The sequence below is a fragment of the Scophthalmus maximus genome, chromosome 16, assembly GCF_022379125.1.
Source record: "Scophthalmus maximus strain ysfricsl-2021 chromosome 16, ASM2237912v1, whole genome shotgun sequence".
Classification (NCBI taxonomy): domain Eukaryota; kingdom Metazoa; phylum Chordata; class Actinopteri; order Pleuronectiformes; family Scophthalmidae; genus Scophthalmus; species Scophthalmus maximus.
In genome coordinates, this window is record NC_061530.1 from 6,317,647 (window position 1) to 6,389,735 (window position 72,089).

Consider the following 72,089-nt stretch of genomic DNA (forward strand, 5'->3'; position numbering starts at 1 on the left):
ATATACATGTATATTTACTTAACTATCTGCCCCTCTGACCCTTAGTAGATGTGTCCAGAGTGAGGTCCACCAAAAGCGCACCTGAGACCACGTTTACCTGTAGGTCCTTCATTTCCTCACCTCTACACACCGGCGACGTGACTCAGCACGCCCGCGCCATGAATGATGTTGTGGGGGTGACGTGGGCGGAGTCTGGCGAGCAGAGACGCCCTTGCCTTCCCCTCCCACGACACAAACCTCCGATTAGGGATAATTCCTCGCAGGCTCCGGATGCTTTCGCCTTTCTTCTCTCGGCAGAGCGCTTCCCGACACAGGCCGGTCCACGCTGTCCCGGTGGGGCAGGACGCAGATCACCGAGACGCCTCCGCGACACGTACCTGCCGGTTTGGCATGTGACTGGCAGCGAGCGTCCCTTTTTCACGCGAAGCAAACGGGAGCGCCGCTCGGCAGGAAAGGGCTCGACTTTCTTTCTTTCTTTCTTTTTTTATCGGGGATAAGGAGCTCTCCGGTTGTTGCCGGGTGTCCCGCCCGCGACAGAGATGGAGTGGCTGTGCGGACCAGAGCTGCCCTTTTGGGTGAGTACGTTCACGTCAACCGGTCTCCCGTACCCAGCTCCGGTAGTTTGTTTGACCGCCGTGTGCGCGTGTGTGTGTCACAAGATACCGTAACTCCATTGGCCGCGTGTTTACTTCGCGTACTATCCGACTTTTTGCGTTCTTTCCGGGGCGGCCGTCCAGAAGTACAGCGACGGACCCACTGTGAATACCCCCACCTTTAACTGCCGCGCCAACACGCTCCCGTTAGTTGTCACGTCGATGCGCCAATGCCGCGCAACGAAGGGACCGCTGTTTGTCCCGTCGTCGAGGAAGAACATTAAGTTCGGTCCAAATGTGAACGTTTTTTGACCTCGCGCTCCATTTCCGACACGATGAGGTCCGTAAACGTCTCCCAGTCACAGTAGCCAGGTCCCTAAAGCATCATCAAAGCTATCGCACAGGCGGCAGTGATAACATGATAATATCGTTATAAAATATTGACCGCACTCAAGTAGAATAGAAGGAGGTGTGTTTTATTGGTCAAGTCTGATACCAAAAGTTGACACTGGTTTGGAGTCACGGGGTCACATGACATGGAAGCTATTGAAAGAAAACCACAATTTTTTCCATATCAATATTCATATAAAATAGAGGCAGCGCTCAAATACAGTAAAAGAAGCAGTGTCTTATGAGTCCAGTCCAATACTACAATTTGACGCTGGTTTGGAGTCACTGGGTCAGATGACGTGGAATCCATATTTTTTATTTTAATATATTTATGTAAAATAGATAAATAACACATAATAAATTCAAATAAATGTGCTACGTGGAATCCGTTTAGTTCTTTTTTGTTGTTGCATAATCTTCACTAATATTTTTGACTCAGCATGACAAACCACTGCTATTGTGTCAATCAAAATTGACGGTCCTTAAATAAGCTTCCAGTGTTTTAGCGCGGAAATGTATGGGTTGTATGGCCCTTTTAAAGGTATTTCAACTGGTGAAAAACGGCATAGGTTATAATCAGTAAAAGACAGAGTAAGCTAAATAATGCAGTTTTCAGGATAATTGCAATAATTTCTTTATTTTATAACATAACCATTACCATATATCATCATGTTAATAACAATGTAGTAATATTAGACAGACAAATGCATACAAACCTTAAAAGCAATAGGAGTCATATTTCCTGTGAGCAAACCATCTCTGATTACGCTATAAACGGCAAAACTTGGACACAATTGTGTTTATTCTGTTAAGAAACGATAAAGTTTCACAAAGACATATCTTTGATATTACTACGGACATAAAGTTGTGTATATATGCCCGTTATGAGAGTTTGATCCAGATAGAATCATTTTCTGGTAGACGATCACTTTTTGGCACCACACCGGCCTGTTGCAGGTGTGTATTCCTACTGTCGTAAGCCGCAACAGGAGCACCTATATATATAATAAGCACATCTAACGCTGTCAAATTCAGATCTGTGATTTTTATTTATCCAGACTGTGCCAGTCTTGAGAGCGCGGATGCTTGTCACGAGAGGGTCACAGATTCTTCCTTGAAGTCGACTTTTGTGTCAGTGTGTCTGTGGGGAAGTCTCTGTATGAAAGTTGCTTGGGTGATAAATCAGTGGTCCTCACACACACCCACACACATACACAAACACACCGTGAGAGAATCAAAGGCTTAATTGTGTCAGTTTCTTTTTTTTTCTTCTTGTTTGCGCTGCAAATAAAAGAGAATATAATAAAACAGATTGTTTTGTGTGTTATGAAAGCCAATCTGTTTCCAATATAACTTATTAACTATAACATCAGATAAACTCGTAACATTTGCCAGAATATTCAGCATGTTCAGTGTACAATCATACGCACTGTTGAAAACCCCCCTCAGCGGCTTGTCTGTATGACATGGCTCTACATCTGCGGCCACCTCAAAGTAAAAGCCTTCCTTGCTTCTTGCTTTTTTCCTTTGGCAGCTTCCTGGAGGTTGAAAGACATTCCTTATCGAGTCATGCCCTTTTTGATATCGTATAGTCACTGTACGAAGTGTTGAGCAGCCGTATCGTTTAGTATAGAACAGCAAATGCTTTTTTAAGGCCTTTTTTTAGGTCATTTCTTTCAGGTTTTGCATGATGTGAGTATGATTGCAAAGCTTTTTCCCCACGCTGCCACGACGAAAACCCCTCTTTGCACCAAACTCAAAAGCCCCGAGACACTTTGTTGTTTTAAAAAGGGTTAAGACTGGGCACCTGATTTCCCTCTGACCGGTTATTACACCAAGGTCTGGCGTGTTCTTTCAAGGCCATCTGAGGTGACCCTAAACTATTTGCTGCTGTTTACGTCCACGTCAAACAAACTGCAGGCAGTTGTAATCCCCCAGCACTCAACAGTGCGTGTCCACTGCGAGTCAGGTTAAAAACACGAGGCCTGGTCAGTGACTTAATTTTCAATCTCATTGTTTGTAAAAGCTCTTGTATGTAACCTACAACCGAATCTCTAGCTTTACATTTAAAATCATCACCCGCCACTGGTCACAGCTTTGTTGGTGGATGTAAAGAATTAACTTTGGACACATCTTGATGGAAGTCCTCTTACTTTGGTAACATGCTGATAAACATAAATAAATACAATTTTTGTCACTTTAATTTCTTCACTTTGACAGGGTCAAGATAAAAAAATTGTTGTAAAAGCTCTTGTATGTAACCTACAACCGAATCTCTAGCTTTACATTTAAAATCATCACCCGCCACTGGTCACAGCTTTGTTGGTGGATGTAAAGAATTAACTTTGGACACATCTTGATGGAAGTCCTCTTACTTTGGTAACATGCTGATAAACATAAATAAATACAATTTTTGTCACTTTAATTTCTTCACTTTGACAGGGTCAAGATAAAAAAATTGTTGTAAAAGCTCTTGTATGTAACCTACAACCGAATCTCTAGCTTTACATTTAAAATCATCACCCGCCACTGGTCACAGCTTTGTTGGTGGATGTAAAGAATTAACTTTGGACACATCTTGATGGAAGTCCTCTTACTTTGGTAACATGCTGATAGACATAAATAAATACAATTTTTGTCACTTTAATTTCTTCACTTTGACAGGGTCAAGATAAAAAAATTGTGATCCGACCATTTTGATCTTTTTTTTTTTATCCAACAGCATACACATTTTCAAACTTTGCAGTGTGTAAATACTATGATGGTGATTGCACTGTCTCTTATAAATGCTCTGTCAGTCATCGAGCTGGGCAGTGCTGCAGAACCTGTGCACAGCCTCACTCGCGCGGTCACGACCAAGCTCACGTCTTCACGACGAGGAGCTCGCAGCAGAAGCAGAGTTAGTTTGAAAACAGCGCGGCAGAGAAAACGCCAAGCATCGAAAAAAAACTGCCCGGCTCCTTTGCCAGAAACTGCATATACGACAAAGACCACGAGCAAAACCGAGCTATAAAGAAGGAAGCAGATCGAGCAGATGTAAACATCGGAGCGGCTCCACAGAGGCAACGACAGGGTTCACAAACCACGTTCAAATACACTGACGATGTTGTTTTCACAAAAAGTCACAGGTTATAACGTGAGGCAACGATAATTAAAAAAAAAGTGTAATAGTCTACCAATGTGGACAGTAGTCTGTGTTAGCTTCAGGTTAGCTTCCTACCAGTGGGAACGTCATGTTACGTACCTTGCCTGGCTTCGGTTGCCATGGTACATGCACGGGCAGGGAGGGCTGGGGGGAGCTGTGGAGGAGGAAGCGAGGTGCAGTGGAGAGGCAGGGGGAGGGAGCAGGAGTCATTGGATTTTGAATGCTGAGACTATGTCCACAGCTTTAAATCCGTTACGGGATTTAAAAATATTTCTCATCCACGTTGACTCAGAAAACAAAATGAAAAGGTCATATAAGACCATTGCAGTGGCGGCGACACAGTGTCTAACATCTCCAAGCTGCTCTTCCACTTTTCTGCACAAAGGTGAGGCTGTCACCTTTGAAACTCCTTATTTCCTCCGTTCTTCCTAGTATCATGTTCGTACCTATAAAATGTAGAATTGCTCTCGCTTTTTCTCTGCTTCAGTTTGAGCTCACCGTTTTTGTTATCGTCACCGGTGTCACATTTTTCCCAGACAAAGATTAAGCAGTCATATGACAGTCATATTTTGATTAAACACACACACACACACACACTCGGTACTGAACAGCATTAATTCAGGGCTTTTTCACACCTGAACGTCTGGACCAAGATTAGTGTCTTATAACATTGTCTACATTTGATCCGCTAATTTGTTGTTGTACATTGCTATTTAGGCAAGAATTTAATATGTCATATGTACGTCATCTTCACCTTTGTGAGCTGTGTCTACCTTTACTTGATAGCAATTGGCTTGTAGACTGTAATATCATCATGCCAATACTGCCAGCATCTCCAACTTCAGGTGCAGCTCTCTACACTAGTTTGAATGCACCAAATGAACATCCCCATCCGTCATACTTTATCTTGTCTGAGGCGATATCGTCGGAGTCAAAGACTGCAAGCAATCCTGTGAAAATAGCATTATTCTTTTGGTCTGACTTTTAGGCGGACTAAATTTTGGTCCGTCTTTCCCAAAGGGGATGCAATTGAGTTGATCTCTTCCTTTTTTTAAATACATATGGTGACCAACACTGTTGTTTTAATGTCCAGCAAGAAAGATCAACCGTTTAGTTCAGGAGTCTGTTATTGTAAAAGAAGTAATGTACGTTAATTAGAACTAAAATCCCCCAAAATATCTTCATTGCTCAGTTCAAGGTTGCTCAGCAATACAGTTCCCTCACAGCTCAGAACAACAGCATGGTTGTTACGACTAACACTGTGAATAAATCACATTACATTATCCAATTAGTCTACATTATGGGGCAGGCTACTCCTCCCAAAACACACAAAGGCATGTCCGACAATAAACACAAACATTTTCTGTCATTCCTGATAGTGATAATCATTTAATTTCATAATACCATTGATCACCAATGATACAATACAGTCACAGTTGAATACATTTTAGGCCATATAGAGTAATGACTGAAAAGGAACACCAAAACTCTTTTGTGAACTCCTGCTTTATAGAGTATGTAGGTAGGTAAGTGTGTAGGTATGAACAACGCCACTGACAATATTATAATATTATCCTCTACATAGCTTACATTATATAATAATAGTATTTCACGTTATATATCACAGGTTCTAATTTGCATAGAATAACAGATTTACTTATCATAATTGTGGCTCTTTGTACTTTTTGTACTTTTAAACATCCAAACATATACAACACATCTATTTCACCTAAACTATGTGAAGCCATTGCCAAAAATAAGGAAGCTTTTAAGACTTGGGCAACAATGTTGCCAGTGTGGTCATCTGCGAATTATGATGTTTGCAAATGGTGGCTTTGAAGTTGCTAAATTTCGTTGATGAAATTCACAATCTAGGAAAATAAATGAATCGATATGGCACAACCCTCCTGCACAGGGACTACTGTTTTTATTGAGGTGTTCACCAAAGCTAAAGCAAGACCATTCATTGTTCACCCTGATGTGGACTGCAACACTCAAGTAATGAAATCAAAACGCATGTATTGACTATGATTTGTCCCATCAAAAAAGTTATGAGATGTATAGATACAAGAAGCCGTAGCAGAAGCAGACAGAATGTGTGGCACACATTTACAGGCTGATCTAAAGCCTGTTTATCATCAGCTTTAGATACCAGCAATTCAATCTGTCAGCAGCAGCTTGGATTACAGTTGTGTGTTGAGAGAAAGCACAGCCAGGCAGGAGGAAGAGAGTCCTCGCCGACTGTGCAATCTCCAAAGAGTTATACAAATCTGGAATAGTTTGTCTTCATTAGGGCGGGTTTGGAAGATCTGAAGCAGAATAGAAACTGACTTATGTTATTGAGTCACACACATGATGACAATGGGGAAAGTTGCACTCTAGTTAGTGTTCATTTGTTAAGTGTGTTATCTTAATAATGTAGTTATTGTTACTTAGTTGGAACCACTGTAGAGTCTGCACTAGTATGTTTGTAATGGTTTGCTGAACTGAAAGACTGCTGACTCAGCAAAAAAGCAGGAATGGAGTTTCACGACCTCGGCCCTGTGATAAAATGTTGCTTTAAAGGTGTAGTAGGCCAACTTTCTGTTCAAAATTGCTTAGTGGAATGAGTCAGTTCTTCTTAACCCTTTCAAACCTGTTTTTGAAAGTTCCCTCATGGCTGGTCTAGGATTTTTTTTCTTCAAAGTTTTAATAGACTTCGTCAGTGCCTGTGTGTTCTGTCACATTTTTAGTGGTAAAACTGCATATTCCACTGAGAAATTGTCAAAAATAGGAACGTCTGTGCTTCAATCTGCATGAGGCATTCCGGTTGTATCTGGTAATCCATGGAAACACAGATCCATTAATAACATTGCAAATGTTTTCCATGTCAGAGTGTAAGCAAACATGGCCAGCAGCAGTTCCTGTCCCCCTGCAGTCTTTACTGTTCTCAGCCCTGCATTCACGCCAATCGACAGCTTCTCAGTCTAACAGAGAACAGATGGACAGCCTGCTGCAATCTTATTTTTTCAAGCCTCTAAATACACTAGAAAGCATAAGTGGAGTCTGTCACCCCCACACCACCTGCACAACTTCTGAAAGCGTGTTGAGCGACGGTAACTGCTTCATCAGGAGCAAGTTGTTGATTTCCCTGCAGAAGCTGGTACAGATATACGTCGTTGCAGTATCTCAGGAGTTTGTTTTTCGAAATTATTTTCACGGGTCCATTACATGGCATTAAGGGTTGTGATGATGTAACTTGCATTAAATCGAGACTTTGGTTAATGCAGCTAAGCAGAGAAAAAAATTATTACTTTGAACAGTTGTGATACACTTCTAAGATATGACATTTAGGCCCGGTCTACACGAATGCGAATTTGTTGTAAATATGCGGAAGTCTTGCACGTATGGGCCTCCCGTCCAGACGCACCCGGAGTTTTCGCTGCCTGAAAACGCACTCTTTTGAATCCAGGTCCCAGGGTGGAGAAGATAAATCTCCCCCCTGCGTTTGTGTATTTGAGTTCATGTGAACGCCAGATACGCAAACGATGATGTCATCGCCCCACCCCACCCTCGACCCTCGCCCCTCGCCCGTGGCATCTCCAACAACAACAACAATGGCGGTCAACAGGCTTGTAGCCTTGTAGTCCAGTGCGAGTCGCGAACAGCAGTTCGCACTCAGAATCGGACCAAACAAAGGAGTCTACTTTTCCCTTCTCACTCGCCATCTTCGTACTGTTGTTGTTGTTTGGCTTCTTCTTCTACGAGTATTTGTATATATGTGTTCTTTTTTGGTGGAGTTCTGTAGCAGAAAACAGCGCCACATATAGGACGGGAATAGGTACTACAGTGTTTCTACAGCTAGATGCGTCTTTCCAATGATCCATCATTGCGGAGAAGTTTCAGGCCCCCCTGCTGAGGAAAATGGGGGGGGAGATCGTTTTCGAAATATCTTGTGGTGTGGACGGGTCCTTAGAAGTGTAACATCTGTCTATGTGTGACGCAGTAATGTGGTGTGTTCCTCTGATCTGCTTCCCTCTACCCCTGTTGATACCGTTGCCATGACAGAGAGTTGGTAATGCAAACTGAGCACCTTCTGCTGCTGCTGCGTTCCATCAGTGCACCTCAAGAATACTCTTACTGTGAAGCAGGCACAGGAAATGTAGATGGGTTTTGTCACCGAGATTAGATCAAAGTTTGGCTACTGTAGAGATGTCAGCACTTTTTTCTTTTCTTTTTTTCACACAGATCAGTACCTGGCATGTTGACAGACAGAAGTTGGTGACAGTACACTTTTGCATTACACTCGAACTTCCGTTGTAGTGTTGATGGTCTGGCTGATGAGAGATGTTTGACTTGTTTCACCAGATATTTTCAGCTTTGTTGCTTGAGAGTAACTACTGCCAGAGAAAGTGGGATTGATCATAGTGGTTCATGGTTAAGACAGAGCAATCCGTGGCGCTGCAGAGTGTGGTGATAATTCTCTGTGGGCTTGTCGATACGAGCCAGGCTGTGTGAGTGAACTGATCTTACAGACCTCTGCTGGCTGCTCCTCGTCTGTAGTCGAGGCCAGCGGCTTGAGGCTATATTAGTCACCGCTAGCATAACACAAATAAATCTCTGACATGTGAGCTTGTGTTAGTCCTGGCCTGAAGTGTGTTTCCTTGATTTAACCTGGATTTGTTTACTTGAGACAACAAACTGATAAAAGTTCAGTTACAATCTCCATCGACTAGCAATCTAGTGGATTCAGTGGAGTTCATGCAGTGGAGCTCATTTATGTTACATCTTGAATACATGTGTGAAATCCTTAAGACTTTAGTTTGAATAAAACTGTCACCTGATGGTTTGGAGGCAAGTGAGAGACTATTGCATCTCTGGACTTTGTTTTTAACGAAGAGCTGCTTGTTGTTAAGCTCAGCTTTTGTAGAGAAAGGCCACGGTTTACCTTCATGGTAATTAGAGACGTTCTCATTTCCCCTTCCTGGTACAGAATCGAATAGCTGGACTTTGTGTATTGGCTGATACCAAGTAGCGATCTGATACCAGCGCATTTAGGGGGCCTGAGCCATTCGTAGCGCAGTAGGCGGATACCAGTGCCGTGAATTGGATTCGAGCCACCACTAGTGCAGAGAAGCGGTGTAGTGTGTGAGAACTTGGGTAGGTTGAAGACCAACCGGGCCGCTGCATTCTGGATGAGCTGCAGAGGTCGAATGGCACATGTCGGCAGACCAGCTAGGAAGGAGTTGCAGTAGTCCATGCATAAGATGACAAGAGCCTGCACCAATACCTGCGTCGCCTTCTCAGTGAGGAACGGACGTATCCTCCTGATTATGTGGAGGATGAATCTGCAGGAGCGGTTCGTCACTGCGATGTTGGTAGCGAAGGACGGCTGGTCATCCAGTGTCACACCCAGGGTCACCACTGAGTTCTCAATGGGGCTGGAGAGGTTGTTGATTGGAGACCCCTTCTCTAGGAGGAAAAGCATCCCGGTCTTGTCCAGATTGAGCTTCAGGCGGTGCATCAACATCCACTGAGAAATGTCAGCAGAGATTTGTGCATGTTTCAGATTGTGAAAGGGACCAAATGAGTTAGTGTCATCTGCATAGCTATAGTAGAAAAAGGTAAAGTCTGAATATTCATTTTCACACTTAAGAATGTCCAATTTGGTAACTATCTGATTATATAATGGAATTAAGAATATCCTTTGACGGCCTAAGTGATGAGACTCATAAAGTTGGAAAATACCAGACCTGTAGGTTAGCAGTCTGCTCCATGTTGTAATTGAACTATTCAGACTCTTAGAATTATTCCCTCCCAGTTCAGTGAAGCAATCGTCCCTTCTCTGCTGGCTGGCTGTTACTGCAAAGCACCTCACACTTTTCATCTCACCTTTTGTTGAAGTCTCAGGTTTCTGGACTTAAGTGTAGTTATAACTGCCTTTAAAGTCCGTGAACTTGAAAGGCATGATATTCTGCATTTAGTCAGGGCTTTTCAAGAAGCCTCTGCAAGCTCCCATGTGCTGGTACACAATCTTCAGTTTCACATTGGATGGGAAAGCTTACACATTTTAAAGCCACAATCAGTGCATTTTTATGCAAAAGACACATTAATTCATAGCGAGCACAAACAATCTCCAACGATGTCTGCAGACAAATGGACCAAAACTTTCCCCATAGTATCTATGTGGCCATGTGAATGTGAAAGGTGAGTCGCCATAGTAGCAACTAATTTCAACCCTTTTCCTTTATCACCAAGATAAGAATGAATGTGACGTGTGTGAGCAAAGAAAACCCCTTTGTGCAGTACTGTCAGTCATTAAACACAGTATTTACTCACTGTGTTTTCCCCAGTGTGTGCAGCGCAGATACCTGAATGCATTTAAATTTGTAATTTACCCTTCTCCACTCTGCTTCGTGCCGAGTGAGATAGTAATGTTTGTTAAACAAAGTGTGAACACAAATATTGCACTATCGTCTGCTCTCCTGCCACTCAGTGACCCCTGGAACGAGAAATGTTGGAACGATGGGCGGGTATGTTGTTGTGCCTTGCACACATTTGCAATGCAAAAAACCAGCAGTCCCTCTGTTCTTTATCACTATGGTTAGCAGTTGCATCAGGTATAAGTAGTGATGTGCAATATTGTCACTATCAGAGCCTTTTTCCATTTAGAATTCTGCATCACTTTAAATAGCCAGGAAGGACAAGAACGCCAAGTTTGCTAAAAAGCCAATGGAATGGCGACATATTTAGGTTTTACTGCTGAGTCATTCTTAAAGCTCGAGTGCATCCTTTTTGTGTTCAAGACTGAAAACGTATGCTGGGTTTTATTGAGAAGAGTAATGAAGCCACCAGTTCAACATGTGTGTTAATGACTCACTTACAACTCACCCCTTCACTACCACAGCACTTTCTCTCTCTCTCAAACACACACACACACACACACACACACACACATCCACACACATCCACACACACACACACATCCACACACAAACACGTGCCTCAGCAGATGGGTGTGGTGATTCATGGAGAGCGGCTGGAGAGTGGCAGCTGTGTTTATCTTCATTCTATTTGTGGGGGGGCCTTCAACTGTGTTAGTCTGTGAGAGCATAATAACCACGATGTCGGGGCCAATTAATCACTGTCATTCATGTTTACCTTCCTCCTCCGGATGTCCCCGGCAGTGGTCAGTAGTTGTTCCTCAACATCAGAATATGAATCATGCACGTTTGTCTTGCAGAAGTTTGTGAACCTTCACTGGCTATTTTCAAGAGTTGTCTGAAGTGTTTCATTTTCGTAATATGTAAGTACATGAGTCAGGGCACATCAAAATATATATATATATGTATATTTTTTAAAAACATATCTTTATTGATTTTAACATAATTTTTACAGAACTTTATATCAACATGCATCAATGCTACATATATATATATAAAGAATACAAAATAAACAAATACAATAAAATAAATTTAAATGAATAAATAAAAAACAAAAATAAAAATCAACAAAACAAAAAAACACACATGAAAGCAGCACTACTAGTGTACACATCTAATTATCAGATGCATCAGACCAAATATGAGTTCCCATATCACTACGCTCCAGGAAGTCATAAAACTATTTCCAGATCTTCTAAAACTTGTCCAGTTTGTTCTTTGTGAAATAGCCGATCTTTTCGAGAGCAACGTAAACAGTCATTCCCTTAAGCCATTGGGAGATTCCACAAGCAGTTCTGCTGTTTTGAATGAAAACTCTGACTATGCCTTAACAACTCATTGATTGTTTACATTTTATTTGCCGACGTTTTGAGATATCTGCCACAGAGATTTGTGCTGCCACCCCAATACAACAAGAGCTGAACAGAGTTTTTTCTGTGCTGCTGACAGAGACTTGCCTCTCTGTGAACGGTGATTAAATTCAATTAAAAAAAAAAACTGTGACAGCGGTGCAGCTGCACTGTATGGATTTGTAAAGATGCTTTAACCTTGTGTGTTGTGTGTGTAGTTATGCCACTTTCATTTAATTTCACCTTGCAAATAGCTGTAATACCTACCTGTCTTTATTCTTTATCTTTAATTCATTTGGGTGGAAAACAGTGCCCCAACTTTGAAGCTCTGTCTGCACTTAATTGGGAACTGGAAAACTGTCAAATGGAGTTTGTGTGTGCATACCGCATTTAATCTAAACAGGACTTGCAGCTTTTGAACCAGATTTCCGTTGATACAATCAAGTGATCATTTCTGGTGATTGAGGATTGTTGTCAAGCCACTGTTGCTCTGACCTTTTACTTCCTTCTTAGTTGTTGCGTTAGAAGCTGTTTGTCTTTTAAAGTTATATTCCTGTACCGATCGGTGTCAGTGAAGTCAAGAACTGGACTTTACATAATTTTTAACTGTAGCTGCGACCATAGAGACAAGCAAATGGCTTCAACGTGTTTACAGATTGCAGGAAAACATCTGGTTTGATGACAATTTTTGTGTTTGTGTGTGTGCTGGTGGATGTGGGCTGACACACTTGTCCACTGTTTAGATAGTGTGTCACTCTTTATCAGTGGGAGAGGTTCAGATAGCACTGCTTGGTGTTGCCTGATAAGAAATGTGGGTTTGTGCACTAACGCAATGTTCTTCATATCTTGTGTGTCTGTGCAGGAAGCCAATCAGACACTCCACACAGATCGACCCGATCTCCCAGAGTGCTTCCAGCTATCTGTCCTGTCATGGCTGCCATGCATCTACTTATGGGCAGTGAGCCCTATCTACCTCTTCTATCTCAAGATGAACAACAGGGGCTACATCATGATGTCCATCATGAACAGGTTCAAAACGGTGAGAGGGGAATTCATTTGTTTATTAAGTCATCAAACTTCAGTGTGCACTTCCCACCCAAAATCGAATGCAGAGCATAAACTGTTATCTGTAACAGGATAATGCACACATCCGTGAATAGGAGCAGGGGAAAGATAAAACTTACATCATGTGGTCATCCTCTGCATATTTCAATATGTGGTTTCAAAGTGGTCTGCCACAGATGACAGCCATGAATTTCAACCACCTTTTAAGGGACAGTTGCACACATCTAAATACATACATAGTCAATCAAAGACCGAAAGCCACCAAATGTCCTTCTACAAAACAGTCATCACTGAACAGAGCCCAAAGTCACATTTTGAAATAGCTTATCTCTCCCTCATCGGTCACTCTGCACCCTCCACATCTGTTATGAATGGTTTGATCAATACTTCACTAGCTGTGAAAGGTAATGAATCATGTTATAGGTGTCATCATAACTCATCTACTGAGCAAATAATGAGCCCAGGCCAAAAACACTCTCCCACCATATCATGTTTAATGGGTTCGAAGCCAGTTAATCATCTCTTTTACTTTATATATTTCATGTCTGTTTTCTTTTCTCTCTATCCGCTCTCAGGTGTTTGGCTTGTTGTTATGGATAGTGTGTTGGACAGATCTCTTCTCGACATTCCACGAGCTGCGGCAGGGAATCAGCCATCCGCCCATCTACTTTGTCACCCCGCTGGTACTCGGCATGACCATGGTGAGGATATTGTATGTCCATCCAGAACACTGTTACGAAATAGTTCATCTCCTCCTGAGAAAAAGCTTCTTTTTAGTTTTTTTTAAAGGACCTGTGTCCCTGAGGTTTAGTTTAACACTGACACTGACTGAAACTCATTTTTGAATAATTGGTGGCTTGAAAGCAACATAGTACACTATGTTGATTTTATTGTTAATTGACATAGGAATACATTTTCATATACAAACAGACTGGTTCAGAGCACACAGTGAAGAGATGTTATCCTGGGACACAGTCCAATAACATCCAGTCCCACCAAAACATTTTTTTTTTAGGTCTGTCAGGTATCACTGCTGTCAAGAAACTCTGAATGAAAGTCATTTTTAAGATACAATTTAGGTGAAAAGCAGTTAACAGTTAAAAAATGGTGGCACTGAATATTTTCATCACTCGATCACACTGATTACAGGCTTGTGTTAAGAAAAATACATACCTGTTTTGTTTTGTGTTTTTTTTTCCACAGAAAAATTCAATTACTTTAAGATTTCTGGACTGCACTGACTTAACTTAGTCCAATATCCCTGGTATGTGACCTGGAGGCTTCAAGTTTCCACATCACACTTGTTTTATACTGGACTGTGACTGGCTCCAAACTAGCCGTGATGTCACAAATGGGCTCATATGTCTCTTGTTAAACTGAGGTCTACACTAGACTTTCTCGCCCTCAGCATTTGAATGTGAAAACTGTGGACTTGCATCCCTCTCCACAGTGAAACTCAATAACCGACACAAGTGAAGTAAAGATAAGACCCCTCTGTTTAGATAGGGAAGCTTTGCTGAGAGCAACATTCCTCTTTCAGGCAGGCCCCACTAACGCTCCCATGGATACTAATTTAGATTTTTTCAGATGGAGATCTGTGAAAACGGTGGAGTATGAGGCGTGTTTAGGTCTGTACCAAATGTACTACACCTTTCTCTTTATAGAATGTGGACTTGTGCTGCTAGTCATCGCCCAACATACTGTAGGTCGAAACTATATTTCAACTCAATGGATGTCAAACCTTTATTTTGAATTGTACCTCAAACCTTTGCTGCACTCTTCCAGTAATTTTACAAACTTTTTGGCTCTGCTGTGTGTGGATCTGTCACAAACAAATAAACTGTCTGTAGTCAATATGCATTAAGTATGTGTGGCCACACGACAAACAAAACATGAAAACAGTCATTGCAGAATAGCAAAAGTATAAGGGAAGGCTAGAAGCATTCAGGTAATGCCTTGAGTGTATTTGAGCAGTGTATAGCTCTCTTGAAGGTTATGTCAGGACACTGACGAGCCAGAAAACTCCTGAAGCAGCCAGGTGCATTTTATGGAACAGTCAGCAGGAAAGACTGAACCAGTCAGACCATGTTTTACCTTACATGCCCACAGTGATTCTGTCTTGGCTAATCTAACTCGGAATCCCCCCCTTCCCAATATCCCCCTTTCGCCCTCTCAGCTGTTGGCCACATTTCTGATCCAGTTTGAGAGGTTACGCGGGGTTCAGTCTTCGGGGGTCCTCTTCATCTTCTGGTTCCTGTCTGTGCTGTGTGCCATCGTGCCTTTCCGCTCCAAGATCCTACAGGCCTCCAGCAAGGTAAGCATACACACATACACACACACACACACACACACACACACACACACACACACGCACACACACACACACACACACACACACACACACACACACACCCACACACACACACACACACACACACACACACACACACACACACACACACGCTTCTCTCTCCAACTTGCTCTCAAACATTCATCTTAACACGTCAACCTCTCCCCCCAGGATCCTTATCCCAATATTTTTTCAGTCTTCTTACTTCCTTGCGCTTCAGTCAACTCTGCCTCCACCCCTCCCCCCATCCAACCATCTCAGGAGTTGGTTTGAAGCTTACAGTGAGCGGATGCTTCGGCAGGGGTCAGCCCAGGGCACCACTAAGCAGAGTGTGTAGCGGGAATAGCAGGCCTGTTGTTCCAAGCATGCTTATGTCACCTCCAGCACTGCACGGTGCACTAACAGAGCAGCAGCGCACCCCAAACAAACCCTGCAGGCAGCCAGACAAGTCGGTCAGTGGTGTTACGTTGGAGAACAGACAAACAAGCAGACAGGACCACACGCAAAACAGTAGAAAACATTTTTCTATCAGGGGCAGATTTAAAGTACTGATTGATACGATAGGGTTTATAAAATGTATTCTGAATAGCCCTGACACAGGTGATTACTTTGCTGGGTGCTGTGAATTCTTTCTTCCAGAGCCATAGAGCTACAATCCGTTGGAATTACAACAAGACTCCCAAATAAGTCCCCCTCTCCTCTGGGGGCAAAGTGATAAGTGACCTAATTTTACTACAAAGGCTGGAGGTTGTTGTTGTTTTGAAGCAGAAATGGTCATTTAAAAGTTATTTATAGGAATTTCCTATAAATCTCTGACCCCAAATATTTTGATTTTGTTAGTAATCTCAATCAAATTCCGCAATTGCTTCCAAATTGTGTATTTTAACCAGAATGTTGCATAGAAATTGTCTAATTCATTTTAAGAACAAGCATTTTTTGTGAGTTTGGATTTGGCAGAAATTGTTAAAATCGTGCACTAATCAATATTTTTGTTATGGACAGTAGATGGACAATCAAGTGGTGTAGGCAAAAGGGATCATTTTTTGCCTTGTTCAGTCACATCTTTCTCTTCAGCTTCCAAAAACACCACTGGCAGCAGTTTTCTCTGATAAACCAGCTGTTGCCCTATCTGTCCACCTCCACACAGATGCCTGACAAAGACGGCAACCAGCTGGTGAACACAGTGGAGCATTTAGAGGCTACAGAGACGGATGTTTATGCGAGGACTTGAGTTAAGAAGAAAGCAGAGCTGAAGAGAGAGTGAATGTCGGATTTGATAATTGACTATATGAATCTAAATGTTGCTCGTCTGTGTGCGTGCTTGCGAACAGGCAACTGCTTGCTAACACAATCAGCCACAACATCTGTATGAGGAGATAATATATAGTTGCAATGCCCCCTTAAAATTATCTCATACAGTTTTTTATCTTTTTTGGAGCTAAGGTCTGTTAAGTCTTTCCTAGATGTTTCACTGCTCTTACGTACACACTTTCACATCTTTATCACTGACATTTTGGTGGCTGTGTTAACATGCCCACAATGATTATGGTCCATAATCTCATGAAGGCTCACTCTGTTAAAGAGGTTTACATGGGTGCAAATTCATATTGCTGTGTTGTAGAGAATAATGTGGTTTATGGCTGAAGGAGTCAACACCCCCCCCCCCCCCCCCCAACTGTCAGAGTTTTGTCCTGATCTTTTTTTAAAGCTCACAGAAACATTCACATCTGACTGTGACAGATCTTCGCTCAACAAACTACTGATATCTGGCCTGCAGCCGTGTGCAGAAGGTGTGTCTGCTATTTGTTAGAATCCTTGGGATTAATGCTTGAAGCTTAAAGCTTTTAAAGAGATGAGCTCCCACTTACCAATAAATAACAGATTCAACAAACCCCATGAGCACATTTACACAGTGTGTTATTTGATCTGATGTCTCTGATAAAAGTATCTCTCTCTGTGGCTTCTCTGCTCTGTGTGAGCCAGAGGTCTGTACTACAAAGCGAGTTCAACATAAGCAGGATCCTGTCCGGGTACGAGCGCGTTCGTGTGGGAAAGGCAGAGTCTATAACTACTAGCAACATCGTCAGAACCATGTATAAAGTTTTTGATGTGATACGAGAAGAATGAAGTGATGTTAGACTGCTCCTGTTGCTGAAGCAGAGGAGAGAAGAAATTCATGCGTGATGAGGTCAATCACGCTAAACTGTTCATTCATGATCATGAGAAACATTGCTCAAGGACACTTTAGTAGGTCAGAGGGCAGCCAGCCACAGTCAGCCCAGAGCCATTCGTGTCACAACATTTCATTGTATGTGGCAACGTAGGGCTTCCTTTTTTAGGTTATATTGGCAGTTTGTCTGCCAATATTGTCTGTCTGATAATTATTCATATTCATCATACTATAAAAAAGTGATACATATTATACAATGTATTCATATATTGCATTTGTTTATTGACTATTATATTTATATTTGTTTATACCATGGTAACAATGGTAGAGAAATGGTTACCACGGTATCTTGCTAAGCCTCTGGCATGATCAAAGGCATCACAGGTATGACATGACACTCTCATCCAACACTTTCAGAAATCATTCTAGACTCAGTAGGTAACACACTGACTTTAGAGACAGAGAGCTTTGGACAATCGTCGACAAGAATATTCAAGAAAAGACAAGAATCAGCAGATAGTGATAAACAATGGACCAACAGCAGGACCACAGAGAGGAGTTGATGGCTGACCTCCAGCAGGCAGAGCAAGATCTTGCCTGTCAGACTGAGAGGTTGAGGGAGCTCACTACCAAGCTGGAGATGGAGACCACAGAGAACCAGTCTCTGTCAGACCAGGTTGAGTATCTCAAAGCTGAGCTGAAGAAGGAGCAGACCTGGAGTCTGAGGCAGAGAGACCGGCTGGAGGAACTGAAAAACGCCCATCAGCATCAACCTTTGGCAGCCAATCAGTGCAACCTTGCTACACAGGATCACGAATGGTTGGACCTGAAAAAATCCAACTTTGAGCCTCAAAGCAAGCTCAAGACTGAGAAGCGCATCGCTTGGGCCCTAAAAAGAGAAGCTGCCAAGCTCTCTGCCATGTTGGAGACCGAGAAGGAAAAGAGCAATTCTCTGTCAAAGCAGGAAGAGTATCTTCAAACTGAGCTGCAGAAAGATCGGACCTGGAAACTGGAGCTGAGAGATCAGCTTCAGAAACAAAAAGACGCTCAACAACAGGAACTGGAGACAGCCAAATTTTCCAATGCTGTGCCAGAGGCTCTCCTTCAGGAATGGGAGGGCATGAAAAAATCCAATTTACAGCTCATGAACAAGCTCAAGATTGAGAAGGACATCATCACGGCCCGCGAAAGAGAGGCTGTCATGCTCTCTATCAGGCTGGAGTCAGAGACTACACAGAACAATGCGAGCGAGAGAGAGTCTGTTTGTGATCAGCTGAGGAAGCAGCGGAACTGGAGAATGAAGCTGATCGATCAGTTTGACAAACAAAAGGTCGCCCATGAGCAGGAACTCAAGGCAGCGATACTGTCCGACATCGAGTGCGAGGCTCTGTATCAGGAATTGGAGAGCTTGATAGCAACCAACCTCAAGCTTGTCACCAAGCTTAAGGCTGAGGAAGAGCTAAGTCGGGACCTCCAGAGAGAAACTACCTTGCTTTCTGTCAGCCTGGAGGAAGAGACTAACAAGAACAAGTCTCTGTCACAACAGGGAGAGTCTCTTATGACCGAGCTGCAGGAGGAGCAGACCTGGAGACTCGGGCTGAGTGACCTTTTGCAGAAAGAAAAAGACAGCCATCAGCAGAGATTCGAGGCTCTTCGTCAGGAACTGGAGGACCAGAAAGCCACCAACAATGAGAATCTCATCAAGCTCCATGCTGGGAAAGAGGCTGGTCAGGCCCTCCAGAGAGAAACTGGCCTGCTCGGGGAAGAGCACTTTTGAATGACATATAACGGATAACATTTGAATTGTCTGAAGACAAACTCCAGAAGAAAAAGAGGTGTTCCTTCTGGAAACAAGTCCGCTCAACCAACTAAGACTTCTCTCTCAACTCAGCGCATCAGCAACTGGCACCATTAGTAGTAGTGGAAAACAGTGCAGCCTCACAGACAAACTAAGACCTTAGCTTACAAGTTGGGTTCAGGCTCAGGTGGTTCTGTGGCTTCAGTTTTCATTATTATGGCTTTCCTCCAACCCGAAAAAAATAAATAAATGTCACAATATGAAAAATGTAAGTTCTGCATGTGCACCTGTATAATGTTCACTGCTTAATAACAGCAGGGTTGTTCCAAAAGAACGAATTCAAGTTAACGTGATGTTTAATGGGTTTGATATATACTGGAACCATAAATTAATGCTGTGGATTTACATTTAATCTCTAGCTGTGTCCAAAATAATAAATATAAACAATATCCATCCATTTTATTTGGTTGTATGTATTTATTCTTATTTTTGGTCATATATATTCACTAAATAGAAAATAAAAAAACATAAACCTTTCTACCGATTATCTCAAAATAGAGATTACTGGGGTGCATGTTATTACTTTTAGCTGACATTTTAGTCCAAAGCGACTTCCAATAAGTGCATTCAACCATGAAGATATTACCCAAAAAGTGAAAGACACATAGTTGGGTCCAATAGTCTGAGACAACTTGAAATGTGATCAATTAACTACACTGACATTACTGTCATTGCCACTACTCTACTATAGTTTCTGTGCGCCTTAAAGGGAGAAGTTTGGAAACACTGCTGGCCCCATTTTAGTTTGAAAGGTCTGTGGTTGCGTTGTAGTTTGGACAGGCAAAAACTGAGACATGGAAATGATGACGCAGTCACGTACATTTGCTTCCTAATTGGTTCTTATCAGTCACGACTCGATGACCAGTGCTGACTGCAAAACTTGCTTTAAGTACTAGTTCCACCTCGTCATAGGTCCAAGAAAAGAAATCCCTGCTCTTTCTTCTCACTATTGTTCTTTCTGGTTCGTAGTATTTTCTGTAACTTAATATCCAACTGCAGAGTAGACAATCTACTCCCTGTTTACAGGGGTACGCACATGCCCAGTGTGTGGTCAAGTGATATACATTTTCAAATGTGTTAGTATATACTGATGTGAGCTGCCGTCTTAAGTTGGTACTTGCGAGTCACTAAATGATATTTGGCTGAATAGATTTACAGCTCCTTGTTAAGCAGACAAGAAGCAAAGCACTGGGGTCAGCCCAGGCTACTGCAGCCCACTGCTGCTATAATCGGGTTGATCCAGAAAATAGGTCCACGCACAAAAATTATTTAGAAAGAGTAAAGTGATTATGCACGGTCCAAGTTGACATGACTCTTTGTAATTGTGTTCATCTGATTTTGATGTTTGTGTGTGTACTGTGTTGAGGAAGGAAGAAAAGCGAGTGACTTCCATATCTGTGTGTGAACTGAATGGATGGAGGTCGATCTTTTAGTACAATGCATAAGAGCATTATATTTAGTTATTGGCAAGACTGCGTTCAGTTAAGCTGTTTAGGTAGTAACCCAATTTTCCCAATAGGCCTGCAGCCTCAGTGCAGTGTAACTGAAGCTCTGCTCCTTGTTACATGAAGGCTTCATCATATCCAGGGAATTTGCTGTTTTTAGTCATTGGAAGTGTTGTTTTAGACAGAACTTGGAAGAGAAACATTTTGTTAAGAAATCCATGTTCAACATAGAATATTTACCAAATTAGATCCTGCCTTTTCATCTTGTGCCATCATCAGGTCAAATTGACCAATACTTTGGTTTAGGACAAAATATAAACTACATACAATACTGTATAGTATACAGACAAATGAGTGCCTATTTAAGCATCACCACTTCTCTATGTGTGTCTCCTTGTTGTACTTTTCAGAGTGAGGTGACAGACAAGCTGCGATTCACCACGTTCTACTTTTACTTCGGCCTGGTGGTCTGTGAGCTGATCCTCTGCTGCTTCAATGAGAAACCTCCTCTCTTCTCCAATGCTGTCACAGATCCTGTGAGTTGTAACATCCTGCTGCGTGTCCTCTCATAATCCATTGTCTTCGTGCTTTTGGTTCTAATATACGTGAGAAGATGTGTTCAGTGATCTAAGCAGATGAAAGTCTGAGTGTGCTCTGGGGCTACCGCATGCTTGTTAGAGAAGATCACACAACTCAATTCGAACACAGAAAACATGGTTGTTATTGCTGCTCACAGAAGTTTGTACTGCTTATCCTTGTTTAACCTCTCTGGCCTATTTTCCTGCACATTTTTCAATTTCTTCTCAGAATCCCTGCCCAGAAACCTCAGCAGGTTTTCTCTCCACCATGACATTTTGGTGGTTCACAAGGTGGGTCTGCATTGCAACACCGACAGAACCACATTTTTTTTTGTATACATGTTGATTTGTTTTAAGAAACTAAACAAAGTGTATGGCATCTCAAAACTGTTCAATGTTAAACAAGAAAAGACACCAACAGTTCTATTATTATTATTATTATTATTATTATTATTATTATTATTATTAATATTGCTATTTTGACTATATTTTACTATATAATATTGCTCTTTTTCTGATGAAGTGCAGCATCTTCCTACTATTTTACTCTGTAAGCCAATCTCCCCATTTTGCTGTAAAATAGATCAAGCTGACCTCCTGTGGAATCTGATCCACTTGTACATAATGATGATTAGCAAATCCAGGAAACTCCATTAAAGGTCTTCTTGGAAACCAATTCTTATTAAGTTGTTCCTATGGTTTTAGTTTTAGAATTACATTTTATCCTGTGAATGCAATACACCTGAGAGAAACAAAATATTTGAAAGGCAGTGAGGCTGATTGATGCTTAAGACCACTTATGCAAGGTCTCATTTATTATTTTACATTGATTATACTTGTTAGTTTTGAAATGCTTAATGTACAAGGTTGAGTTAAACTGCAGTTCTTCTCTCTCAGTATGGCCATTAAAGGCTACAAAATGCCCCTGGAGGCCAAAGACCTGTGGTCTCTGAACCAGCGCGACAGCTCCAAGGTGATGGTCCCAAAACTCCTTAAAGAGTGGGAGAAGGAGCTGGCCAAAGCCAAGAGGTATGTTTTCAAACTTTCTGTAAAGTGCAGTACAATCTAGATGTTTTCCAGTAGGTCTGTTTCACTCACATACAGTAAAAGCTACACTTCGTGTAACAGTTTGTGAAATACGAACAGCAGGTCACTGAGAAAATCAGGTTAAAGCTGGAAACTGGAGAGCTGTTGTAACCTAGATACTTTCAAATGCACAGCTGGTCACTAATCAGATTCATCCACAACAATATTTGTGAACCAAGGCTGGCTTATTCCAAGTGTATTACTGACATATGACAAAGCTTCAAAAGCTATTTATTTTGTTATGTTTTTCTTGTTGGAGCATCTGTCCTGATGGTACAGTGAGAGACCTGACTCTGTTTTGGGGACACTGTTTGCCTGTGATACTTAAAGTAGCCTGTCTTAAGTCTTTGTAAGCCCCAAGCACATTGGCTCTGACTGTAGCTATAACTCTTTTAGTCATAATAATATAGTTAATTTTAAAAAGTAGTGGGATACGCTTTTAGAAAAAGTTTAGGAGGAAATAGAATCTGGTCCTAGTAAGTATTAGCAGCTGCAACAATGGCTGACACTAACTACTCCTTTACAAGGATTACCGGTAATGGAAACCTGCTTAACAAGAATGAAAAAAAATATGTATATGATTTTCAAAGGATAATGTGTACTCATACAGATACATCTACAACATGCTCTTCTCTGCCTTTGTTTTTATAAGAATCCAAGTTTAAATCCTGCCATTGTCAGCTCCCCTGACTTTCACTTCCTTGTCAGAAAAGAGACAGGAGAGGATGTTGCCTTAGAGGGCAGGGCTCTTTGTGTGTGTGTGTGTGTGTGTGTGTGTGTGTGTGTGTGTGTGTGTGTGTGTGTGCGTGCGTGCGTGCGTGCATGCGTGTGTGAGGTTTTGCACAAGTGAAACACTGCATGTTTTTTGTAGCCCTGAAAGAAAAATATCTGTGCTAAAGTACTGTGGAAAAATGAGCACACAAACACACACACAAACGCAATTGGTGCACGGCATGTTGCCATTCTTGTCAGTGTGACTGTGAACACAGTCTTTGGTTTTTCATGTCTTGAAGGTTTAAATCCGTCCCCCACTGTTCTGAGCAATTTGCAGAACTAACTGCGTTTCTCATGTCGATAATATTGCATTCCACACTTTCAGCAGAGACATTTTGAAACCACTCGCTAGTCAAACCACTTGAAGAATCCTGAGGTAAAGGTCTATAACACCAGAGATGGTCCATATGTAAATGACACACATAATGCCCCTCCGCCCCAATAAGCCAATTAACTGCTTTAAAACGGCCGAACAGGAAACGTATAGGCCAGTTGTGCTGCTGTGTTCACACAAGTGAAACCTTGCACTTCGGTAGTAAAGTACAAGTAAAAATTTTGAAATGTTATTTTTTGGCAAAGTCACTAAATGTTTCAATTGGTTTAAATTAGATCTAAATAGTGATTGTATAAATGCAGATTTTATTCCGCGCTAAACGTAAACATAAAAGGGCAATTGTGACTCTCTCCCAATTCATTCAGATAGGGGCCTGGTCTGATTTGCCAAACAATAACTGCCAGGGTGGCTGCCCTGGTGAGACTCACTTAGAAGGACTTTTGTTCCAGTGTGTTTGACTAAATAAAGGAGAGATTGGTTTAGTTTCTCAGCAAAAAGGCAATGTCATGCAAAACCCACACCACACATCTGCTGAACTCTGATTTCCATCAGGCTGCTTCCTATTGCTGTGCTGCAGTTATTTTGTCTGAGTTTCATTGAGCGTTCACACAGAGATCAACTTGTAAAGCGATACGGGGAAGTTTGAGCAGACCTTTGCAGAAACCTGTTTGCCGTAAAGCTGAATTCCATCACAGTTGTTGTGTTGTCATGCAGTTGCCCATTATTTCACTGCTGGAATCCGACTCGTCCTCTTTCAACCGACTGACAGACTAAATTTTGTACAGTTTGCAAAACATTCCTTTAACATTAATTTGCACTTGTGCATTATGTTTCAGATTGTGAGACATAAAGCCTACACAGGTTTTTCATACAGTTATTACCCCCAAAAAACTTCTGTAACTCGTTTACCAGCTCATGTAAATCATCGGAAATTAATGCTGATACTGCCGTAAAACTCCAGCCATAATCCAGGCATTAAACTCACGTCCACCCCAGTCCTCCTCAATTAACTACACTGGCAGTAAATTACAGGATTGTTATCAGTATTCTTTTAACTACCTACATGCCCCTCCATGAGACTTTCCATTGATGGATGCTGCTATAATAACTTTTTTTATTTGTTAATATAATTATAGGGTGAAATGTGAAGCCCTTTGTGACAATGAGATTTACTTTCATACTTGACCTCCCTCCACAGTGAACCGAATCTGTCCAGCCAGGCTCTGTACTCCAAGCCCCTGCCGTCGACCACCAACCACATTGTAGGCGGAGGGGGGGGTGGTGAAAGCAGCCCGGAGGAAGTGGAGGTGCTGCTGTCCAATCAGAAATCTTCTCCCCGCCAGCCGTCCTTCCTGCGTGCCCTCATCAAAGCCTTCGGACCCTACTTTCTGATTGGCTCGGCCTTCAAGCTCCTGCAGGATATCATCACCTTCGTCAACCCTCAGCTGCTCAGGTAAAAGAAAGGTTGCATGTTACTACCACAGCGTACTGCTATTGCTACAGCGTAATTGCAACACATGACCACCAACAGACCACCTTTTTTCCAGCAGTGTCACGTCCTGTTTACAGGACGACCTTTTGCATGTGTTTGCATGCTGGTTTGCATTATATACAATAGGGTAGCTGTCTTTCATTTGAAACGCACACTGTCCTCGTTCAGGATGCAAAGTTATTATGTAAATACATATAATAATGCTACGGTCAGTTACTGTTCTTTCACAGGACAAATTTCAATGTTGTACCCGTGTACTATTAACAGACTTTGAAGAACCAGAGTAGCCACAGATAACCAAATCGTTTACCAACGAGTCATTTCTGTGTTGACAGAACAGGGTCAACTACGGTGGCCCTGAGAGCTCACAGCACTGCAACTTAAGAAAACACATGCAAATAGACAAAAGACAAGCAAATTAAGAAAACATCTACAACAATTTGACAACACATGCACAGCATTTAGAAAACAAGCTGCAAAAGACCGCAACACAACACATTAAGAAAAAGTGCTGCAAAGACCAGAACACAACACATTAAGAACAAGCGCTGCAAAGACCACAACACAACACATTAAGAAAAAGAGATGCAAATTGACCGCCTCACAACGGAAGTGTTTCCAGAGGACACTTAAAAGTGATGCGCACGTCTGGACACATTGGTTGTTGACGCGGATTTTGACTCACAGCCTGTTTATATACAGTCTATGCTCACAGCGCTATTAAGGTTCTCCCACCACTGGTAGCTGCTGCCGCCGCCGCCGGTAGCAGATGAGTTGCTGCACTGAACTAAATAAGAAAAGAGTTGCAGAACGGCAGAGAAAGTGTATACAACAACTTCCAGTCGGCGCACACAGAGCAGTGGAGACTGCTACGGACACAAATAGGTTGGAGACTACAGGAGGAGTGAACCGAGTGTAAACATTTATGCCAGGTGGGTTGTTTTAATTTATTTTCTTACAGATTCTGAACTTCAAAACTACTATTAGATACATAATCACTATTATGATCTTCAATATTTATCTAAACAAAGTCATAACACAAATATATATGAAAGAGTGGCTGGTCCACCAAAAAATCACTAAATCAATTATACTTGGCTCCCAAAAAAGGTGACGCAGAAAACCGTTTGTCACTGCAGATAATGCAGATAAGACCTGCTTTGACACGAGAGCTAGGACACCCTGTGCAGACAGTTTCTTCATTGTTGTACATATGTTGTTTATCCTAATATTATAATTTATATTTGGTATATTGTATGATGTTCCAAAAAAATAAACAGGTGTCATGACCCATTGTGTTCTAATTATTTGTGCAGCTTGGAAAGAGGTGAATGTAATGGTTGGATTGTTTATGCTGAGAGTATAAGGAAAAGGCCTTGAACATTTAAAATAGTTTTATTCCAACAATATAGAGCAGGTTATGCAGAACATAAATAAACATTGGTATTGCACAAAATACTGTGTGCAAAATGTAAACCTCCATATGTGGCAGCCTGGACACGGGAGTTGCCCACAGCACTTTCTTTCCACGTCTGAGGGCAGTTCTGGCAGACACAAGTAGGTTGACCTGCAACAGGACGGCCTGGTGGAGCAGCTGCTGATGTGAGGTGTAGTAAATGAAGCAGCAGGCTCGTGTCCCATCACTGCTCCGAGTTCAGTCCTCGAGTTCTGGCCTGTACAGTAATTTAGATTAGATTAGATTAGATACATGATAAATGATTAGATACAATGAACAGAGTCTGGAGTGAACTCAGTCTGAGCTAACAACACTCATCGTGGAAGCTCTGACGTGCTAAACAACATGTGATGAGTCCTGCACAACGTCCACCTTCATTGTGTCACAGATAGTAACAGAAAAAAGGGGCAGAGGGCTCCGAAGGTGCTGCAGCGGTTTTATCGTCACAATATGGCTGAAATGTGCTAACTAGCCAGCAACAAGTTACTGCATCAGAACTCTATTTTCAATGATATTTCCCAACACTAACATGTTAGCTTGACAAATGTGCCCACAGACAACAGCCACGTTCCTTGTTTACGTTTATGTCATGATAATGTTTGATAATGTCCGCTCGTGGCTCATACTGAGGCCGCGGTGCGCGTTCATGTGTTTGAGGGGGGCGGGGCTTGGGACGGAGGTCTGAAGGAAGCCGGTCGGATTTTGCGGCGATTGTCGAAATCGCCTACTCAACCTTTAATAGCGCTGTGAGTCCATATCCGTGTCGACAACAAGCGTGTCCAGACGTGTGCATCACTTTTAAGTGTCCTCTGGAAACACTTCCGTTGTGTTGCGGTCTATTTGCATCGCTTTTTCTTAATGTGTTGTGTTGCGGTCTTTGCATCTCTTTTTCTTAATGTGTTGTGTTGCGGTCTTTGCAGTGCTTTTTCTAAATGCTGTGCATGTGTTGTCAAATTGATGAAAATGTTTTCTTAATTTGCTTGTGTTTTGTCTATTTGCATGTGTTTTCTAAAGTTGAAGTGCTGTGAGCTCTCAGGGCCACCGTAGTCAACAGCACATGGCTGCGGACCAGGAGAGGGCTGATGAAAACATACAGCATCTCCCATTTTGTATACAATCAGTGACAGAAGAGAATTTTGTTGTTCGTTTTCATGTAAAGTCCCATTACAGTGTTCTGAAGGTTTGCAGACGGTGGACGAGGTGATAGGAACTGAAGCGTATGTGTACACGTTTGACACAAAATAACAGGTTATAACCTCTAGAAAATCAGTCTAACTCGTGCAAAAGTTTTGCATGCAAAGGTGACGTGTTGTGTCGAGATAAAGTTTTTTTTCCTCTTTCTATACTTTAATAGGATGCTGATCATATTCACAAAACAGGAAGGTGTTCCTGATTGGTGGGGCTATGCACTGGCCTTCCTCATGTTCTTCACAGCTTTCCTGCAGACGCTCATCCTCCACCATCACTTCCAGTACTGTTTCGTCACCGGCATGAATGTACGCACAGCTATCATAGGAGCAATCTACAGGAAGGTACGCGATGCCTGCGGTTAGTGTGCACGCACGAATGCACTAACCCTTAAAGAAAGTCAACTATTTCAATGGCACATTTCGTTCAAGTGGAGATAAAGCATGCCTCTCAGGTCCCTGTTTGGTTTTGTTTTGTGTCTGTCATTGCTGTGCAGGCACTGGTGATAACTAACGCTGCCAAGCGTTCGTCTACAGTGGGAGAGGTTGTCAACCTGATGTCTGTGGACGCACAGAGGTTCATGGACCTCACCACCTTCCTCAACATGTTGTGGTCCGCTCCCCTTCAGATTATGCTGGCACTTTATTTCCTGTGGCAGGTCCGTTGAACATATTCAACATGTTTTAGAGGAAATCTTACTAGGGGAATTATTTTTGTCTAACAAAGTCATGAATGAATTGTAGCTAGTCAAGACAAGGCATTCCCCTCCATATTTGACAATATTCGTTGCTGAGAGACAATTGGTAAACGTTTTGGGTTGGATTCTTCAAGCTTGCTATGATTTTTTGGGGATAAAGGGGGATTTTTGCTTTACTTTTATTAATGTTAAATTATATTTGCCTTGTGCTGTGTTTGACAGAACCTCGGTCCATCTGTGCTGGCTGGGGTGGCTGTCATGATCATGTTGATACCGTTTAACGCCGTCATCGCCATGAAGATGCGAGGCTACCAGGTAGGAACAGCCAAAGGAGGACTTGGCAGTAATTTAATGTCATTGACTGTTGACTTTCAGTTGAACCGCATCAGTGATTTAAGCACATTGTCTCATCATTGTTGTTATTTCAGATGAGTGCCTCAAAATAGGAAACAGTTCTATGCAATATTAACAAGTTGTATAAAATGTTGCATACATGTTTCATATATATATCAATATCTTAAAAGTTTTTGTGTTCATATTATGATAGTAGCTACCCTGATTTAAGATCATCGTTGTATCATTTTGTGAAAATCTGACTGCATTGACTCAAACATTTGATTTGGTTTGCTCTTCCAACCACTTTGTTACTTTTGCCTACTTTACCCATTTTTTGTAGTGGTTTGGTTTGGTGAATTTTCAACTAAACAACGGTTTGTCTTCTGGTGCCTATCCTTGTCGTCCTCTTCCTCCCTCCCAGGTGGAGCAGATGCGGTTAAAGGACTCGCGCATCAAGCTGATGAACGAGATCCTGAACGGCATAAAAGTCCTAAAGCTGTATGCCTGGGAGAACTCCTTCAAGGAAAAGGTCCTGGCCATTCGGCAGAAGGAGCTCAACGTGCTGCGCAAGACCGCCTACCTGGGAGCGCTGTCCACCATGGCCTGGACCAGCGCCCCTTTCATGGTAAGCTCAGTCCACATGTGGCCTTTTTTTTTTTTTTTTTTTTCCAGGAGAGACTGCCTTGCTGAATTACGCGTTCACTGAATGTCACGATCATTTGTGGCAGATCCAAACAGGCTGCACGAATGTCTGCAAAAAATTTCTTCGTGTCAGATATTTTCTGAAGATGAAAACATACGTATGAGCACAGATTCTGAGGTCATATCATGGGCATTAAGATTCTCTTATGACACTGAGAGTTATGGGATTGAACCCAAACTGTAACTTTGCAGGCGAGACAACTACACAATTAACTGAAACTTTTTAAAACTCCATAAAGCTGAGATGATACACTTACACCTTTGCAGTAGCCATAAAGGGCTAATATGTTGGTACAGCTAACCACACTAGCATAGCTATCATGGAAGTATTGTGTTTGTCACATCAGTGACAGCTACCTGATCTGTTCAATTGTAACAACAAAGCACCATAAGCCAGTAGAACATCAGCATACCAAGAGGATTTGCAGAAATTATCATCAGCCACTTTGATCCTGGTGATCACACGTGTTTTATCATGCTTGCAGGGAGCAGAGTAACTGGGTAATTTTTTTTTAACCTGTATATTTTTCTGGAACATCAACTGCCCTGATGGCAGAAATCATGGTTAAATATTCTCACCAGAAAAGTTGTGAATCATTTACTGCAAAGCAAATGCCATAGCGAAAATTTAACACCACTGGTCCTCAAACCGCTTCCTGTCTGCTGACCTAATGTAAATCATAAAAATAGAGAAAAGCGTGACCTGATCCTGAAGGGCCTGCTAGTTTTATGTGAAGCAAGCAAAGCAGGGAAATATGGCAAGGAGTGGATGTTGGAGCAGAGTGAGTGAGCAACAGCTCTTTGTTATTTTGGTAGGTGTCTACATCAGTTATCTGAAAAAGGTTTCATAGGTCACATGACAGCAATTTAATTCAACCATTTGTTGATTGATTTTGTGGTCATTTATGTTTTATTTGTCAGACTTGACCAGCCAAAAGCCAGTGTGTGTCGGCGATTATAAATTCTGTAATGTGGCGAATATGAGCAACTGTTGAGGTCACTGATGAGTCACGGGTTGACTCGAGTGTGTGTGGTATCACAGCGCTGGTTGACCGCTGTGCATCTCTACTGTAAACTGATGGACTTTGACTAAGCGGCCTGTTTGCCAATGTGTTTCCAGGTTGCCTTGACATCATTTGCTGTGTATGTGTACGTGACCGTGGATGAGAACACAGCGCTGGATGCAGAGAGGGCCTTTGTGTCGCTCTCGCTCTTCAACATCCTCAGGTTTCCCCTCAACATGCTTCCACAGGTCATCAGCAGCATAGTACAGGTGGGGGCTCTTTCATCATTTCTGACCTCTTTTTTTTCTTCATCTTCCTCTGCTGCATGTGTTTGTGCAGAAGTTTTCATTGAGTGCCTGTGTGTTTATTCTGTGCCTCAGGCCAGTGTCTCACTGAAGCGAATCCAAAGTTTCCTGAGTCATGATGAGCTGGACCCAAATTCAGTAGACCGAAACAACACGGCCACAGGTACAATTAAACCCAGCTCCTCCTTTGATTAAAGTTATAACAACTTATCGTTTATTTGTGTGGCACGCAGCCCAGCTTTTTTCTGTACTTCTGATTTTATTGCACAAGCTTCAAATAGACTTGAAGTTTTGCAATATCTTAATAAAATGTGCATTGTCATTCTACTCTGTCATCATTCCTTTTGTGTAAACTCATGGGCTTTTGAAATCCAAGTCACTGCCTTCTACTTGTACCCTTCACCCAGTGACTGAGAGTTTGGATGACTAATGGTTAAGAAATGCCTTTCAGTGTGTTGTCGCGTCAGATCTACACACGAGCTGTCACCCATTCAACAAATTCACGTTACATTTTTTTTTCCACCTCAACAGAGTTTTCAGTGACAGTCGCCAACGGAAAGTTCACCTGGGCTAAAGAAGATCCTCCTGTTCTGCACAAGTATGTCTTGAAAGGCCACATGTTAGATGTTTGCATACAGTCAAGGAATAAAATAAGGGATAAGTTATTAAAGTACAGAGTCTCAGCTTAAATTTGAGGAGGGTTTATGTCAAAATAGAAAGAACTGTGTGGGAGATGTTACTCATTTAACACACGTTTAGGCCTCTCAAGTCAAACCATCATCGAATCATCATATTTAACATTTTGTGTGCAGTCGATGTCTGACTGACTGTCTCTGACGCACAGACATCCGCAGACACTTTCCATCTTCCCTGGTGCTTCTCTCCCAGAGCGTCACTGCAGCCTCCCTCAGCTCTTCAGCTTGTTTAGGACATCAGCTGATCGCCTTGGCTGTATGTTTAGGAATGTTGAAATGTTGGGTCAGTGTGTTTTGAGTCTGAGCAAAGAGTGTCTCCTGTTCACCTCTGCATTCACCCTGTTGCTTCTGTCAACAAACCCCCCTTGTGAACCTCACACATCTCCAACCTGTAACAGATCCATCACCATGTTTGACTGACGAAGGGGTGGCTCTGGGTCACGAGCTTCTCCTTTTTTCTCTTAACTTTCCTGTGTCCATCATTTTGATAGAGGTTTATTTTTGTTTATCGGTCCATTGAACTTTGTTCCAGAACTCCACAGTTTTTCTTTCTGTTTTTTTTTTTATGAAACGCAGCATGTTCCTTCTATTTTATGGTTCATCATATCCTGTGGTGAATCCTCTTCAATCCAAATAGCAACTCAAAATTCTTAATTCATGCATTTGTGCATGAACTCATATCGAAATGACACACGGCTGCCTAGGAAACATTTACTATCCAAGTGTCCAATTACTTTTAATCCCCCAAGAGCTCCTTCTTTATTGACCAAAACCATCACTTATTAAAGCTGAGACCTTCAGAGCCTGAAGAAGAAAAATGTGTAAAATGTCTCTTCTGGTCTTGACTGCGTGTCATGTTTTTGTGTTTCCAATACTTGAGGCTGTTCTTATAACCTGTGGATACTGCCTGTGTTTTTGCAGTATTAATGTGATGGTGCCCCAGGGCTCCCTGCTGGCAGTGGTGGGCCACGTTGGCTGTGGCAAATCCTCTCTGATCTCTGCCCTGCTGGGTGAAATGGAGAGACTGGAGGGAGAGGTTTCTATACGGGTAAGACTTCACTAGTGACTCAGAGTCGGCCGTTCGCCTCCCCGATGGTTGGCGGTTCGAAGACACTTAACCCTAAATTGCCTCTTCCAACAGTGTAGGAATGTGACAGACAGCTTTCAAGTCTTACTAAGCCATATTTGTATGTTTACAATAAATCAGTTGACCTTGTATAATGTGAAAGGGGTCAGGGAATTATCATTATCATTATTATTATCGAATCTGCAGTCCTCAATGGAGCTATTAGCGACTTTTAACTCTTTGTTTGGTTCAGTAACAGTTCTCATCTCCCTCTCTCTCAGTGAAAAAAGCTGGGGAGAAGAACAAACTACACTGTATCGTATGTTAGCTGCCTTGAAAATCATGTAGCAGCTAATGTAAGGAGGTTGCTTCAGCTTTTTTACCAACTTTAATGTTTGGTATTATAACTATATCCCTCTTGTGAGTTGGTTATTGTAAGACCAATGAGAGAGCAGATAGTGTTTGAGGTAAATGCAGATGAATTGTCCAGGTTAATACCAAATATTCATTATTTTTTTCTGTAAACTTAAACTTAGACCTCCAGCTCTTTCTATATTTTGTGAAAAAAGTCAGGACAAAAGGGGGGAACAGGTCAGTCGGTGGGAATTTATTCATACGTTGCTGCATGCACAGGTTAATGCACAAGTAGGGTAGAGAACGGATGAATGCTCAGTGCATGTCAAAGGGCTTTTCGGAGTCAATGTACATTTTACTGACAGAACTGACTCGACACTCAACCAGGAATGAAAAAAAAACATGACCAGTACCCACAAGTTAAAGATGAAAATAGAAAATGTAAATGATAGCGTTGTAGATTTTAAGTCTGTGCAATCCTTTTACTTAAACATGCTTCTATGTTTTGGATTAAACAAACGAGATGTAATGAGTTGTGCTGATACTGTATGCTTCAACATATTTAATGTTGAACCGCTCCTTCAACTTAGCCCCGTCATCACTCACTCTGACCGCATGGCAGTAGAGGGACTCATTGAAATACAATGTGTAACATAACAGTCACAAATTATGACACGGTAGTTCTGAGCATTTACAGTAGTAAATCACGGCCTGTTATTTATAAAGTCATGCTTTACAGTATTGCTGCTTTCCCAGAGCAAACCAACCTACTGCAGCAGGAATCATTTTTGGAAAATGAGAAAGTTCAGTTGTAAGAATATCAGTGGCATGAGAAAAGCTGGGAACATGTGAAATAAACTGTAATATAGGATACTCTTAGAGAAGAATGTCATTTAAAAAAAAAAGAAGAGCAATGGGATGTTTTGGTGCGTTGAGAAACAATAACCGGCCTCTGTCCTCAGGGGTCAGTGGCATACGTACCGCAGCAGGCCTGGATACAGAACATCACCCTGCGTGACAACATCCTGTTTGGGAAACCCTACAATGAGCAGAAGTACCGCAGCGTTCTGGAAGCCTGTGCCTTAACCCCTGACCTAGAAGTGTTGCCTGGAGGAGATTTGACTGAGATAGGAGAAAAGGTACACAAGACAAGCAGTTCCATTTCCTTTCGTTTTCAAAGAGGCCGGATTATGGTTTTCTGTTTCAACATACTCGCTTTGATTCTAGTTTCCTTTCAGCAATTTTTGATGTCTGACAACAAACAAAGTCTTATCAATTCTGGGTTCCCTAGAGATTTGCCGGCACCGTTTGTGATGACTGACGTTATTACGGTTTCATTCCTGCAGGGGATCAACCTCTCAGGGGGCCAGCGACAGAGGGTGAGCCTGGCCCGAGCCCTGTACAGCGACACTGACGTCTACCTGCTGGACGACCCGCTGTCCGCCGTGGACGCCCACGTGGCCAAACACATCTTTGACAATCTCATTGGTCCAGATGGGGCACTGAAGGGCAAGGTGAGAGTCTTCGAATGCTTTGGTTTCACACTAAACTAAGATGGATGGTTGAACATTATACCTGCTAAACTTCTTGCATGATGATGTTAGCATTGAGCTCAGTACTAAATGCCTGACAAGGTTTTAATAGAGGAAGTCTGACCTCATACTTTTACGAGAGAGGAAGTTGTATCTTTTATCACTTTATTACTTGTATGTTTTCCATTCTTCTGATAAGAGCCCGATGAGTGTCTGTGTGTGAATGCGTTCACCGCCTAATAAAAAAAAACGTGTTTATGTCCGTCAATGGGTTTGCTCTGCCATTTACATGTGCGTTTTTGAGATGATAACAGGGGCTTCTTTTGTTGCGTTTCACTCCAGACACGCATTCTGGTGACTCACGGCATCAGCTTCCTGCCCCAGGTGGATAACATCATGGTGATGGTGGACGGCCGGGTGTCGGAGATGGGCTCCTACCAGGAGCTTCTCAAACAGGACGGAGCCTTCGCAGAGTTCCTCAGGAACTACGCCCTGGAGGACATAGTGGAGGAGGACGAGGCCATTGGTAGACCACCGCCTCCTCTGTGTAGTAAATCAGCACGTATCAGTGCAAAGCAGACAGATGGTTGTAGCATGTTTGCTGGCTGTATATTACACCATTTTTTACTGAGGAACACTTGCTTTTACAGAGGAGTTAATTGAAGATGAGGAGTTGTTCCCCGATGACGCCCTGAGCAACCACGCAGACATGGTGGACAACGAACCAGTGATCAACGAAGCTAAGAGAAATTTCATAAGGTACCGGAAATATTTCAGAGAAAGACCGGCACAACCTCCAAAAATGCTCATGTTACACAGACTTTGAGACAGGGAAAACTTTCTTGCACACTCTTCTGATGGAAGCAAGATGCAACACTTTATTGCAATCTCCTTCCACTGGAATTTGTTTTGGCGAGTTAATGAGAAACATAAGGATGTTCATATCCAATGAAAGACATGAAAGAAACGGTAAAAACATGAAGTGACCATTGTCAAATAGTAACTGTGCATAGAAAAGTGTGAAGCAAAATTTGTTATGTTATGAAACCTGCTTGCCTGTTGGGATTGTATCAGTTCCGCACAACTACAGCTGCCTAACGATTTGATTTGAATGAAGAAAAGAGATAAATGCCAATTTGATCCCCCTCTGTCTCCCTGTCACAGGCAGATCAGCATCGTTTCAGCAGATGGAGAGAACCCCAGGTTCCGCTCGGTGAGGAGACAAGGCTGCAGCCAGAGGAAACACTCGGAGCCACAAGAGAAGAAGAAACCACACGATATGGTGAAGCTGATCCAGACAGAGAACACAGAAACAGGCAGGGTCAGTCCATCAAACCTCATTTCAGCCCCCCCCACCATCTTTTATCCATTATTTCTAATAAGATAAATAAAGTAAAATCTGGACACCAAGAAATGTTCAGAACACAGTCCACGTGAATCTTAGTGTGAAGAGTTCAGATCATACTTCCTAAAAATACCCTCAAAATCATCTCAAAGAAAAGCGCATTTTGTGCCAAATCTGTTAATGTTTGTCATTAAAATCTCAAACAACAGACGGAGCCGCCTCGCCATCTCCGTCTGTTGTGACAATGCAATATTAAATCAACATATTGTTATTAATTCGTAACAAATTTGCAGAAATCAACATAAGTTAAACAAAAAAGCAATTCTCGTGCTTTTGTGCTTACCAGGTGAAAACCAAAGTGTACCTGGAGTATGCTAAGGCAGTGGGGCCACTGCTGTCGGTGTTCATCTGCTTCCTGTACGGCTGCCAAAACGCCGCCTCCATCGGATCAAACATCTGGCTCAGCGAGTGGACCAACGACGCCGCGAGAAATGCGACCAAGGAAAATCTGAATATGAGGGTGGGGGTGTACGCCGCACTGGGCACTGCACAAGGTAAGAAATGCCGTATTTGTTGTTGTTTCTGTTTAGTTTTGTCAAAACGGCAGGGCGGTACAAATTGTGTTTTTAGTCTTCACATGCTGCCACATCACGGTGCTAAAACGATTTTGAACCTGAACTGCTGCTTTAACTCCATGGTGCCAAATAGAGCTTTTTCGACGCTGAAAGCTTTGCTCCTTTGAGAGTCGCCGTGGGCCAGAGGACTTTGACCAGACTGAAAGGAGCAGCTGTATATCCAACAACTAGCATGCATCATTTTTGTTTGGTGGTTCGTGTTTGTTGAAAGCAACAGGGGTGTGTGGTGTGACGCATAATGTGCTGCTGTTCCTTTTCCAGTGAACTGTCACCATGAAGTCTTTACATTCAGGACAGATGCTGCCAGTGTCTACAAATAATTCCATTGCTTTCCATCTTGTTTTACTCTCCTCCTCCTCCTGCTCTTGTTCCACTCCATCCCAGGTATCCTGGTCCTGATCTCTTCCTTTACTCTAGCCATGGGGAACATGGCCGCAGCCAGGAAGCTGCACTATAACCTACTGAGCAACAAACTTCACACGCCCCAGTCTTTCTTTGATACCACGCCTATAGGACGCATCATCAACCGCTTCTCCAAGGACATCTATGTGATCGACGAGGCTCTCCCAGCCACCGTGCTCATGTTCTTGAGCACCCTCTTTGCTTCTCTCTCCACAATGCTAGTGATCGTTAGCACCACGCCCATCTTTGCTGTTGTCATAGTGCCCCTGGCTGTCGCATACGTCTTTGTCCAGGTATTGAGGAAAAAATGACGCTCATGTTGTGCCAGACGATCCTCTCAGTTCCAACTTACTTTGCAAATGTGTGACTGGAATGGCATTCCCTCATGCATGTTGTCACAGCAGCTTTTTTTTTTTTAACCATCCAGTTTTGGCTTTTGTTTCTTTGCAGCCTGTGATTGTCTCTATTATTCAATCTGAAATTCACTTGGCTCTCTCCGCAGATGAAATACTTCCTGTCCTGCCTGCTGCCTACTTCCACATCTTTCCCCTCTCTCTCACACACACACACACACACACACACATACACACACACAAACACACTGCCTCACTCTAGTGGAGGACCAGTGTTAATACAACTGAGTCTACTCATTGTTTTAAATCAGTGGAAGTCTAGACTTGTTTGAGGAGTTACAGAAGTGACCCATATGGGGCCGGTGATGTCACTAGTGTGTACTATTGGGCCTATGCAAGTGAGCGAAGTGTTTTTGAGTTTTGTTGTCAATGCAACATGGAACAGACCTGAGATAGCTGGTTAGATTACATGGCCATTTTTGTATGTCACAGAATATCTGTGGATTACGCCCACTTTTCTCAATTTAAGCCATACAAATGTATGTAAGGTATAACGTAAACGTGTTACGTAAAATAAGATACCACTCCGTCAGTTCCATTCATTTAGCTATGAGTACTGCTACAGGATCCCCACCCTCATGATAAAATACAGAAATGATTCCTACGTCTTCCATTTAAAATCACAGATTTTAAATTTGGGGAAAGAGAACACTGGTATCGGATAAGTACTCTGTACAGGCAGATACTTGAGTTGAGGTTATGGTGTTGATATCGGGACAGAAAAAGTTAGATTGGTGTATCCCTAACTAGAATACATGCACCTATGCACCTCTCATCCCCTTTAAAAACATTGTAGCCACCCTGACACCTTTACAACTGTAATATGTTTATTGGAGAAAATGTTTATTTTCTGCTACCAGGGACTGTGCTGTTCCACCTGATTTGTGACCTGTTCTGGCACACATGAAATGATGCATCCTTTTCTTTTTTTTCTGTTGGTTCGGAGCTTGAGGAGGAATAAAAAATCACAACTTTTTGTCCTGTTCACAGTCACCCGAGGCGTTAAGTAAGCCACAATGCAGTACTTACTGTGACTCTGTGAATCCTGCACAGTCAACAAAAGCTGCTGTTTCATTACATATTAGGATTGTGTCCTGAACGCAGGTGATGTGTTGTCACAGCTGACCCCCTCCCCTTCCCCCTCCCACAGGTGTGCTGTTGTTGGTTAACTGCCTGTTGTGCCGGGCCTACAGTATGCTGCGGGCCGCCAAGCTCATGCACGGCAACTTGCTCCAGGGGGTCCTGCGAGCACCGCAGGTCTTCTTCGAGAGCACCCCCACTGGGCGGTTGCTAAACCGCTTCAGCAAAGACATTGACACTATAGACTCCCACATTCCAGAAAACATTGACATATGGATGCGCACTTTCTGGTACACACTGAATGTGCTGCTCATATGCTCTGTCCTCACCCCAATGTTCCTCATAGTGGTAGCACCGTTAATGGTGTTCTATTGGTGGGTTCAGGTAAATAGGAAAGTCTGCTAACATCAATTCAACATGCATGCCTGAGAGTGTTGTTTGCGTGAGTGCTGTTAGACTGTTGCATGTGGTCGAAGGGATGATCATTGCTGTCGTAGTGCTGTAGATGCAGCGTGGTTCGGTGTCTTTTAGTACAGTAGTCCCAGCTCAGCTGCTCAGTGTGTAGTTTGCCGCAGGAGGGGCGTTCTGTCATCTTAACAGTTAAAGGGGCAGTAAGTGAGTTGGGAGAAAGATTGTTTGTTGATTTTTTTGGCTGTACTGGTCAGGGCTGGAACCCTTTTTTTGCCGCACAGCGGACCGTGAGGAAATATTGGCGGAATTTTGCAAAAAGTGTATTGCTTTAGAATCGCTTACTGCCCCTTTAAGTTGTGATTTTTGGTATTGTTGGCAAATAGGGATTTTAATGATGCACAATTAATTCTTAATGACAGGGCTGCTCTGGCGGCAGAAATAAACTCAGTGGCCATATCAATAATATCCAGTCAAAGGTAACCTGAAGATGTTTCACTGCTCACAACTTGCTCGTAACCAGCTAAAAAAGACTCCACCTGTGGACTGCTGAAGCAAAGACTTTTTACGTACTTACTCAGTATGTCAACAGTTCATCTCTGATGGACGAGGCACAGTTGCAGGTTCTTCCTGCCACGGGAGCAGCTCTGTCTCACTTCTCAGCGAGTGTAGTGTCAGGGCCGGGTGAACTGGAGGGCAGCAGTTGTTGTTGCCGATGTGTGCAGGGTTCACAATCTTTTTTTTTGTACCTGATTATTAATAATGAAGCAAATTCCTAATCAACACAAAATTTTCCGTACTGTAGCATCACTGGAAATATCACTCGTGGTTTACGTGGTTTAGAAATATGAATGTGGTGAGGGTATTTGATAGGGATGGGCTTAAAGATGACCAGTTGATTCTTCTTTGTGTTTTATGAGGTTTCAGTAAGGAGCTGATGAGTGTAGGTGAGGTGTTACATGAATGGCTTTCAGAAACATTTGAATGCTAATTATGATTCGGGGGTGTTAAAGCACTCTCCTCTACTTGACCTCAACGTGGCAGTTTGACCCATTTCTGCTATCACATCTGGTTTAAGGGGCACTCCACCTATTTCAATCAGCTTTCTCATCACAAGCAGCCCTGCAGTTGAATGACGTCTTCTGTGGGGCTCTGGGAAGTATTTCACAGTTTGGAAGAAAAACAAAATACTCGGATGAATTCATTAGAATCATCTTTTAGAGGACCCCACTTTTTTTATATAACAAAGAATTCAGTGTTTTTGGAGCTGGAATTCTTCTAGGAAGTATACGTCAGGATCTTTCGCTTTGCTGCTTTGGTTTTGAGTATACTTTTTAAAAATGTTATCCGTGTGTTGCAAGTCTCCCGATCTTGTGGGCGTGACATACAAAGTTGCTGGAGTGCCCCTTAGCCGCCAAAGGAAGAAAGCATACAGTGTTGGCAGTCTGGCAAATTAGCCTTCAATCTTAACTACAAACATTAAGTGGAACAATCAAAAACGACACCTATTGTTTGAGCCAAAGCATTAGTAAGACGAGTCAAAATAAAGGCACCGTCGCTCTGTCTTTAAAGCAATTCTTCCACAAAATTGAGCTTACTTTTATTGTCCAGCCAAGGCCCGAAAATTGTCTTTGACACAGGAAGTGAAAGTGATTCTGGAGCAGACATTCATGGAGCATCTAGGGTCTGTGTGCGCACTTCTTTTTTACTAACTTGACCTCAGAAATCAACACCTTCTAACACAAGCTCCTATTCCTGTGGCTTTCTCTTTGCATCCATCCTGCATGGCGTGTCTCTGCTGCACGGTGTGTCTATAACCACACTGTTGAAGGAGCACTCTGCAAATGAAAGTCAAACCGCCATACTACTATAGCAATGTGATTACCCATGGGCAATGGGGGAAATTAAATTGTTGCTTCAAGCTTTTAACATTTTCCACATGATTGATTCGAGTTTGATTCTGATGCAACAACATCTGTAATGACAAAACAAAACACCTGCAGTTTCAAAAATCGTGGAAAACATGGATCAAGTGATCATGCAGTAATTGGTGACGGAGTGTAAAAACATTGCGTGTGTAACATTCACTGGCACCTTGTCGACAATCTGTAACTTTGGAATATCAAATGGACACTGCAGGTGGTTTGTTCACACGGGCTCCCTCTGTTAATCTGAGTGCTTGCGAGTGTGCATGTGTGTGTGTGTGTGTGCTTGTCTGTACGCTTGTCTGTGCACATCATAACTGTTTGTTGAATATTCCAACAATGTCTTGTTCTGCCATAATGACGGGTTTGTTTCTTCCCCCCCCTCAATGCCTGTAGAGATTTTACGTCGCCACGTCCCGGCAGCTAAAGCGCCTGGAGTCTGTCAGCCGCTCTCCCATATACTCCAATTTCTCCGAGACCATCACTGGCGCGAGTGTAATCCGCGCCTACGGCAGACACTCTGCCTTCGTTCTGATGAGCGATACCAAAGTGGACGAGAACCAAAAGAGTTACTACCCTGGTATAGTGTCCAACAGGTAGGTGTCTCGTTTCAGCTCAGCAGGAAAAGCCGCCGTGTTCCAGTGTCTGTTCTGATCCTCGTGTGCACAGCCACTGGTGTGATGGGCGAGAGGAATGAATGGAGATTTTTGGGAGATGCACATGTTCACTTCAACCGGTCCTTTCAGACCATTTGGCTCTGTAGAGAAGATGAAACTAAAACCTTTCAACACTGGGACAGAGCTGCTTACACCTTTCACTCATACACTAGAATTTCAAAAGCCTCGTCAGATTTACAATAAACAGTGTATAAGTCCACACATTGTAGCTAAACATGATCTCCCCTGCTACAGTACATTGGCATCTTCACTTAATAGTTCTTTTCACAGCAGACACCTATTTCGGTCGTAGCAGGAAAGTCACATGTTTGACTCAAACCATGAACAAGTCAGCTCTCACAATCCCGGTGCTTTAGAACTGGAGCATCTAAATGTACTGCAGGCGTCATTAAAGTATTTTGGTGAAATTATAATTATTATTATTATGTGTTCAAAAAATCTGCGTTATTATAGTTAATTAGCATGCAAAAGCAAACCTGTAATTTCTCTACATATGAGACTTTGGAGTCAGCCGCCAAAGGCCCAGCGGGAAGATCAGTGTTTGAGTGGGATTAGAATCACTCGTTGGCTGTAAAAGATGTGACTAGCTACTCATTTGTCTTATAGCTTCATATTTTTGCAATCACTTGTATATGCCTGCCTGAAGCTAAGCTCCTGAGTTCTCATGCAGATGGGACGTCCTGTTAACTGTGACCTTGCTGTAACACCGCAGGTGGCTCGGAGTGCGCATCGAGTTCATCGGGAACTGCATAGTGCTGTTTGCTGCCATGTTTGCTGTGACCAGAAAGCAGAGCCTGACCGCCGGCCTTGTGGGTCTGTCGGTGTCCTACGCTCTTCAGGTACAAACTGACTGCTGCACTGTGATCCACATGTAGCAATTTGCTGCTGCGTTTATGTATGAGCTGCAGCATTGACAGGTAAGGTAGGTCAATACAGTATGTTACCACTGACAACTTTAAATATTTTAACAATGATTAGCATCAAGTTAATGTTATATTTGATATCTTTTCAGTTGAACTAATCCATATTCTGATATGAACGACAGATGACATGACTACTTGTAACATAGGGATTCATATTTCCTTCTGAGAATACTAGGAAATTGACTTGTTTTTAGGGTTTAACTTCAGCTCCCGTCAGAACATGTAGGTCATATTTCGAACAACATGAAATACAAGGAGAGATATGCATCAAACTGTGGGCCCCCAACCCGACCACTTTAGTGTATTGTTGGTGTTATGGATAATAATGTAGGCAAAAGAACAATGTTTATGCCAGGTTTATGGTTGCTCTGTATTTCCTGGATGGGTAAATAAGAGCTGCTGCCTCCAAGTGGCCAGAAAAGGTAACGGATGTTATCCATTAACTTTAATTACTGTTTAGAATGATGTCCTCTACCACCCCTATTACTGTACATATTGTTCAGGTGTTACAGCTTATTTAATATGTGGATATCATTTAAAAAAAAAATCCATATCTTTAGTATCTGAGCTGCACCACAACTCTCCCAGATTCCCCCTGAAAGGGCATCAGTAGCCGCTGTGATACAAATTCCCCGTACGACCTCATGTGAAGCCTGTATTGTTTCTGTAGGTGACCATGTCTCTGAACTGGATGGTGCGAATGACTTCAGATCTGGAAAGCAACATAGTGGCAGTCGAGAGAGTGAAGGAGTACTCTGAGACCAAGCCAGAGGTATGTTACGCAGTGCGCGCACGTGTGTGTGTGTGTGTGTGTGCGCGTGTGCATAAAGAATGTGTCTAAGTCTGTCTCCGTCTAATACTCTGCGGAAGCTCAAGTTGTACTTTGCATGTGTTTGTTTTCAAAAGTAAGGTGGTGTCGACTTTGCTCTGCTGTTGAAAAAGTAGGAATTTACTCAATAAGCCCGTCCCGCTGCCCAGTCAACTTCTTAAACAACACAGGACCTATAAACTATAACTAGATCCAGAAATGTTGGATTACTGTCAACAAAGGGCCCTCTGTTACATAAGACACTACACAGTGCACCTTTTCAGCTTTAATCACACTAAATGCCCTTCTATAGCTGGTATAGTTGTAAGTGAAAGCCTTTGTTGGGAGTGACAGTTTTTTAACTTTTAAGCATTAATAAACAAATCGGTCCTGGGAGGAGCCCAGCAGATTAATGAGTTGTTCCGAAAAAGTTTTTTTCTGGTCGGCAATGTTGCATTAATGACATGTCTCCCTTTATGCTGCTACACGTCTGCACGCCTCCAATTTGAATTTCCATCTTCCATTACATCTCATCTCATCTGCGTCCACAGGCCCCCTGGGAGGTGGAGGACAAGAAGCCCTCTCCCAACTGGCCCGTGGAGGGGAACGTGCAGTTCCAGAACTACAGCGTTCGCTACCGAGAGGGACTGGACCTCGTCCTGAAGAACCTGACGCTGAGCGTCAAGGGAGGAGAGAAGGTGGGTGGGGCGATCGGTAAGGGATCATGGGTCAAAACAAAAACAAAAAAAGATGGCTTCACTCAACAGGGCTCTGTTTTAAAAAACAGATTGGCATCGTGGGTCGCACAGGGGCCGGCAAGTCCTCCATGACGCTCTGCCTCTTCCGACTGCTGGAGGCTGCAGCAGGAGAGATCACCATCGACGAGGTGAAGATAGCTGAGATAGGCCTGCATGACCTGAGGTCCAAACTCACAATCATTCCACAGGTACGCAACACACACACACACACACACACACACACACACACACACACACTACTAATACACACACTAAAAAGACGTTGCAGAGTAACTGTGTTTTGATGAACTTTAAATTTGAAGGCATGCTACTGCTATAAGCAGCTGCTAGCTGTTTCAGACCAGAGCGGCATTGATCTTCTCATCTAACCTTTGCTGATATTTTGACAAATGCAGAACTGTACTACAAAAACTACCAAACATTTTTCTGCTTTCAGCTTGAGAAATGAATGTCTGGGTGGTGGACAGTTGGTCTGACCTAATGAATAAATTGTATTGTTTCCAGTCAAGACCCTGGAAATGTTTTTCAAAATTGTGATGGACATTTCTTCACTGTTTTGTCAGATTTTTATAGACTAAACAAACAATACGTTTATCAGAGCAGAAAACCTGAATACTCCTTGATACCAGCTGTTTCTTTCACAGATGCAGAATGTCTCCGGTCAGGAGTGTTTGTGTTTTCCTTCCAGACGACTCACGGCTTTTTCTCTTGTCGCAGGAGCCGGTGCTGTTCTCCGGGACGCTGAGGATGAACCTCGACCCCTTTGAGCAGTGCAGTGATGACGAGTTGTGGAAAGCTCTGGAGCAGTCTCACCTCCACAAGTTTGTCAGAAACCAGCCGGCGAAACTGGAGCTGGAGTGTACAGAGGGAGGGGAGAATCTCAGGTAGGGAAGGACATTCCGTAGAGCGTTTTTTATGAAAGGAATCTTTGTAGATACTGGACCAACCTCTGCAGGTTGTTAAAAGGTGTTGCTGTCATCCATGTGGTGTGTCATTGTTGCATCTTTAGCGTTGGCCAGAGGCAGCTGGTGTGTTTGGCTCGGGCTCTCCTGAGGAAGACGAGGATCCTCGTTCTGGATGAAGCGACAGCTGCCATCGACCTGGAGACGGACGATCTCATCCAGTCCACCATAAGGACCCAGTTTGAAGACTGCACCGTCTTCACCATCGCACACAGACTCAACACCATCATGGATTACACAAGGTCAGATACTCATAGCAACGTTCACACGCATACATTTCTTTTTCTACAATTACACCTGGTGTCTGCGCTACCTCAAAGTTTCCAACTTTTGGAATCGCTGCTGGCCCCGTCTTAGTTTAAAAACACTCGTTCTCTTCCTGATCGGTTCTTATCATTCACGACTCGATCACCAGCGGCGAAGGCAAAGCGTTACCAACACTTTCTGTCAGTCACATTTCCACCAACAGAGCAGACAACCTGCTTCCTGTTTACATCGGCATGGTCGTGTGATATCGTGTTTTCAGTTGTTTAAGTATGGGCGTCGGTAATTTCAGGAAGCAAAAAAATGCTCGTCTGGACAGAGATGGTTCTGAATCTGTCCAGTCTGAATGAGGTCCGGACAAACATTTCTGTAACTGATCCTGAAAGCGTAATGTAACAGTACATACAGTACATATACTGGTAAAAATACAAGCCTAAATAGAGATATAGATACTTGTATATAGTATTTATATTTAGGCTTTTATTTTTTTTAAATATAGATCTCTTTTTTTTCTGCTTTCAAAACCCACATTTACCCATTGTGGGATGAATACGGGAATATCTTAATTTATATTATAAACATATGTACAGCATATAAATGTCATCTGTATCAAAGTGCATTTGGAGTGATTATATCTGTGCCACGTTGTACAATTTAATAAACTGTACACACACTGTGTTCCATCATACCTCGGAGCTTGGAACTCGGGGGTTATCGCTCCATTATAATCTCAGAACTCAGAATTACCGACCTAAGTCGAAAGTTGCAACTGGAATGCCCCTATGGTTGGACAACAAATCAACAACTCGACTTCCGAGCTCCGAGGTGTAATGGAACGCAGGGATAGCAAGGAAAAAATATTTCCTCACCTGCACAAAAGGGAATTCTTACCCTCTAGTGGTGCATTTGTCAGAATTGTTCCCAAAAGTTATACATGAGTCGTCCCCCCCCCCCCCCCCCCCCCCCCCTTCTCTTCTGGCAGAGTGCTGGTGCTGGACAAGGGTCAGGTCGCAGAGTTCGACACTCCCACAAGCCTGATATCGCAGAAAGGAATCTTCTACAGCATGGCTAAAGATGCAGGACTGGTACTGTAGGACCGCCTCGTCAACCCAACGTCACAAAACCAGGGTGGAGGACCAGCTCAGTTAACGTCAGGCTGACTCTGAATTTCAAACCTGCCAGTGGAGCTGCAGAGTTACCGGTCAGGTGCATTTGGTATATTTTCAGGGCGCCTACTACTGAATTGAAGCTTGAACTCTGTTGCAATCATTTGTAAAGTTTGTCTGAACCCAGACATCTACACTGTCCGAAGGTTCCGGCACGTACTGTATTGTCCTGTGGGGCAAACACCATCTTTTTTAATAGGAAAAAGCTAAACAAGCCATAAGTGCAAGTACTAGTCGATCCAAGTACGCTCTTTAGTGCCTTCTGCCAGTGGGATGAAGAAAGACAGTGAATGTATCATTTTCATATCGGCTGTCTGCTGCAAAACAAAAAAGGAGGAACTTTTTTAATTTTATTTTTTCTACAGGAAACATACTGTACTTTCCTCATACAAAAAAAACAGGTTTTTCTGATAAACCCACATATTTTTGTACTGTACCATTATTTAAGCCACTTTTTAAAAGAATGTTCTGATCTAGGGAAGTTTGTTCAGTTAAGTATGTGATTCTTCTGTGAACCAAATCTATGAAAACTTGAATTCTGTACCACCAAAATATGGAAAAAATGATAATGCTTTTATTAAAACAAAGAAAAATAAGGAAACAGACTGTTTGTGTGCTGGCTTCAAATTGATACATAATAGGGAAGTAATAGATGTGCTTATTAAAGGTGCATTCCACAATTCCACGGTCAAGGAATGAGAAAGTAACGTCTACCAAAAGAGTCAGGAACAATATTGTGGGAACTGTAGGAACCAGCTGGTTAAAGTCTGTACCGGGGTTTGACCGAGTCGGCCTGGCCGATTATCTGAGACGATATTCAACATTTTTTTTAGCCGATTTGCCGATAAAATTATTTACTTTTAAAATGTGCTTATTTGGCTTTGATGATGCACATCCATGTTTCAGCAAAGTTTTGTGTTTCCTAAATGTTGACACTTTTTCACTGCAGACAAATATCGGTTATCGGTATCTTAGATTAGTAATAATCGCTTTCGGCCCAGAAAGAGCCATATCGGTTGACCCCTGGTTTGTACCATGAATACAAGTTTAGGAAATCAGCCGCTTCAATTTAGAGCATTGTTGTGTCAGGCTGTTTCTCATGAGCCCCCTCCGCCAATTTTATGGAGGTCGATAGCCGAAAAAGTTAGTCATTTTGGTATAAAAAATAAAAGTAAAATTCCCACTTATAAGACAGATATCAGAAACTGAATATACCCATATTTGTGAACCCCCATATTGTTGTCAGCCTCACCTTAATTTCAGTTGAAGTTTTACATTGCAGTAGTAGAAGGAATGATAGTGTTCGTACAGGTACCCAAGGATGACGGCCTGGGACCTGTGCCCAATGGACTTGCAGCTGAGTGTGTATTTAACACACATTATTTAATACCACTGGAGAATGTAATGATTCTAGTCGTCCACTAGGGCGCACTCACAGTCAATCTGGAATCCACTACATGCTGTAAAAATGATTGCTGCCTGAAACATGTTTCACAATAAACCTGCTTAAGCACCTCTCATATCTAAACGTGTGTGTGCCTTAGTGATTAGATGATGACAGCAGGTCACCTCTACACCAAAACCTTAGTATTAGTCAAATATTACTGCAGTGTGAGTGGTGACCATATTGGATGTTACCACTCGCATACAGTAAGTCATTTCACTTCATCATAGGACCAACCGAGGCTGTATGTCAAATGTCAGCCAATAATTTTTTCCAGGCTTTTATTGACACAGTTGTAATGTCGGGACTATTCAGTCGATCTTTGGGCAGGATGTGTGTCATCAACAGATGTTGCCAAGGCACCCACAGATCCCACACAGCAGGATGTCTCTCTTGCCTCAGACGCAGACGTACACCATGGCCTGGCGGCGGTTCGCATTCGTCTGCAGTGAACCTGACAGATGCTGATAGCCAAGTATGAAGGAGTTGTTTGGTAATGTCGATCTGTCCAGGTTTGGGGAAGATGTTTCACAAATCAAAGTCTGATCAAATCAAAATCACCAAAGTTGACGATGAAGTGGAGAGCGCAAGGCAATGAATGTCTCCCCACTGCGCATGTCACTATAGGCGTTGTCAGGGACGACCCATTTCAATCTACAATAACACTTGAGAGTTTAAAAAAAAGGAAAGAAAAAAAGAAAGGTTTGCATTTTCAATAGCTCACTCATTTATGAATTTATTGACATCAAACCACCTCTCATGTGTCTGGGACATCCTCTCACAACTTTCACAGCTGTTGGTTTGTGACAAAGGCCTGAGCAAATTCTTTAGCATCCGTATCAGTGAGCATTTTGCTTTAATATGCACATTTAAAGGTTTGCATTTTCAATAGCGCACTCATTTATTAATGTATTGACATCAGACCACCTCTCATGTGTCTGGGACATCCTCTCACAGCATTCACAGCTGTCCAACTGTAACAAAGTCGAATGGTCGGTTTTCTGACAGTGCTTTATTCTTTCCCATGGCCAGTGACTTCTTGCCACCATGAAGTTGCAATGTGTAGGCAAGTTTTACTTGCACATTGAGTCGAAGCGTAATGTCAGCCAGCTGAGTTCCCGGAGCTTTTTAGTTTGGCATTGGACTCAGCCGGTGCAGAAAAAAACCCTGACGTACTGAAAATGATCTTATCAGAACCGACTGACGTTGGGCCTATAATTTAACACACTGGTTGGGAAAAGTTGCTACCATTGAAGCTGGAATCCTCAAATAACCTCTCACCTGACGACGTGCCAGGGTTCCTGATTGCATGGAATAAGCCTATCATCTCATTTCATACGTTTTTGTAGCCTGAAGATGTATCCAGCCTCACTGTGGTTGACAGGAATGTATTAATTCCACCTCTGTGTGAAACATCTCATTTGTAAATGACAGGTTCAGACTGTGTCAATTGGCGGGCTGCCATAGGACATTTTATTTAGTTGAAAACACGCGCACACACACACACACACACACACACTCACACAAAAATCATCATACATCAGCCATGAGGAACTCAAAAAAATGATACTTTTCAGGTAGAATGGAGAAAGTGACCAGAAACGAGAACTCTGAGGATGCAGGGGTCACAGGAGACGAACAAGAAAAAAACAAAAAACAAAACAATAGCTGTTGAAATAAGCCGATACTGTTGAACATACATGTATAATACAGTATGTTCCGTTTTGCTCATTGGCAGTGAAATGGAGCAAATATAATCCTTCTTACCGGATTGAGACTTGCAGCCCTGGAAGCTCAGAAGGCATGAGATAAAGAGGCTTTATTTATTTGCTTGTCATGTTCTCACACACACACGCACACACGCACGCACACACACACTGCAAAAATCACCATGTCTGCATCGAGAACAAACAATCGGCCCGCAGAACCACTTTGCCACAGCTTGAGTCCAGGGTTATTGCGCTGGAAGGCAGTCGACCAGCTCGGCTGTCCTCAGCTGAACCGGGGGAGGAAACCAACCCAAGTGGTTTACGCAGGAACGGGAATGAGTGGTGCAAATTATAATACATTCATTCATTAAATCCTCTGCCAAAACGCGCGCGCCCACCGTGGAAGCACATCACCTGATGCTCAAAGTATTTTGTCCTTTTTTTTTTTTTTTTTTGTGCTTCTCCTCCAAGACGCATTGTCCTCAGCTCACCTCTGCGGGCCGGGTCCGGTTTGGAGAAGGGTGCATTCAAAGATGGAGTTGCGTCTGCAACGTCGACGTGTTGCAATTAACATGTGCCTGACTTGTGGTCTGTCTTGAATTTTGAATGTGTCTTGAGGAAAAAACCAGCCTGTACATTTTTTTTTCCATAAATCCACGCAAAATGCCTGGACACTAATCCTGTGTCCTGGGACATGCACAGTGTGTCCGGGGGAGTTTAGGGCCGAATGCTGGTGGAAGAATGGAGATTGTTGTGCAGCAGTCAGTCATGTGAGACCGGAACAACTCGTCATCAGCGACATTCACATCTTCGAGCATCTTTGAATTCGCACCATTCATTTATTGTGAGCTGGGTTTTTTTTAAAAATTTTTTTAGTTTTTTTTAACACATTTGATTTCCGACTTTGAATTTGTAACAATTCCCCCCATGAAACCTGCAAGGCAAACACTGCTGATCGTAGGAGAGACGACCATCTGCTCCTCGTTCAGTAGTTGTCAGATTGTTCTCTGGATAATCTGCTGCATGCGGTCAGATTGTTTTTCGAACCTTTTAAGGCAATGTGCTAAACGAAGGGGCATTTGTATTTTAACAGATTTGGATTTACATGCTATACATTTTTAAAAAGGCAAACCTTAAATATATTTTACCCCTCATTTACTCCTCACTTATACATCCATTGTTTATTGTTGCTCGTGAGATACTAAGGGCATACATCATTTTGCCACCTCCTTTCTTTGTGACTAATCAGTTCAATATTTCATAAATTAGATTTTTTTAAAAATTGTAATAGTAATACAATAATAATTTGTAGGTGAATGTTAGGATATAATAATAATTATCTTAACACATCATATATTCGTATGGGATGAATCATACAATCATAAAACATTCATGCATTTCCCATCCCTCTCAGGAGAAGAATTTGAATCGAATCTCAGCTGAAATTTCCTAAAAAAATGAATAAATAAATACAAATACAATACATACGTACATTAAAATAACTGACCACCATGAAAGACCCCCCTTTCATACCCGAAGAGCTTAATCAAATGAAGGGGGTGAAAATCAAAAAAGTTCAAAGTTCAAAGTTTTGAAAATTGGAATTTAATATGAATAGGGAGAGAATTATTTTATGCAAACGATTCTTTCGTAAATGTGACAGTCACATTCTGACGCCTTTAAGGAAGTTTCTTCTTCTACTTTTGTCTACTAATGAATTGAAATATTTACACATCGAAAATAATATCACGTCTATTCAATGGTGAACACTGGAAACAAGAAATTATGAATGTTTGATGACTGAAAAACACAATTTCGAATGAACAGATCCATAAGTTTCCATTTTGGAGACGCTCCGCGTCCTCGTGCGCAGGGCGCGCGGAGCGTCTCCAAAGGGTTAAACGGGGTAACCATCAATCCTCCTGACACGCAGGTGCCCCGCCAGTCCCAGCCCAAAGCTCACCACTGACTTTTTAAAAAGCTCCGTGCAACATCCGAGGAGCAGCCCCGGCCGTCATGGTGCGAGTCGTGTCGACGGCGATGGTGGTCGATGGAATAAATAGAGCATCGTCGCTGCGCAACTAGGAGAACACGGCGGTTTCACCAGCTGGAACACGTGTGATGCGCCTCTTCTTTCCTTCTCTTTCGTCTTGGTTTCTTCGACCCTCTTCGTTTCACCCGCTCTCGCCTCCGAAGGGCTTCTTCTTCTTCTTCTTTGCTTTGAATCTCCCCAACTTGTTGGCGTTGCGCTCCGCTCTGGAGATGTGGTGGATGCTGTTTCCGCGGTGGATCTGGTTCCTGGCGTGCGCGTCAGTGTGGATGGAGCCCCACGTCGGAGTTCTGCCCCAAATCACGTACTCGCACGCGGGCATCTGCCCCAACGACATGAACCCCAACCTGTGGGTGGACGCCATGAGCACCTGCACGCGAGAGTGTGACACCGACCAGGTAACGTCTTTTCACCCCACTTTTTAGGAGCTTCATATCATCCTCTTTGGATTATATCAGTTATCTGAGGTGTTTTTAATGCTTTTATCCACTTAAATCTCAAGTTGAATGTTCATTTTTGACCACCCCTGGCTTTAAGTTGACCACTATAATCAGTATCCTCTACACGCGCTACACCATCCTGCATCTTGACTTTCTCCCCCTTCCTCTTGCAGGAGTGCGAGTCCTTCGAGAAGTGTTGCCAAAATGTGTGTGGGAACCGAAGTTGCGTGGCGGCCCGTTACGTGGACGGGAAGAAAGGCCCCATGGGGATGCCCAAGGAAGCCACCTGTGCCAGTTTCATGTGCGCCCAGCAGGGGTCTGAGTGTGACATCTGGGACGGGCAACCAGTGTGTAAGTGCCGCGACCGCTGCGAGAGGGAGCCGCACTTCACCTGCGCCTCTGATGGCATGACCTACTACAACAAGTGCTACATGGATGCGGAGGCGTGCTCCAAGGGCTCCACCCTGTCTGTTGTCACCTGCCGCTTCCACCTTACCTGGCCCAACACCAGCCCTTCATTGCCCCAAGTGACCACCCTCCGCCCAACCACTGCTCCTCTCCAGGCGACTGTCCCACCTCCTCAGCCACCTGTCCAGGTCAGCAGCCCGGCTCACCAGATTGTGAACGCGGGTAACACGGCCAGTTTCCTCTGCGACGTGATCGGTCGCCCCCGGCCTGAGATAATCTGGGAGAAGCAGCTACCAGAGGGGGCGGAGAGGGTCGTCATGAGGCCCAATCATGTGCGAGGGAACATGGTCGTCACTAACATTGGCCAGCTGGTCATCTACAATGCCCAGCCACAGGACTCGGGTGTCTACACCTGCACAGCTCAGAACCCGTCCGGCTCGGTGCAAGCTGACCACCCCCTCACTGTGATGCCCACAGAGCTGCCCATACCCCCGGAGCCAAAGAATGTGACCCGCTGCCTCCCCGAGGAGTGCCTGAAACCCCCTGACAACCCAGAGGATTGTGGGAGTGAGCTGGAGAACGTCAGCTGGTACTACGAGCCCAAGACCAACAACTGCTTCTCCTTTACCCACTGCCACAGTAACAACAACGGACAGCACCCCAGGAAGGTCTTCGAGACATACGAGGAGTGCATGCAGTGCTGCGGTCCAGAGCTCTCGGGCTCCTGCGGTTTCCCCCGCCTGCAGGGCCCCTGTAAAGCCTATGAGCCGCGCTGGGCCTACAGTGGTACGCAGCGACAATGCCAGTCCTTCATCTACGGAGGGTGTGAGGGCAACGACAACAACTTTGAATCTAAAGAAGCCTGCGAGGAAATGTGCCCCTACCCGAAAAACCACAATTGCAAGTCCTGCAAGCCGCGAGGCAAGATAGTGACGAGCTTCTGCCGGAGTGACTTCGTCATCCTGGGCCACATGACGGAGCTGACAGAGGAGAACGACTCGGGCCACGCCCTCGTGTCTGTGGAAGAGATCCTGAAGGACGAGAAGATGGGGCTCCGCTTCTTTGGCAAGGAACCTCTGCAAGTCACCTTCCTCAACATGGACTGGAACTGCCCGTGTCCGAACATCACGGGCGCCGCTGCCGAGGGACAGGTCATCATCATGGGCAACGTCAACGATGGCATGGCGGTCCTTCACCCGGAGAGCTATGTGGGCACTTCCAGCCCTCGGCGCGTACGGAAGCTCCGAGAGGTCATCTCTAAGAACACATGTGACATTCTCAAAGCGATCACCAACAGCCCTCAGTAGGGTTAGGGTCATAATCTGTACATAAAGTTTTGAAAACCTGACTCGACCGCAGAAGGCTGTTATCCTCTGAACAGTAATCGCAATAATGTTTTAGAGACCATCCCTGATGCGTTTCACGGATTTCTTTCTGTTTTTGAACGTTTCCAGGAGCTCCTGATCAGGAAGCCTGTCATTTGTCATCTCGTGTGTACAAAAGTGTGTCTCTGTGTGGTCTGCGTTCTGTTATGGTGTGGTCATTGGTGTTGTTGATTGAAATACCATGTACATGAGCACAGGAGACATCCATCATGATCCTCTTGTTACTCCAATCCCCCAGACTCTGTTGTCCCTCATGCCTTCTCCTGCCTCCAGAAGAAATGGAGGTTGCAGACTTGCCTTGAAGCACAAAACAGACACCATTGAGTTTGATTTTTTTTTTTTATGTACATGAATTAACTGCCACTGTTCTTTTGATTCATTTTTTTTGAACCCCCACTTGCCAATAAGTACCTAAACTTTTCATTTCTTAACAGCATCGCAGCAGAGTATTGCACACACATTAAATAGGTTAAAGTTTGGTTCATCCAAAATAAAAATAAAAAAGTTGTAATATATTTTAGTAACTTCCACATTTTGTCACAATCTCTCATTGTTTTAAATCACTTTTTTTTTTTTAGATATTTATTATCAAGTAAGCTTTTCTTGTCACTTGTTTTATACTTCTCTTCCCCTCTGACATGTAGATTGCTGTTTTCCAATTTTGTGTTATGTAAAGAATTGGAATAAAGAATTGGGATTTTTCATCTTTTTCTCCTTTTTGATTTGTGCTGATATCTATTCAACAATCAAAACCCTTTTTTTTTTAGGAACGCGGCTGACTGAAGGGTTTCACCTTTCTCTTTCTGGTTTACCTGTTTGAAGACAGAGAGCTTTGTACCTTTGCGGTTGTTTTGACAGGCTATGATAAAAGAGGCTTGGGAATAGTGCACCCCCCCCCCCCCCCCGCCTCATCCCTAAAAAAAACAAAAATAATCCATCCATTCTAAAGACCCCTGTGGCATTGTAAAAACTTCACACTATTTTGCTTTTGCCGCCGTCAACCAGTCTAATTGGGTAAAGAGCCCAAGCTGTAAACCACAGATCCACTCCCATACAAGAGGTATGCGTTTCATGCCGTGCCAGCGCGCGTCTCTGGGTTACTCGGAACAGGCCTAGGTGGGCTTCGACGAGGGTGTTCCACTTCCCAGATGAGATTCTGTTTCTCCCATCCAGAGCAGCGAGGCAGGCGGGAGGTCAAGCCCATGTGCGGTGTTCCTTTACTGGCAAAACCACCTGGGAGCTCAGACCTGCACTTCAGCAGCTGTTGGGGCTCTGGAGCAGAGCGATATTAATTCTGCAGCACCTTGGATCACATCAGAAAGCAATATAAACAAAGTTTGAGCTCAACAACACAAACCTCCCGACAGAAGCGTAGTCATTTGTCCACAATGATTCTTGTATCTAGAATTTATGCATGGACAGCCGCTTTGCCTTTTCAGGTCCATGGCTTTGACTGGTTTATTCAAACTGGTAAACCAGGAGTGTAATAATATGAAATGGTTTATGTGTGATTTGTCCGCTGCTGAGTTCAGTGAAAAAATTGTTGCAGCCCTGATGGAATTTGAATCTTGAGCACGAAAGAAAAATCAAGCATCACCCTGTGTGAGTATCGTCAAACACAGTTTTGGACAGGAATAGTCCAATAAGAAAAAAGAACCGATTTGATGAATAAAATATTATTCAATTACTCATAGATGAAAGGACACAGTAAAGCTTTGGAGGGGCGAAGCATACCCTCCGTGCACACTGTAAATACCACAATCAGGCAATGCTACTTTTCTTTATATTGTAGTAACACCACTTCATAATTATGTCATCACGATGTCCTTTATACTATATTATGATGAATGATTGGTAAATCTAAATAAGCAGTCTCTCGATAATGTATTAACTTGGTTGCAAAAGTAAAAGCATTACCCCACTATGTGAACTATTATATACATATGGCTAAGTCTGGGCAAAACACACACACACACACACACACACACACACACACACACAGACAGGCTGAAAGCAATATCCAAGACCTGTAAGGTTTTAAACTGCACAGTAACAGTATAGAACAGTGCAACAGCATCTTCAAAACCGCCAAATTATAGGAATAAATAGCACAATTCTTTAAAAAAAAAAACTGTTAACGTGAAGCCACAGTTTAGAAAAATAAAATGACTTTAGTCTTTGTCTTTTCCCAAATTGAGGGGCCTCTTCCTTCAGAGGACATGGTCCGCAACAGCCGAACCCCAGTGAGACGGAAACGGCCAAATTGCTCAAATTTTCCCTGGCTCTGGCTTGAGCTATACTTACGAGAAATGACTTCTTCTTCTCTGCTCTATAAACAATACTTGCCAGTGACAGTACAGCGCGCCTGCTGTTTTGAGAGTGGCGAAGAAGAAGTGATTCCAGGTAGTGTGGCTTTAGCCACGGCCAGGGAAAATGTCAGCAGTCTGGCAAACTTTCACACTGGAAATTGTTTTATCTGGACTGAAACCACTTAAAAGATGTGGTCTCCGGATCGATATACATGTTTGTGTACTCGCCGATGCCCGATCTACCAGTGTCAGAAGGCATTTCAGATTTTGGTCTAAAAAGCCTTAGTAATGATCTGGTTGTGTGACCTGACCTGACCACAACGTGCTATCGTTATTAATAATAACTTTGGGGCATTTTATGTTCTTGTTAGATAGGAACAACAGGAAATGAGTAGAGGTAGAAAGATGCAACAAATCTCTGCAGCCAGAATATGACTGGATGTGTTTCCTGGCCGACATCTTGAACCATCAGGGGCGCCCAACTTTGCATCACTTTATGGGGTCAGGCAAAAAAAAAAATTTAAATGACAGACTCATGAAGAAGAAACCTTTTGGTCTCTAATGTAGCTGGCGTTCAGAGGGAACTTTTCATCCATCAAACTAAAACTCCTCAAAACAAACTCAAAAGCCATCAATTCTTTTTTTCGTCTCTGCTGATTTTCCAGCCGAACTCCATAAAAAAAAAGGGAAAAAAAACACCTTTACCACATCAATGCGTGGGCAGGGGTCTTCAAAAGCACAATTTATCATCAATTAAAATTCAGCATATTCAAAACATGTGTGATCAGTTGTTTTCAAGCCATTTTATGCTTTTTTAATTTGAGCTGGGCCAACCAAAAGGGTACAGGAGTTATGCTTTGATATGCTGGGCAGGATTTCCTCGCACATACTTTTTTACTCTCCTTCTTCTCAGTGTTTGTTGATTGGATGGGGTCAATGCGTTCACAAGCGCAGTTCACTGAAGGCAGGAATAGGCGGTGAGGTCCAGGCGAGGCTCAGATGTAGACCTGCATCAGGCAGAAGGGACAGAGCAGGCAGTCGGGCAGGGAACCTCAGAGCCGGTGCGGCTCTGTGAGCATTTCTACGTGATGCCTCCATGCTGTGTATCCAGAGGAGATCGGACCACAGCACCTGTGGAACAGATCAGCCAGCCGGGTGGTGCAGGACCTTTGATTCATGACCTGCATCTGTTATGGCCATATCATTTGGAGCGTCTATTGAAAAGATACAGTAGCCACTCACGCGCTTTGACTGCAGATCAACAGGGTCCCTCGGCAGTAGATCATCCCGGGGCAGCAGCCGCTCAAAGGCTTTGAGCCCGTAGGTGGTAGCCTGGGAGGTTGACAGATCAGATCTTCTGCTCTGGAGGGAGAGACGATTGAGAAACGCTGTCACTTCCCCTGAAATCACAGTTCGAGGTGGCCTTGAGCAAGGCACTCAACCCACAGACCCTCCTTTGTCAACAGGAGCCGACCCTCTGATGCTGTTTCTCTGAAAAGATCCTCAGTGTTTGGTTGACTTGAAGCCAAGAGCAGTCATCAAGTCATTGTGGTGTTCTTGTGGAGTCTTGGGATCTTATTTTTCTGTACGAAGAAAAAAGAAATCTCCAATATCCTGAACACACTTTTTTTTTTTAATTTGTATTTGCGCGACTCAAATGGCACCGTGCTAGATTTCTCTGAGGTCTAATTCTAAACCAGGTCGGCTCACAAAGGCCGCAACACAGGGCCTGTGTGAAGTGGAAATGTGATCATTAAAAAAAGAAGGTTTTTGATTAGCTAATTATAAAAATATATCTCTTGGAATACGATGCTTGCATAGCCTATACATAAATATAAAGATGATGTGTTTTCTGCCCTGTCTTCCTGCAGTGCAGGTAGTGTGGCCCTGTATTTGAAGAGGTTGTGTGAACCACAGCATCCTCTGGTGTTGACTGAAGCGTGTCTGCATACGCCTGTTTGGGTTCAGGTGTTTAGTACGACCCACACCAGATAGGTTTACTGCTGGAATGTAAGTCATAGGAACTATTGTGAACAATACAGCTGTGAAAATAAATCTGAATTATGATTGGTGCTGCCCTCACAATGCGTAGGAGATATATCTACTGTAACTGTACCGCAACTAGTGTGCAAATACCCATGTTAAAGGTGGGGGACATTGGTTTAAGTTGCGGTATAGAATTGATTTTCATATTATTTTAGGCCACAGTTTTGGAAGTAATAGAAAATGGAAAAACAGGGGATCACAGGAAAAAAACTGATCATTTCCTTTGCAGGGCCACGTTTAGCACCAACCGTAGCCACCTTTCTGTCTGGATATGTGTTCCACCGTCTTCGTGCAGCTAGCCCTGGGAACAGTTGTCCGTCCTCTCATCGGTGCGGCGTCTTCAGCTGTCGAGCGGAGCGGAGGGGCAGGAGATTTCCCTGGAGAATTTTGTCGACCCCCGCGAGAGGACAGATAACATCCCCACCACTGTTTGTCACTGTGTTACGTTTTTCGATGAAAAAACAGCATTTGGACTTGAGTCCACAAGGTCTCTTGTTAAGTTCAAACATGAATGAGACTCTGTGTGTCAGTTTTTCAGAGGAGGCTTCTGTCTTGCCATTCAGGCCAGTTTTGTGTAAAGCCTGTGAAAGCACGGACTGACCAGTCTTCGGACTGGCCCATGGACCAAATAGGCCATATAGTTTCCACTTCTTAATGATGCTCTGATTGGTATAGGGAGTAGCTAAAGCATTAGAAATGTATTCTTCTCCTGACTTGTGCCACTCCACAATCCCAGTACTGTTATTCTGAAGTGGTCAAAGCCTCCACTGGGGCCCAAGTAGCCTGGTGTGTGGTCAGTAAGGTGACTTGTTATTTCTGAGGATGTATATATGTATATATATTTATAAATGGATGAATGAGATCTCTTTGCGTCTCAGCTCCCATTGACCACAGGTACGTTAATGCTTCAGCATCACCAGAGGGCAGCACAAGTCCATGTAAACTGTTACCCGCCGGAGGACATCCATTCTGAAGTGGAGGTTTCAGGGAAAGCCGCCCTGGTGCTGCCTGCGTTTTATTATCCTCCGGTAGAACAGTGCTGTAATCTAAGGCCCAGATAATTGAGCGTGTAATGAAGACACTAAAGGGAGCAGTACACACGGACTTTTTTACGACCCGCACACTGTCAACCAGCTATCGCGGCCTGCGCTCACTTCGGTCCCGCTGCTTCCTCTGCCCTTATGTACTGAAACGGCCAGGACAACATGTACACACACACACACACACACTCACACACACACACAAACACACACACACAAATGCAAACTCAGTCATTTCCAGTGCTGGGAGTGGAACGGTGACTGACTGTTGTTGATGAGGAGAGAAAGTGCATCCGCCATTCGCAAAAGTTGAGTGCCACTCGGAGAAGCAGTTTGGCTGACCGGCGGCTCCTGAATACTTAAACAGTGTTGCTGGTTCCGCGCACAACAAGGTATTCCATGAGATACGCGTTTTATGGAAACCCGCGGAACAGTAAACAATCCTCAAAGATTACATGACGGCGGAGGGTGTTTCACGCCAAACGTGTGTTGATGTGTGTGTTGATCCACAGATGACGTCGACTGAGACAGGGCATGTGAACGTGCAGACGTTTGAGGTCAAAGCAGCTCTTTGCACAGTGTAAGCGGAATGGAAAGAACTACAAAGTTAGCCCTAGGGCCAACCTTGTAGTCACACCAGATACATGAATTACCTTGCCAGATTGTTGCCAACTGAAACCAGTTACAAAGAGTGTACAGCTGCTGTAAAATGAGCTGGAAGTTTTTAGTGTTCTTGTATTTTGTTTGGCCGCAACTACCAGCAGGGGTGTTTGCAGTCATTCTGAAAACAGTTTATCTGTATCTATTCATCAATATCTTTTCATCAATCAATCGGTGTAGGAAATTCCTGATATCTCTCATGTTTAATCAAAATTATGACATGAACACAGAATATGTACCAGTAAGCACAGACATTGGCATTACTTTACTGGTAATATAACATGAAGTTTAACAGAATGTTTAAAACAGAGTTTTCCGCCTGACTTCTGCTTGTGTAATTTTTAAATTGCATCTGTGGAAATTGTCTTTTTACTTGAAAAAGACTTTCTGTTTTTTTGCATGAAGTACAGAGCTGCAGTCCGGACTCCATTAGCCTAGCTTAGCATGAGTGAAGCGGGAAGAAACAGCCATCTTAACGTGCAGAGTGACTTAACAGCCGACCCGCCCTTTGTAGAGTTCAAAGATAAGATAAGATAATAGTTCCAACACGTAACTCGCCCTTGGAGTTACATTTCTGCTCATGTTTGGATTAAAGAAAATGAGATAGCGTCACAGTTAGCCATGCTAGCAGTCTCCCCCTGCCTCCACTTTGCTTGGGTTAGCTTTAGCTTTGTAAAGAAAATGGACTAAAAGGCCATAACTATTTTTGTGACCATCTAATTAACATGTTGCTACATTAGAATGTAACCATTTGATTTAAGGGTATAATTTCTTGTTAGCTAAAGCCGATCATTTTTTTGTGTAACAAACCAAATACAATGTGCTTATAATTTTTTGTAAAACTTTGAACAGAATCAAGCTAGCAGTTTTCAGTCTTCATGCTAAGCTAGGTTAATCTTAACCACTGACAACTGGTATTGATGAAATTATCTTAAGTCGTGGAAATGAAGTGAAAAAGCATTTTTTTTTAAATGTTTTACTGTGAAAAGTTTAAAAAAGGGTTTTTATTTATTTTCATACTCTGACAGCATGATGTGGACACACTGAGGGAAATACAAACCTACAAAGACTCCATTGATTTTTTTTTATTGCCTTTTTTTCCCCCAATGACTGAACTATTGTGCATCACCTATCATTTTACAACACATACATAGTGACTTTTAAATCTTAACAACTGAGTGGGGCCTCCTCAATAGCGGGATTCAGAGGAAACTTTTGTTGCTGCATATATGCAAGCGCTGGCCCACTCCTTCATACGTAGTGTTTTATTTTTGGAACAGCACACAGGCTTGGTCAGGAATAGAAACAGCAGTCGAGTGGAAGGGCTCGACAAGGCTGGGAGGCCGGTTCCCTCTATGTTTCTCTCGCTCTTTCCCTCCATCCCTCTTCTCCAGACAGGGAGCGGGCCGGAGTGTGTCTGGTCTCATCGCTCACGCTGACTCCCGCAGCCGCCGTGACCTGAATCCATCCCTTCCCCTTTCTTATGCAATCCACTCATCAGGGCGAGAGACAGAGAGAGAGAGAGACAGAGAGAGAGAGAGAGAGAGAGAGATTTTTTGGGGGGGGGGGGGGATTTTTTAAAAACAACTTTTATTCAAATTTACCAGAGAACATCACGGTCCTCTACAAATGAATTGAAAAACACAAAACAAAAAAGAAATAAATGAATGTACTGAATAAAACAAGTCATAACAACACAGAGTGTTTCACTGAACACACAGCCGTGGTGAAACACCACTGGTTCAAAAACTCCTGTTTGTCCTTCATCAGAGAGCGGAATCTGAAATCCACTCTCACTCTGGCTCTCACCAGAGACACGTACATTTTCGTCAGCTCTTGTCCGGAGACATTTTCCTATCTTGTTTTTCCTGCTTTTATAAATTGACAGTTTGGCCTGACCAACCACAAAATTCAACAAACTCCACTTCTCTGCGTCTTGTTTTCTGTAGCCAGCACCAAAACTGAAAGCAGTCTCGAGAGTGTGTGTGAGTGTGTGTACTGTTCTAAATCTCCACTGCCCTGCTTCTGTTGTATGTATTATGCAATGTGCTTTAGAAGTTTAATCAGGGTGCTGGGTGCAGACCACAAACACACAGTGTGTGTGTGTGTGTGTGTGTGTGTGAGAGAGAGATCATTACCTGATCTATGAGTGACGTTACACCCTGTGCCATGTTACACACCGACCGTTACCAGCAGCTTGAATTGATCCACCTTCTTCTAAATCTGTGTGACATGATTTCCGATGTAAGTATGAATTTCCCAATTGATGCTTTTTTGAAGTGAAGAATGTTGTTTTTATTGGTCGCCAGTGATGGAAAGTACATTTACTCATGTAGGCCTACAGTATTTTGAGGTCAATTTTGGATTTCTTTTGCTCCAGAAAGATAACACTGTTCCTCAGATTTGCTTTTTTGTTTAGATATTACATTTTTTAATTCTTAATTAATTATTTTGACTTAAATTATGATCAGCTAAAATGTAATTATATGTTTTGCATTGTAAAATGTGTCTACTTGTGCCACGGCTGTTGGCTCCATCACATTTTGACACACTTATCTCTAATCAAAGTTGACAAAGATAGTCATTTTCTCAACAAAGGTTAATTGCATGACAAAGCACAAAAACAGACAAAAAAAAAATCGCCCTGTCCCAATCAATGCAGCGGTTATAATTAGAAAATGAAGCATGCGTCATCTTCTGTTTTATCAAAACACAATTACGAGAGCGTCTCTCCAGCCTCCAGATTGTGAAAGCTCTCTGCTGTGTGTTTGCTAGAGAACTTCATTAATTCCTACATGGTGTTGATCTCAGCTGAGTCCTCCTTCCTCTCTTGCCTCCATTGTTTGCGGGCTCAGAATAATTTGCTCGCGTTAAAACGCTGCAAAGCTCTTAAACCCAGATTTCCCTCGCTCATCCCGTCGTTTTCCCTCATTCCCCTCGTTCGCCTCCCTCGTTCACTCCTTCCCCCCCTTTCTGTATCAGTGTTTCTCTCTCCTGTGGGGCCCGCCTCCCTGTGAGAGGAGGGAGGGAGGGAGGGAGAGTGTAATCCTGAGGAGCTTCTGCTGCGAAAATCGTTTCTTTTACCAGTAATACATCAAATTTGTGCCTGTCTAAGGGAAACACTGACTACAAGTGTGACGTCATCTGTTTAAACTACATTGTGCATCATTCTTTTTAATGCAGTTTAAACAGCCCAACCATTTTGACATCATCTCCCTGAGATGACACACAGTTTTCACACCAGAATTCAATTTCACCAGCAAAAACTGTGATGGTTTTGAAAGCTCCGGGACAAGGTGGCAGGACTGCCGCTGCCAGGCTGCCGCTCCCAGCTCCCACCTCCCAGCTCCCAGCTCTCCCGGTCTTTCTGGGAAATAAACCCTGACACAGAGGGGGCTGCTTTTCCGGGGGAATGGACAGAAGTAGAACTGTATGAACATCATCGACAGAAAAGGTCCCGACCAGCAAGTCAGAAACAGCACCGCAATGGCCGCTTGTCACCCGACGTGTCGCCAAAATAAAAACAATAGGATCTCAAGGATTACCACTTTAAATACTCAGTGCACGTGTTGGTGTAGTCCTCGAGTGTGTGTGTGTGTGTGTGTGTGTGAGTGTGAGAGTGTGTGAGTGAATATTTTGGGGTTTCTGTTTCATCTTTACACCACCAGCCAGACTTGGCACATTCACCCCACATAACCAAACCCTCTAGTCCACTTAGCTTCTCAAGGACAAGTGAGAGGTGGGGACGGATGAAATACAAGTAGAAAAAGAGGGGCAGGTGGTGTGTGTGTGTGTGTGTGTGTGTGTGTTGGGGGGGTTGGTTATAGGGTGCTGTATGAAAAGCCCTTAAGAGGCCACTGAAGCATGAAAGGACCCGGGTCAAGTTTAGAGTAAAATGGCTGGAGGGGAGGCAAAGGAGTGAGAAGACAGTGTTACAGGACAGGAAGTCAAGGGCATGGTGGGGTATCAGCGGGGGTGAAAGTGAGGTCACAGGGGTAGATCAGGTTCGGGGACGAGAGCAGGGAATAGGACAGACGTGATAGGAGGTGTCCCCAAAGTACATATCTGCAAGCGGACTCCTGCAGTTGGACAGAGCCCAGGAAAACTGTGCCTGGGTACATCGTGTTCACTCTCCATATCTCTCTCTCTCTCTCTCACACACACACACGCACACACACACACACACGGTAACAGTTTACCTCGTGCAAACTATAGGCAGTAACCAAAGACTTATTCTATAATGAGCAAGTATATGTGCAGTGACTGGTCGTCAGGATGACAAGACTTAGTGTGAAGGTGCTGCGGCACTGTGGGAAATATTAATACCATTTAGTTGAAATATACATATATAAGGGACAAACATTGAATCACAATATTCAGCATAACTCCTGTCTGTCTGATTTCTTGTCATTTCTGAAACTTAAACATCTATATTTCATTTAGAAGATTCTCAAATAAGTTGGAATGCCAGAGATATGTTTTGCTGTGCTTTTCTGAGGGGTCTCATCTGATGAGGCCTAGCTGTGAGAGACTGTAGCTGTAAGGTTATTGCTTTACCGTACATATAACATACGGCCCTAAATAGGACATACAGACGAGTGAGTCTACTTACTTTCCTTGTATTCAAAATTACCTCATTGGTGACTCCACCGGTTGCAAAAAGAAGTTTCTACAGAAGTCTCTGAGAAAATTACTCTACTTCTCACTTGATTTACAACTTGACTTGAAAAATATATATATAAAAGCATAGCTAATTAGTGTAAAAAGTCAATGCACAGATTTTATATCACTCCCAATTGAAGTTATTGGTTATTAGAGACCCTGCACACTACCAAAATGTGTTTTCACTCACTCAAGCTGCACAAATTGAAGTTGGTGTGGAAAATATTTTCTACCTATGCAAATTATTATTATTAATTATTCCTTCCCTCGTATATGTACAACAAAGAGGGGGAGCTGTTAATCATCCCCAATCTTTACAACTAAACTAAACCACAACCCAAATGGTCGGGACATTCTTACAGTATGTCCGTTCGTCTATGTTAGGAAAATAAGGTTTGGGGGATTTAAATAGACCTACCTACAGCAATGACTGGGTACAAATAAGATTGTATAATATACCCTTCATGATAATTCAATCACACTTTGCATGAAAGCATCTTGCATCATATGACATTTCCTTTGCGCAATGACAGCAAAGCATAGACAGACATCGTTTCTACAGACGCTGACAACGCAAATCACATCCATAGCGTGCGTGTCATTTGTCATGTGATATGTTCAGTGGCACACAGAAAAAAATATTACTTACTGATTTATGAACCAGCTCGCAGTGAACTCTATCAGATATCAGGAATGTCTTGTTCCAGGAGTTACTTTGAATACGGCAACTTAAGATAATCACAGCCTCGAGTCTTACTTATCAATCGCCTCAGCTTACTTTTGCCTGACGCTGCTGTGTGACTGTTGACCCTCTTATCTGCAGCAATAAGGGAAACAGACCACTAAAACACTCGCAGGGGGACAGGAGATGAGACCAGGCTCCACTCTGTTTGATCTGGTCAGATGTGGCCCGGGCTGATAACCAGCAGCTCCACTCCTCCCCGCAGGCGGGAGTCGACTCTCTCCGCTCACGAGCAGCCTGGTGAAACTTAAATGAGTCTGACAGAAAAAAAAAAAAGAGAGAGAGACACTTGCAGTGACCCAGCACATCCAGCTGACTGGGAGAGCCGCAGGGCACCGACGGCTCTGTGTGAACTCACCTAAGATTGGCTTTGTGTATCCAGGACGGCTGCGCCGCATCAGTACATCAGATGGAGGCAGTGTTGAAACAAGAAGTGATGAGTCACTTTACTTTTCACCTTCCTCCTCCCGTCTCCTTCATTCCAGCGGCACCACAGCTGATGCCAATAGCTTGCAGGCTTCGGCGCATTATGTTCCTGTGTATGTACGTGCAGGTGTGGTTAGTTCCAGAGTTGCCTCCAGTGAGCGAATCCTCGGAAACAATTCTCAGAGGTGTGACGTTATCTAAGAGAGCGTGGAGTAGATGCTGGTAAATGAAGTGCCGTGTCAAAAATGTCTGCCATTGCATGTGATCTGCTCAGTCCAGGGTCAGCGCACACCCAAAAAAAGTTTTCTCACTGCGCTTTTAGTGGTGTCCAGGTCTTTGAGATTTCGACCTTTTTTCGACTCCTTCAGGCAGAAACCAGGGGGAATCACAGAGCTCACTATGTGCCGCTTTCATTGGAACGAGCCTTTACCAAAGCAATGGAGAAGACAGATAATTGTAGACTTCAGGCCACACAACTCGGGTCTCTGGACACCGCAAATATGACTAGGAAGGCAGAGTGGAGGGTCCATTTTGTGAGAGGACTAACCTCCTATTGGGGTCAACATCTTGCCAACTTAATATAACATAATAGCCTGGGACCCAGACGAATTAGGTGAGCTCATTTAATTTGCTTCGGATCCTGTCCATTGGGAAGCGATTTCCATCAAGCAGAAAACTTGCCGGTCCAATCACAAGTGATTATCTGATGATAGGCGGGGTTTTATTTCTTAGTAAACGACCAAGATGGCTGCCGCTGACGCAACAAGCATAAGGCCAAAAGTTCCCGAGATTTTTCACATTTCTCTCACAAAAAACATCAACGCTCGTTCACAGACATCATCATCACAGACATCTCCTCTCTGCTCAGGTCCGTTGACAAGTCACATTAATCGTTTCTCTCACTGGTTGTAGGTCTATCCAGTTGGGTCCAGAGGCGTTTTGGTCTATGTCCTTGGAAATCTAAAATGAACCGAGAGGTCCCAGACTAAAACACATTTGAGTATTAGTCTGGCTGCGCCGGGCTAATAACATAACACACACAGAGGGAGCTTACGTCCCACGGAGCCTCGGTCACGTAACACACGGGGGCTCATCGTGAAAAGGATCAGGATCCAGCGTCGGTCAAATCAAATCAGATCTCAATTTGGCCCAGTTTGGTTGGTAACTAACGGTGATTGGCAACAGTCTGACCGCAAAGATACACGTGACCTCCAATGTTATTACGTGGGTAAATTTGACCGGCAGTCGATTCAGACGCCGAACGTGCCGACGTTTTCTCCTTTCACACGCACAAACTTGTTCCACTGTCCCGGTGGGGCATTGACATAATGCGATCCCCCCTTGTCCTCTGTTCAGTTGGTCCTGACGAGTCACGCGGCCACCTCTTCCTCCTCTGCTGTATTTGGACTTGTCTCTAGCTACAATGAACAGTGGAAAAGTGAAAAGCAGGGGGAGATGTGGACCACGTGCGTGCGCACACCGTGGAGCCCTGTGACGTCACGTCAGAGCAGGGGAGACACCGCTGACATGGCGGTGTTCTCCCCCTGCTTTAATCCCACTCAGTGACTGAGTATCTACATAATCCAACAGGACACTTGAGGTTTTCTCCTCCGACTGCCGTGCGGCAGCTACAGTCTCTAACAGCCAAATAACTCAGGAGGATCAGGAGCCAGGGAGAAAATGGAAAAAGGAAAACCTTCCCCTGCTAATTAGACTGACGGCTAACTCTCCACAGCCCTGAACAATAGAGGTCTCCACATCTACTTCCCCCTCCCGCTGCGTTCCCGCGCTTACGCTCATTATTTCTGCAATCCTCACGTGGTAATTAGATTGCTCTTTCTCCACATCAGCATGCTCCCTGCTTTTTAAGGGGACTGAAATACACCGTAACAATTGTGTGCTACGGGGATTCAGGAGAGCCGCGGGCGAGGATACTCTACATCGTGTGTCTCTGTGTGAGACCCAGAGACCCCGAGGCAGGCCGTCAGTGTGTCTACACAGTGCGATCTGCACCGCCTTGTGATTTTTTTACTGCACCGCGAGCGCTTTACTGCTGCACTTTGACTCTATCAAGTAAAATGCCAACGCAGAGAGATAAAGTTACAATGCGGCACTCGCCGAGCTCTGGGTCGGCTCGTGGATTCACGACATTTTAATGGAACAGAGGTTTTGATCCTCCGAGGTCAAAAACCTGAACACCTTTGTAATGCCACTAACTTTTTCATCATACATAAATCTGAGCCCGTATTTGGACGCGTGCCAGTTTATGAAAGGCTGATTTTCGAATTCCAAGAATCAGACTGAAATATGTTTTTTTTCTCTGCAAATGACTCGACATGACTTGCGGACAACCGAGAAGCTGTATCGAGACAACCGAGAAGCTGAATCTAGATTCAGTCTAACAGGCAACTCTAGTCAACAAGTAATAACTGGAACACAATACCGCTCATCTCAAGCCACGGCTTACACTTGGACGAAGGAGAGTGAAAAACTCACGTAGACTCATGCAGCAGCAACATTGGATTTCTCCTTAACTGTCAAGTGACTTTAGTTGAAATGCTGGAGAGAAAGAAAACATGAACGGAAACAACGGGCTTCCTGAAGGCACATCCGTTAGAAGAGGAATTGATTAGCAACAGACCAGATGTTATTGCAAACGTTTTCACTCTCCAGTCATGATGGACATTTTATCATATATTTCTTAAATGTATATTTTAAAACAACAGCAATCACATTAGTGAAGGGGGGGACTTCACACTGAGCCCCTTTTGCTAATGCTGATCACGCAAGCGTATCATAATGTGTTAATTAAACAATAATGGCATTTTAAACCCTACAATTATTGTGCTCACTGTACATCTACACATAGATCGCCTGCATCTATTGAAGTGAATGAAACATTTTTGTGAATATTCTGTTCTAGTTTTTCTGACAACGAAATATCAAAGCTGCACTGATCAATTTTTTTTGCATGACAAATGGTTCAAATGAAAAAATCCTGAAACGTTCCTCAGCCACCTCTGCTGCTCTTCTTTGCTCAGTTCTGTACCGGCCCAGCACCAGGTAGCACTGGACCGGTGACCAGCAGAGTTGGGTTATAATTGTAATAGCGTAGCATTTAGTGGCTAAAGAGCTTAGTATCTTTCTTTTTCAGGTTGAAAGACAGACTACAGATTAGTCATAAAACAGTGCTGACAACGCTTGCCTGGAAACACATACCGGATGTTGTGTTTTCAGCTTGTGCTACTGCCCCCAAGTACAAATAAATACATAAATGCAGCTTTAAAAAAGTGTATAGGCCAAAAAAAAGAGGCTGTACAAAGGTTCAGACTCTATACAATTTGGTCAGCGAAAGAACATAAGATCCTGAATCAATGAGCTTATGTTATATGACACTTCATAGAAAGGTCCCATTAGCCACGAATTCCATAACTATTCTTGTGACCTCCATCAAAGGGACAAGCCTGTAATTCATGCCGTCCCGGAGAGAGGGACAGATCCTCGTGAGGATCACAAGTTCATGTGACACTTCAGTGTACATTAATATGTGTAGGAAGCAGACCAGGGGGAGACTGGCATTTCAAGTTTCGAGATAAGAGGGGCCGCCCCGCAGGTCACCATCACACAAGAGCACCACTCTATGATGTTAAAGGATGCAGACGGAGTAGAGTTCCCTGGTGGCAGGCGGGATGGGGAGAGGTGGGGAGAAGGGGAGGAGGATAAGAAAACTACGTCAACAGGAGACGCTGTTAAGTGTCGCGGCCGCAAAACGAAAATCAAAGCTATCATCCAGTTGTGCTGCTTTTATCCCCGTCTCCACCTTCTCACTCTGGTCTTCATTTGAAGCTGCGCCGGGTGACTTTCCACCGTGCCCTGCGAGGCCACAACAGCACTTTCACTGTGCGTTGCTCTTGTACTTGCACACCAATGCATTTGAAGGGGGAAACGCTGCTCTTTTATTTTCCACAGCTACAGTCACTATAGTTTTGCCGATTTAGAGTTCACAGTCAAACCAGAAATGAGCTGATGAAATAGAAACACTTTGTTCCGGATCAAACTACCCAGCGGGGCACAGCCAGATTAATCCGGTAATGCGCCGCAGGTCAAAGGTGAGCTGTGGGCCTCAAGGCCTCCCTTTACACAAAGTGATTTAAGAACGTGCATCATGAGGACATAAAATCCACTACAGTACAACAACAATGATGAAGGATTTGTTTTATAGGATAAAACAATCCAAAACATTCTTACTAATGCAAATCAGAAGTTATGTACATCATTTACATACATGTCATTCTGCAAAGCAGATCCTGTCTACAGTGACACACAGGGGTGTCAGTGGTAGTAGTAGGAGTAAACAGGAGGAGTGAGAGGTCCTGTTTTCAGTGTAGAAGCGTTGTTTTTTTTCGACCAGTCGACAACACAGCGTCAGATTGGTACAAAGTCGGAAACAAAGCCTCTGATTGGTCAAAGTGGATCTAAAATGGACGGCTAGAAGTCCGCTAACAACAGCAACAGTACCCTTTTACCTCTTGAAAAAACGGGATAAAAATGTTGGATTTATCAACATGGACATGTTGTACAAAGTCTCCAAAACATCTTTCCACAAATCATCTGAAAGGGCCGCGATCGCACGGAAGCCCTGCCTGGACCGATCACAAGTGTAAGCATTTCGTCAAAACTAACCCTAAGTTGCTGGCGTTACAACTGATCAGAGGGTCAAAGGTCTTTACACATCTCATTGTATCAGTATTTGTTCAGATCTACACTTGGACTCGAGAGACGAGAAAGCCTGCATTTGTAACTAGGGAAGAAGGGCGAAAGACAAGGAGGGTCAAACTAGTTGCATTATGGGAAGCGAAGGATTAAGTGTTCGAGTAGTCTGAACCACACAAAGGAATAATAGGATATCTTAGGCACCACTGCTTCACTTTTCACCATTCCTTTCTTTAGTCTAATTCTTTTTTGCTCCACCGACTTTATGGAAGTGCAACACCAAACAGCTTGAGTGCCCTTTACCTCTAACATCTTAGTTTACACTGTGCATTATCGGTGCATATTACCAAAACAAATAGGTATGGTAAGTAATAAGTGCTTTGACCCTGAGGGATTTAGATGCAGGTGCCCTGTTACCAAGAGCATTTTGAGGTAGTTTATGATCAAGAGTATTACTTGTAAACTGAGGTGTTTTATTTTCTATGTGAGTGGGATATGAGTTCGGCTTTCACAGACTCACTGCTTTTAATTCCGAGGCGTCGATTCGCACGGAGTCGACGTGTCCGTACCCAACAGCAGAGTGTTAATGGGATGCCCCCTCTCTGTCACCTTGTCATTTAAACTGTTGGACGTGTTGTGACAGAGAAATCTCCCCTCACGCTGCTTCGACTTTCTCTCCTTTATGTTCTTGCCACTCTCTGCTCCCCCCCTCCTCGCCTCTGTTGCCCGTCAGCATCACTTGTTACCGTGGGAAGAACAATGCTGACATCACACTCATTATGCAACTCCATCAAGTCGGAGCAGGGAGAGCTTCTTTTTTTAGCCACCACTCAGATACAACGGGTCATTCAAGCCTACATCTGCCCTGAGATAGTGTGTGCGTGTGTGTGCTTGTGTGTGTGTGAGTGTGTGTGTGTGTGTGTGTGTGTGTGTGTGTGTGTGTGTGTGCGTGTGTGTGCTTGTGTGTGTGTGAGTGTGTGTGTGTGTGTGTGTGTGTGTGTGTGTGTGTGTGTGTTTGACTGCAGTGGCGCGTGCATAAGCGAGTGAGCACATCTGCATGTTTATGTCTGATACAATTACCCGGAAGATCGTGAGCGAGAGAGAGTAATAAAAGGCCAAAGAGGAGGGAGAGAATTACTGCAGTAACCCATGATTATCTCAAGTGGAGAGATGATGTACTGCCTCCTGACCCACGAGCACACACACACACACACACACACACACACACACAAACACACACGCACACTGATATATTTTAACCGTAACATAAACACTACATAAACCTAACCTTACTCTAACCTTAAAACATGTCTTCCCCCTAAAATGTGATGATTTATATTATGAGGACTTGATTTTTGTCCCCGTAACGAAGACAAATTCCAATGATATGGCTGCGTAAACAGATTTAGGTTCTGACAACATGAGTAATTCCCACACACACACACACACACACACCCACGACGGGGGAAGACAGCCAAAAGCAAACGGCTCCTCTGACTAGCCAAGGTTAGCCTTGGCGCATTGGAACATATGTTTCTCAAGAGGGAGTCCTCCTCCATCTCGGCTGCAAGGCTGCAGGCTCTCGGATGCCGTGCCCCCTTTTCGATTTTTGCAGCATGTTCATACACGCTCATGCTGCATAGCCAGGTTAATATGAATTCTCGGGAAAACACACGGGGCTACTCTGACTGTGCAAATAGAGAGGAGAAGCGTTTCTGTGCAGCGGAGACGCTGTTGGCATCTCGTGGCCGCCTGCCACGCAGCCGCTGGAGTGCTGATATAGTGAACAGTCTATCTCGCCTGCTCCGCCTGCTTCACCCAGACAGAATGGAAAACAGAGGAAGAGGACTGGAGCTGAATCCCGATATCGCTCCAGGGCCAGCTCCTTCCTGTGCTGAGGTAC

The 72,089-nt window shown here is 43.4% G+C and overlaps 2 protein-coding genes and 1 long non-coding RNA gene across 9 annotated transcripts; 2 read left to right on the top strand and 1 right to left on the bottom strand.

The window, feature by feature from the left end:
• Window positions 1-258: 258 nt before the first annotated feature.
• Window positions 259-47,680, top strand: abcc3 (ATP-binding cassette, sub-family C (CFTR/MRP), member 3). Of its 7 annotated transcripts, none has more exons than XM_047327575.1 (31): window positions 274-575; window positions 12,762-12,938; window positions 13,540-13,665; window positions 15,141-15,278; window positions 21,198-21,323; window positions 21,595-21,656; window positions 22,263-22,394; window positions 24,758-25,012; window positions 27,862-28,039; window positions 28,192-28,353; window positions 28,615-28,707; window positions 29,150-29,353; window positions 30,551-30,703; window positions 30,815-30,902; window positions 31,271-31,337; window positions 32,356-32,482; window positions 33,817-33,993; window positions 34,201-34,368; window positions 34,729-34,912; window positions 35,037-35,145; window positions 35,551-35,707; window positions 36,078-36,285; window positions 38,332-38,645; window positions 40,991-41,190; window positions 41,984-42,110; window positions 42,865-42,966; window positions 43,554-43,700; window positions 43,790-43,948; window positions 44,478-44,644; window positions 44,770-44,964; window positions 45,969-47,680. In XM_047327575.1, the coding sequence occupies exons 1-31, from the start codon at window positions 540-542 to the stop codon at window positions 46,078-46,080; spliced, it is 4,650 nt and encodes a 1,549-aa protein (XP_047183531.1). In that variant the 5' UTR covers window positions 274-539; the 3' UTR covers window positions 46,081-47,680. The 7 variants fall into 7 exon arrangements, with proteins under 7 accessions (XP_047183532.1, XP_047183533.1, XP_035468596.2 ...); XM_035612702.2 differs by lacking the exon at window positions 38,332-38,645 and adding an exon at window positions 36,751-37,061 and having other exon boundaries at window positions 275-575; XM_035612705.2 differs by lacking the exons at window positions 38,332-38,645; window positions 43,790-43,948; window positions 44,478-44,644; window positions 44,770-44,964; window positions 45,969-47,680 and having other exon boundaries at window positions 263-575; window positions 43,554-43,690.
• Window positions 47,681-51,261: 3,581 nt separating this feature from the next.
• Window positions 51,262-54,270, top strand: wfikkn2b (WAP, follistatin/kazal, immunoglobulin, kunitz and netrin domain containing 2b). The gene is made up of 2 exons (XM_035613745.2): window positions 51,262-51,753; window positions 51,969-54,270. Exons 1-2 carry the CDS (start codon window positions 51,427-51,429, stop codon window positions 53,508-53,510), a joined length of 1,869 nt encoding a protein of 622 aa, XP_035469638.2. The 5' UTR covers window positions 51,262-51,426; the 3' UTR covers window positions 53,511-54,270.
• A 2,340-nt stretch (window positions 54,271-56,610) lies between these two features.
• Window positions 56,611-65,529, bottom strand: LOC118288010. The gene is made up of 4 exons (XR_004785785.2): window positions 65,406-65,529; window positions 64,955-65,304; window positions 57,140-57,259; window positions 56,611-57,028 (listed from the first exon to the last, which is right to left on the bottom strand). It is a non-coding gene; the product is annotated as an uncharacterized LOC118288010 (long non-coding RNA).
• Between the last annotated feature and the right edge of the window lie 6,560 nt (window positions 65,530-72,089).

Coding starts and splice junctions, on each gene's coding strand:
- abcc3 (XM_047327575.1), top strand. CDS start 540: ATGGAGTGGCTGTGCGGACCAGAGCTGCCCTTTTGG. Junction 21,657..22,262: donor ACATTTTGGTGGTTCACAAG/GTGGGTCTGCAT, acceptor CTTCTCTCTCAG/TATGGCCATTAAAGGCTACA. Junction 44,965..45,968: donor ACCATCATGGATTACACAAG/GTCAGATACTCA, acceptor CTCTTCTGGCAG/AGTGCTGGTGCTGGACAAGG.
- wfikkn2b (XM_035613745.2), top strand. CDS start 51,427: ATGCGCCTCTTCTTTCCTTCTCTTTCGTCTTGGTTTCTTCGACCCTCT. Junction 51,754..51,968: donor GAGAGTGTGACACCGACCAG/GTAACGTCTTTT, acceptor TTCCTCTTGCAG/GAGTGCGAGTCCTTCGAGAA.